General features: G+C 40.3%; 6 protein-coding genes and 1 non-coding gene across 10 annotated transcripts; 5 read left to right on the top strand and 2 right to left on the bottom strand.

Moving 5' to 3' along the window:
- The first annotated feature begins 17,646 nt into the window (after positions 1-17,646).
- LOC112171420 (protein NYNRIN-like) lies at positions 17,647-18,855 on the top strand. Its single transcript, XM_024308606.1, has 2 exons — positions 17,647-18,036; positions 18,136-18,855. Exons 1-2 carry the CDS (start codon positions 17,647-17,649, stop codon positions 18,853-18,855), a joined length of 1,110 nt encoding a protein of 369 aa, XP_024164374.1.
- A 17,682-nt stretch (positions 18,856-36,537) lies between these two features.
- LOC112168947 lies at positions 36,538-37,304 on the top strand. Its single transcript, XM_024305882.2, has one exon. It carries the CDS (start codon positions 36,580-36,582, stop codon positions 37,054-37,056), a length of 477 nt encoding a protein of 158 aa, XP_024161650.1. The 5' UTR covers positions 36,538-36,579; the 3' UTR covers positions 37,057-37,304.
- A 3,182-nt stretch (positions 37,305-40,486) lies between these two features.
- LOC112174937 lies at positions 40,487-40,566 on the top strand. The gene has a single exon (XR_002926247.1). It is a non-coding gene; the product is annotated as a small nucleolar RNA snoR53Y (small nucleolar RNA).
- A 787-nt stretch (positions 40,567-41,353) lies between these two features.
- LOC112168927 (calmodulin-like protein 3) lies at positions 41,354-42,223 on the top strand. The gene has a single exon (XM_024305858.2). It carries the CDS (start codon positions 41,640-41,642, stop codon positions 42,102-42,104), a length of 465 nt encoding a protein of 154 aa, XP_024161626.1. The 5' UTR covers positions 41,354-41,639; the 3' UTR covers positions 42,105-42,223.
- A 6,212-nt stretch (positions 42,224-48,435) lies between these two features.
- LOC112174571 (uncharacterized CRM domain-containing protein At3g25440, chloroplastic) lies at positions 48,436-50,995 on the top strand. 3 transcript variants are annotated; one of them, XM_040509734.1, is made up of 4 exons: positions 48,436-48,895; positions 49,002-49,289; positions 49,372-49,779; positions 50,304-50,995. In XM_040509734.1, the coding sequence occupies exons 2-4, from the start codon at positions 49,014-49,016 to the stop codon at positions 50,850-50,852; spliced, it is 1,233 nt and encodes a 410-aa protein (XP_040365668.1). In that variant the 5' UTR covers positions 48,436-48,895; positions 49,002-49,013; the 3' UTR covers positions 50,853-50,995. The 3 variants fall into 3 exon arrangements, with proteins under 3 accessions (XP_040365668.1, XP_040365667.1, XP_024168130.1); XM_040509733.1 differs by having other exon boundaries at positions 48,980-49,289; XM_024312362.2 differs by having other exon boundaries at positions 48,977-49,289.
- On the bottom strand, positions 50,959-52,708 carry LOC112174572 (protein FAR1-RELATED SEQUENCE 5). Its single transcript, XM_024312366.2, has 3 exons — positions 52,520-52,708; positions 51,747-52,319; positions 50,959-51,403 (listed from the first exon to the last, which is right to left on the bottom strand). Exons 2-3 carry the CDS (start codon positions 52,269-52,271, stop codon positions 51,194-51,196), a joined length of 735 nt encoding a protein of 244 aa, XP_024168134.1. The 5' UTR covers positions 52,272-52,319; positions 52,520-52,708; the 3' UTR covers positions 50,959-51,193.
- A 606-nt stretch (positions 52,709-53,314) lies between these two features.
- LOC112172855 (protein FAR1-RELATED SEQUENCE 5) lies at positions 53,315-55,722 on the bottom strand. 2 transcript variants are annotated; one of them, XM_024310351.2, is made up of 3 exons: positions 55,530-55,722; positions 54,509-54,978; positions 53,315-53,673 (listed from the first exon to the last, which is right to left on the bottom strand). In XM_024310351.2, exons 2-3 carry the CDS (start codon positions 54,875-54,877, stop codon positions 53,470-53,472), a joined length of 573 nt encoding a protein of 190 aa, XP_024166119.1. In that variant the 5' UTR covers positions 54,878-54,978; positions 55,530-55,722; the 3' UTR covers positions 53,315-53,469. The 2 variants fall into 2 exon arrangements, with proteins under 2 accessions (XP_024166119.1, XP_024166118.1); XM_024310350.2 differs by having other exon boundaries at positions 54,509-54,936; positions 55,530-55,721.
- Positions 55,723-71,038: the final 15,316 nt, after the last annotated feature.

Raw genomic sequence — 71,038 nt, 5'->3', positions numbered from 1 at the left:
CATTATTGGGGGGCAATAATCTATCTACTGCCCCCCAATAGACCAACCAAAAGTCCTCCATTATTCAGCCTTTTACACACTACTGCTCTCCAATAAACACAAAACTCAATGTGCTTGGTTTAGGTTACTTACCGCTGCGTCTACAGTGAGAAATCCCACTTGCGCATTTTGCTTTGCGGCATCAGACTTCAACAAGTCAATATAAACGCTGATCACCTGCAATTGGGTCATTGGATTTTCCATTATAACAGTATAAGTGAATAAGATAAAAGTAAATTGCATGAAATACGCATATTACTAGGGGGCAGTAATCATTCAATTGGGCCCCAATAATTCATTAAATGGAGCCTTTCATCAAAAGACTTACATCAGTTTCGATCTCCCTCTCTTGGATGATTACTCTGAGGTCGTGCTTGGTGATCCGGCGTAGAAGATCAATGCTGATCCAGTACTCGGTTCTGTTCAAATAGAAACATTTGATTCCAATGCAGATGTAATCAGTATGAAATACATAAATTGAATTGTTGTACCATATTAAACCAGGCTATGTAGTTACGTGTCTTTCATAGCAACGTTGAAGAAGTCTCAATAGTGCCTTGCCACTACTGGGTCCAGTGTCCTCCATGTTGGCTTATCGCAGTTGACACCCTTGATCTTGATCTTGTTCTCCACTTTTCTCTGGGCCTGCGGCATGATTCCATCTTTCTTAGGTGCAGCTCTCTTCCTCATTTTCTCTTATTCGGGAGTGTTGTAGTCCCATTCCTCTTCTCTAGCCTTCTTGGCACCCCTCCTATATGTCTTCACATTCTTCTCTATTGAATGTATCTTCGCAGTTTTCTTCTGTTTTTGCTGTTCGATTTGGGCACCTTCTTTCTCTTTTTCGTTTCCTACAACTGCCATCACTTCTTTCTCAACAATCATCCTTATTATGTTATCCAGTTGCTCTTCCTCTTCTTTATTCGCACCTTCTAGTTGTTCCGGTCGTTCTCGGCTTTCTTCTTGTTCTTCAGGAGGTTCCATAGAGAGAGGAAATGTTGACGTCACCGTCTCTGTCGAATGCCCCACACTGGTTGAATAATATGTTTCCTCCCCCACGCTTGGTCCAAAGTTTGGATTTCCATCCTCAACTTCATCTTGGTGGGGCACTTTGGGCGAAAAAGGAACTATCTGAAGTTGTCTTTGTGATGGGGGGACCTCTCCCTTTTCCTTTCCAAGCCTCATGTACAAAACCCTGATGAGGTTATTTTTGGCCCTGTTTTCATTCTCCAGAACTTTAATCCTCTCATCGGCAACCTTTAGCTTGGCCCATAATTCTCTGTTCTGCGCATTCAGTTCATCGTTTGCTTTGGCAAGCCTTCCTAGCTTTGCCTCCATTTCTTTGGTGGGCTTTGTCTCACCAACAGCTGCCTCCATCTCACTGATTAGTTCTTTGATATTCTCTGTTAGCCTTTCATTTTGTTCCTATTATGCTTGGCTTGCCTGTGGCACCTGCAAATAATATAGCCAAAATCTGTAAGTTATTGGGCCCCAATAATGTGTTTACTGGGGGTCAATAAAAATACTATTGGCCCCCAGTAGACCACCATAGATACACCTACTACAAAGATTTACAAGCCAATTTCACATCAAAGGCCTAATTTAAGTTATAACAGAACCAGTGACAAAACATTATTGGGGGCCAATAATGTTTCTATTGCCCCCTAATAACTAGGAGTAGACAAGCTCAGTTAAGTTACTCACCCAATTGTCAAAGCTTGGTGTGTCCTGCACCTCATCACCTAGGTCGAGGTCTTCCTGTCCTATATTCGCAGACCACAGTCCAGATTTTATTAGATCCTGTTACAATCAAAAAGTCAATTCGATATAATAATCAGATATGTAAATGCATGTAATGTTATCGTGTTTTGCTTACCACAGCCAGGTTCTCATTCCTGTACAGTTGCTCCAGGTTAAATATTTCCTTTATCGACCATCGGATGGATCTTGGAGTTTCTTGCTGCTTTCCAGGTATCCAGGTCTTCACCTTGGTCTTCTCAAGAAACCAGTAGTAGATGAGAAGAAGACATCCATTCATTGTAGCTGGACTGTTTTTCCTATACTTTTGGAGCCCTTCCATTAGGAAGTCCAGAATAAGCCTTGGCCAATTGTACATGTTTATGGTCCCAATTCGTTCACATATTGTTTGGACCCAAAATGAGCATTTTGCCTGACAAGGCATGTGTTGGAGAAACTGAGCCAATGTCAGTGGCTCAAGCTATATATTGTCGACAAGTTCGAAATATATTATTTAGAGGCTAAATAAAGCCTACTATGGAGAATTATGCGAGCTGTAAGAAAAGGAAATGATGGAAGCATGGAAATGAAAAGTCAACTTTAGCACATTTTCTTACTTCGGCTAGGAGAAACCGAGCTAAACAAGGAAAGAGAGGCGGAAGACTAACCAAAAAAGATCCAAATAAGTTGAAACTTTCCAGATTAATACTAGACATCCCAAGGATAATTTCTTATACAAAGTGCAAGATCTGGTTTTAAGTGAAAAGCCTTCAAACAATCAGTCCAATTTTCTACAGAAGCAAAACTGGAAAACTGGACCTGTGAGGAGTCCAGCAGCATTTCCGGCCCAACCATATGGAATTAAGCTCTGAAATTTCATCACAATGATCTACACTCATTTTGGATCATTTTATATGAAGGAGTCGAAGACCCATTATAACTTCTTGGTGGAGATATAATTTAAGGAATAAAGGAGCCGAAAGTGATTCAAAATCACTCCAAAACTCATCATTTCTATCTCCATTTAGTGCTCCATTATCTCCATCTAGTGCTCCACTATCTCCAATTAGTGCTCCACTATCTCCAACTAGTGCTCCACTATCTCCAATTAGTGCTCCACTATCATTTGTTTAAGGCCAACCACTTTGGCATGGTAGCCTATAAATAGAGGTTACAATGAAACACTTGAACACACACATTCACAACAACAATCTCTAAGATTATCCAAGCCTCTCTAGAGCAACCCTCTCCTTCTCTTACCGGTAGCCACACTCCAGTCCTAGTCTCCTCAGGAGCCGACTGTTAGTGCCACCGAACCTTCCAGCCAAGCTAAAGTCATGCTTTAGCAAGTTCTCCTCACTTCCTAGTAGTTCTCGCTCTGCTCGATCTGCAACATTGAGTATCGATTGTGATTTTGAAGAAGCTCAGCAAAAGTCCTCGCCACGAGGCACAAAGAATCCCACGACGAGGTTGGTGCTCTCCTCGTCCACAATCGCTTGAAAGAAGTCAGGTCAAGGGACATGCCCGACGACCGTACCCGAACGGTGCTGGCACGCCCACGCAAGAAAAGAGACTGTTGACCAGCTGCAACAAAATTGGAGCTAAACATTTTGGCATGCCCAGTGGGACATATTGTGAGCTGTAAATCACACCACTATTAAGAAATTGAGGTTGGTAAGGGGTTGTGAATCATAACGGAATAGGTGAAGTCTCTTTTGTTAATATTGACCTAAACTCCTTATTGGTGCCTAGTTTAGGTCCCTTAAGGTTAAGCGCGGTTTTTATTAACACTTGTTGAACTGTCTTTACACTTATGATCTTTCTCATGTTAGTAAGTATAGCCTATGTGAAATGGTGTCTAGAAAGGGGACAACGTTCATAACAGGTTATTGAATCCAGAAGTGCGTGCAAATGGGCCTAAAACCACTATATGGAAGTAGTTCATGCCAAAATGGATTCTGCCTCTTTTGTTCTCCCTCCCACATCTGGCCATTTCAGTAAGGTTGCCCAAAATATTTGAAAGAAAGTTTGTGTCTAGGCGACTATACTTGGGCCACAAGTCTAAACCTTGATTCACAGTGTCTTATTGAATTCAGCTACTTTCAATTCAGACTTCCAGAAGCCATTAGGAAGTCAAGCGCAAACCCTTATCAAAAGGTTTACGTTAACTGCCCCAAACATAAGACCTCTAGTTACAGACTGCACTCGCGTGCAGACTGTCGTGGTCTTTCCGAAGAACAAGTAATCCAAAGATTTTCCCCCCACCCTCTATCGACAGAGATGTCAACTGAACGAGGAGGAAATCAACATCCTACTACTGAAGGCGAGAAAGTTCTCGCCGCCCAGCCTAATCAGGCTGGCGATACTTTTAGCATCACCCAGGTAACCGCGAGCGCAGTTTCAACTATTAACTCTGTGCCTATTCTCGTTCCAGAAAATGCGACCATAGAAGAGCGGCTTAATATCCTTCAACAGAATTCCACTGCATACCATGAGAAGATGGAAAAAGCCTTTGCGGAAGACCGTCGACGGCTTGATGAGTTCACGATCTCGGTCAAGAGGCTTGAGCTAGGGGCACAACAAACACAAGGTCAATTGGATGGCATGAACCAAAAAATGCAGAAGAACCACGAAGAGCTGTTGGTCGCAAGCAAACACATCGCTTTAGAAGTCGCGACGATTCGCAAAGAAGGATCCAACGTCGTGACCCAGGTGGCCATGCAGAAGGCTGACCTTGATCAGGCCAGAGAGGTTCTACATAAAACACTGGGAGATCTTAGCGCCATTCTAGGCTCTCTAGGTCAGTCCCCCATATCTGGCAAGTACATACCACCAAATGCTCGAGAAAAAGCAAGCGGCGGAAGTACAGCCACATCCGCTACAGCTGTATCAGTCAGAGGTAAAGAGACTACTCTGGCAACGGGTGGGAAGAACAGCGCCGCATCATCAGTCACGCAAGGGACCAGGACTTTGAAAATCAATGAAGGGGCCTCTGTTGGTCATAGCCTGTTTCCCCCATATGACAGCGACGGAGTTGAATACGTGCACCACGATCCACCTCCAGCAAGTCATTATGGTATTGACCGGGTTGAAAGTCCAGCGAAGGTCACCGCAGCCACAAAGGGTCATCCAGCAATGGGTTTTATGTCGCAGACGTCAACCTGACACAAAATGACCCATAGAGGCGGCATATCTTTGGTTAATCAGGCTTCACAAGCGCCACCGCTGATCCGGCCAGTTGATGATACAGTTGTTCACCCACCTCCTCCTGATCCAAGATATATAAGGAGAGAGGAGGTAGAAGCAATGATCAAGGCCGCGAACCAGAGGCCTACCAAGGGCCCTTCCCACCACATATTACACAGACACCTTATCCTAGGGGATATAAGAACATTACGTTCTCTACTTTCTCGGGAGAGGAAGTCGAAAATGCCGCGGCCCATTTGGTTAGGTTTCGAGTACAGTGTGGCCAGTACCAGAATGACGACAATCTGAAGTGTAACATCTTCACTACTTCTTTATCAGGGTCTGCCTTCACCTGGTTCACTAAGCTGCAACCGGGATCAATTGCGAGTTGGCCTGCGATGGAGAAGCTGTTCAAGGAAACCTTCGGGACTATTGAGCCGGAAGTAGATCTGGCTTCACTTACTCAGATTGCTCAGCAGCCAACTGAATACGCTGTCATGTACCTTCAGCGCTTTCAAATCCAGAAAGGAAAGTTGAACGTGATTCTGCCGGAGAAAGAACTGGTGAAATTGGCAATCAAAGGCTTAGAGCCCCGCCAACGCAAAAAGCAGCATGTTCAATTCCATGGGGGAACTGATCACAGAAGTAGGAAGTTTCGAGCACTTGCTCAGGGAGATGGACGCTATGAAAAACGCCTCGAAGGGGACATACATCCCAGGAAAACGTAGAATAGTGGCTGCACTCAGCCATCAATCCAGTTCCTTTGATCCTTACTACAAGAGTGAGGAATCTAGTACAGCAGAGGCTGATGAGTCTGAAAAAGATGAGATAGCTGCCTTGGAACTCACCGGGGTTTGAGTCCCTTGGAGAAAGAGTTTCTGAACCACTGTATACTCTTGGGCTGCATGGTTGGAAGTTTCTAGAGGATGATACTAACCGTATTGGCGGTAGAGATCCAAAGCGGACAGTTTGGGATGTTTCCTCATCTAGGGCTTGAGTGTCACATTCTTCCTTGCACCGCGGGCATAGGACGATGGGTAAACGAGTCTTGGATTCCCGCTTCATGACTTTGTCTCCAACCCTTTTCAAATCCTTAGCCGCATGGTCTGGACTTTGATTCTGCTGATCTTTTTCACCCCATGCCACGTCCATCATGTTGATGCCGGTATCTGGGAAGGGATCTAGGTCCACCAATGCTACTGCTGTTGTCGGTGCCTCTACTTGCAAACTACCATTATTTAACCAGATTTGGATATGATCCTTCAGCTTAACACAATCGGCTGTATTATGATTCCACATATTATGGAGTTTGCAGTATTTCTTCCCCCTTAGCTGCTCTGGTTTGGGAAATGGGCCGAAGTCGGTTTTCACCATCTTCGCGGCGATCATTTCATCCAAGATTTCATGCGCTTTGTTCGCGTCGTAAGTATAACTTGCGAACTCTGGTTTGGTGAAAACCACCGACTTGAGCTTCACCGGCTCTTTGCACAGCTTCAGTTGCTTTAGCGTTGAAGCCTTTTTCCCGGTTAGTTCCAGGGCAGCTATCTCATCTTCTTCAGACTCATCAGCCTCTGCTGTACTAGATTCCTCACTCTTGTAGTAAGGATCAAAGGAACTGGATTGATGGCTGAGTGCAGCAACTATTCGGCGTTTCCCTGGGATGTATGTCCCCTTCGAGGCGTTTTTCATAGCGTCCATCTCCCTGAGCAAGTGCTCGAAACTTCCTACTTTTGTGATCAGTTCCCCCATGGAATTGAACATGCTTCCATGCTGTTTTTTGCGTTGGTGGGGCTTTAAGCCTTTGATTGCCAATTTCACCAGTTCTTTCTCCGGCAGAATCACGTTCAACTTTCCTTTCTGGATCTGAAAGTGCTGAAGGTACATGACAGCGGATTCAGTTGGCTGCTAAGCCATCTGAGTGAGTGAAGCCAGATCTACTTCCGGCTCGATAGTCCCGAAGCTTTCTTAGAACAGCTTCTCTATCGCGGGCCAACTCACAACTGATCCCGGTTGCAGCTTAGTGAAACAGGTGAAGGCAGACCCCGATAAAGAAGTAGCGAAGATGTTACACTTCAGATTGTCGTCGTTCTGGTACTGGCCACACTGTACTCGAAACCTAACCAAATGGGTCGCGGCATTTTCGACTTCCTCTCCCGAGAAAGTAGAGAACGTAATGTTCTTATATCCCCTAGGATAAGGTGTCTGTGTAATATGCGGTGGGAAGGGCCCTTGGTAGGCCTCCTCCAGGTTAGGCCTCTGGTTCGCGGCCCTGATCATTGCTTCTACCTTCTCTCTCCTTATATATCTTGGATCAGGAGGAAGTGGGTGAACCACTGTATCATCAACTGGCCAGATCAGCGGTGGCGCCTGTGAAGCCTGATTAACCAAAGATATGCCTCCTCCATGGGTCATTTTGTGTCCGGTTGACATCTGCAACGTAAAACCCACGGCAGACCCTTTGTGGCTACGGTGACCTTTACTGGACTTTCAACCCGGTCGATACCATAATGACTTGCTGAAGGTGGATCGTGGTGCACGTATTCAACTCCGTCGCTGTCATATTGGGGAAACAGGCTACGACCAACAGAGGCCCCTTCATTGATTTTCAAAGTCTTGGTCCCTTGCGTGACTGATGACGCGGCGTTGTTCTTCCCACCCGTTGCCAGAGTAGTCTCTTTACCTCTAACTGATACAGCAGTAGCGGATGTGGCTGTACTGCCGCTGCTTGCTTTTTCTCGAGCATTTGGTGGTATGTACTTGCCAGATATGGGGGACTGACCTAGAGAGCCTAGAATGGCGCTAGGATCTCCCAGTGTTTTATGTAGAACCTCTCTGGCTTGATCAAGGTCAGCCTTCTGCATGGCCACCTGGGTAATGACGTTGGATCCTTCTTTGCGAATCGTCGCGACTTCTGAAGCAATGTGTTTGCTTGCGACCAACAGCTCTTCGTGGTTCTTCTGCATTTTTTGGTTCATGCCATCCAATTGACCTTGTGTTTGTTGTGCCCCTAGATCAAGCCTCTTGACCGAGATCGTGAACTCATCAAGCCGTCGACGGTTCTCTGCAAGGGCTTTTTCCATCTTCTCATGGTATGCAGCAGAATTCTGTTGAAGGATATTAAGCCGCTCTTCAATGGTCGCATTTTCTGGAATAAGAATAGGCACAAAGTCAATAGTTGTAACTGCGCTCGCGGCTACCTGGGTGATGCTAGACGTATCGCCAGCCTAATTAGGCTGGGCGGCGGGAACTTTCTCGCCTTCAGTAGTAGGATGTTGATTTCCTCCTCGTTCAGTTGACATCTCTGTCGATGGAGGGTAGGGAGAAAATCTTTGGATTACTTGTTCTTTGGAAAGACCACGACAGTCTGCACACGAGTGCAGTCTGTAACTGGAGGTCTTATGTTTCGGGCAGTTAACGTAAACCTTTTGATAAGGGTTTGCGCTTGACTTCCCAATGGCTTCTGGAAGTCTGAATTGAAAGTAGCTGAATTCAATAAGACACTGTGAATCAAGGTTTAGACTTGCGGCCCAAGTATAGTCGCCTAGACACAAACTTTCTTTCAAATCCTTTGGGCAACCTTACTGAAATGGCCAGATGGTGGAGGGCGAACAAAAGAGGCAAAATCCATTTTGGAATGAACTACTTCCACATAGTGGTTTTAGGCCCATTTGCACGCACTTCTGGATTCAATAACCTGTTATGAACGTTGTCCCCTTTCTAGACACCATTTCACATAGGCTATACTTACTAAGATGAGAAAGATCATAAGTGTGAAGACAGTTCAACAAGTGTTAATAAAAACCGCCCTTAACCTTAAGGGACCTAAACTAGGCACCAATAAGGAGTTTATGTCAATATTAACAAAAGAGACTTCACCTATTCCGTTATGATTCACAACCCCTTACCAACCTCAATTTCTTAATAGTGGTGTGATTTACAGCTCACAATATGTCCCACTGGGCATGCCAAAATGTTTAGCTCCAATTTTGTTGCAGCTGGTCAACAGTCTCTTTTCTTGCGTGGGCGTGCCAGCACCGTTCGGGTACGGTCGTCGGGCGTGTCCCTTGACCTGACTTCTTTCAAGCGATTGTGGACGAGGAGAGCACCAACCTCGTCGTGGGATTCTTTATGCCTCGTGGCGAGGACTTTTGCTGAGCTTCTTCAAAATCACAATCGATACTCAATGTTGCAAATCGAGCATAGCGAGAACTACTAGGAAGTGAGGAGAACTTGGTAAAGCGTGACTTTAACTTGGCTGGAAGGTTTGGTGGAACTACCAATTGGCTCTTGAGGAGACTAGGATTGGAGTGTGGCTACCGGTAAGAGAAGGAGAGGGTTGCTCTAGAGAGGCTTAGATAATCTTAGAGATTGTTGTTGTGAATGTGTGTCTTGAAGTGTTTCATTGTAACCTCTATTTATAGGCTATCATGCCAAAGTGGTTGGCCTTAAACAAATGATAGTGGAGCACTAATTGGAGATAGTGGAGCACTAGTTGGAGATAGTGGAGCACTAAATGGAGATAATGGAGCACTAAATGGAGATAGAAATGATGAGTTTTGGAGTGATTTTGAATCACTTTCGACTCCTTTATTCCTTCAATTATATCTCCACCAAGAAGTCATAATGGGTCTTCGACTCCTTCATATAAAATGATCCACAATGAGTGTAGATCATTGTGATGAAATTTCTCCATATGGTTGGGCCGGAAATGCTGCTGGACTCCTTACAGGTCCAGTTTTCCAGTTTTGCTTCTGTAGAAAATTGGACTGATTGTTTGAAGGCTTTCCACTTGAAACTAGATCTTGCACTCTTCATAAGAAATTATCCTTGGGATGTCTAGTATTAATCTGGAAAGTTTAAGCTTATTTCGATCTTGTTTGGTTAGTTTTCCGCCCCCCTTTCCTTGTTTAGCTCGGTTTCTCCTAGCCGAAGTAGGAAAATGTGCTAAAGTTGACTTTTCATTTCCATGCTTCCATCATTTCCTTTTCTTACAGCTCGCATAATTCTCCATAGTAGGCTTTATTTAGCCTCTAAATAATATATTTCGAACTTGTAGACAATATATAGCTTGAGCCACTAACATTGGCTCAATTTCTCCAACACATGCCTTGTCAGGCCAAAATGCTCATTTTGGGTCCAAACATGACTCAAACTTATTCAAAAAGTTGAAGACCGCGAGGGAAGAAGAGCAAGTAGATAAGCGGCAAGGGGTTTTAACCAGACCTTACATTCCGCCAGTGTCAACGTCCTCCATCAAAGAAGGGAGACGGTATACACAGAAGAAGGGCAAGGCGGTGGAGATGAGCTCTTCAAGGAAGAGAAAACTCCAGCGGAGGTTTGGAGAAGCAAAGCGAACCTTGGAAGCACTAGATCAAGGACTGATCAAACCATCGCAATTATTGAAACCTCTAGAAGAGTATCAGAGACAATTGGAGGCACTGGCCTCTAAGAGATTCGTTTCCCCGCATGTTCAGAAACAGCAGCCCAAAGTATCACACAAAGAGCAAAAGCCACGTGCCCCCAAGAGCAGCGCCCAAGAGAAGTCCCTAGTTCCCGCGAGGCAAGAACCACCGCCAGCTCGTAAAGTCAATGTTTGGCGGAGAGTATCTCGCGATTGTGCAGAAAGTTCCGCGATTGTGCAGAAAGTTCAAAGCTTGGTGGTCGCTCTCCCAGAGGAAGTGCCAGCGGCGAAACAAATTTTTGAGTCACTGAACCAGGTTCCCATGGTACAAGAGCACGAACAAGCCAAGGCGGTAATCCTCGCAGAGGAATCATTGGTTGCTTTCATGGTTAAACGGTTCAACGCCGATATCCCAGCAGATGAACCCAAGCTCAATCTTGATGATGACATGGACGAAACAGAAATGGTGGATACCTCGTGCAATATGGTTTATGTGCTCCCTGCTAAGTATGCCTTACCAGTCGCTACGCAGGAATGCGTAGAAGCTGATGCAATTGGAGAACAGCAGTTGCAGATCAGTTCAGCCGCAACAACGCTGGTGAAAGAAGCAGTGTTCCTTGAGACTGAAGATGCTAACGGCAAGGGTTTCTTCATGAGCTTCACAAGACCCACACCCGCCATGGTGCAACACATGCGACCTTTATATATCACAGCAGAAATTAATGGGACTAAGGTCAGCAAGATAATGGTTGATACCGGCGCGGCTGTGAATGTCATTACTACTAGAACCATGCATCTACTAGGGATCAAGAAAGAGAAGATCCAATCCACTTCCCTTACGCTAAAGAACTTCGCGGGGACTGTGACCAAAACATTGGGTTTGATTTTCCTACGAGTCAAGGTGGGTCTAGATTGCTATGCAGCATATAGCGCAATTATGGGCCGCGACTGGATCCACAAGAGTTATTGTGTCCCATCCACCCTTCATCAGGAGCTGATCATATGGGACAGAGTCGCGGACAAGGCAGAAATTGTTAAAGCAGACCTGCGACCTTTTTCGGTGTCCGCCAACTACTTGGACGCAAGGTATTACCTAGAACCAATCTCTCCTTTACAAGTCATTGGTATTGATGATAAGGGCCTCCCCACAGGGGTGACGACCTCTGAATTGGCACTACTAGAATTGTGCTCTTAGACATCACGACAATTACATCGGTGAGAAATTCACGCGATGTAAAAAATTATCATTAACATCGATTCCTCAAATTCCGATTTATATGTATATAACTGAAATCATTTTTTACTGTTGACTGATGTCTATATTTTTATTTCAAAATTTTTAAAAACGCGGAAAGACTAAGTTAACGAAATTGTTTCATGCCGGGACAAAATATTCCCACTTTACTTCACTCACTCTCTCTCGCCCTTCCCCGAAACCTATCCCCCTCCTCCTCACCCCCCTCCTCCTTCTCCTCCTCCTCTCTCTCTCTCTCTCTCTTACCCCCGTCCCAACTGAACCGGAACCACAAAACCCTAGAAAACGAATTCGAAGAGATTTCTTTGTGGCTCGTCTCCGAGGTGCAGCCTGGCGTTGACTCGTCGGAGGATGGCGAAGAAGATCGTGGCTACGGTGAGCCCACTCCGGTGGTTGGAGATCGTGACGAGGAGAGAGTGTCCTCCAGATCCACTTTGTCTAGTGGAGTTCTTGTTTCCTTTCTATTCAGCACCTAACCTCCTCCTCCATTTCCGAACGGCACCGAACCGTCCTCTTCTTCCTTCTCCGCGTCTGACCAGAACCCGTCTAAGAACGAAGAAGAGAGAAAGGTCGGGTGCGAGGGGTTAGGGCTCAAAGATGGTGGATGTTCCAGAGTTCAAGGCCTCCGTTTCAGAGACGAATTGGAGCAACTCCGAAAGAAGTCTGGGTAATTTGAATCTCTATAGTTTATGGATTTGGTTTTGTGTCTTTCAAGTATTTATGAGTGGGTTTCTTAAGTTTCTTCTCTTTTGTGTGATTCCTTCTTTAATTTATTGAATGGATTGGATTATTGGCATGATAGTCATATGAAGATATAGATCCTCTAGGCTTTTTTTTGATTGAGGATGGAACAGAAAATTGAACTATCGCCAAAAATGGTATACCCAGAAAAGTACTGCTGTTGATTTTATGAAATTCATAACTTCAGAGATATATTGACTGCAGAGGAGCTTAATCCCTTTCTTGATGACTCTGCACAATCATAGATGCACTTCCTTTGACAATTATTTTACTTTGTTCGTCAGTTACACTACTTTTGTACATATGTGAAGGTCTCCATCTGCCCACAGAGCAGTATTGCTTTCGCTTGTGAAAACTGAAAAGTTGAACCCTTGATGTGCTATTTTCAAAAGTATTATTTTTAATGCACCTCATAGGCATTGTCAGTAACTATTGTTGCAAGTTTTTCATATTATTTTCCTTCATGGTAGTACCAGTTCTTCAATAATGTGATTGGTTATTTCAATGAAAAAAAAAACATCAGATCTACTTCTGCTAAAGGTGTGTATCCTCCCTATTTGAAGCTCATGCTGCTCCTGCAGGTAGCTTTGATTTGGGTTTTGTGTTTTGATTTGTTTGGTTACTGGGTTTGCTTTGTTTTTTCAATTGCTTCACTTTTGTAAAGAGTTTAGTATAGGATTACTGTGCAGCTTTATGGAGATAATTAGATACCCAGTTTTGCTTTCTCTTTATTGTACTTAAATTGGTAATCTTTTCTGTAAATTGTTCTAAGTTGGATCGTACTGATCTGTTTTTACATATTGGGTGTTTTTGTTTCTTATGATTGGCTGGCTTATAGTGTTATTTGGATTGGATTGTGTTTGCTCAAGGCCATTGATAAAGCACTTCTCTTCCCTTGTCAAGTGGACGAGGGCGGCATCTGCCAAGGCACCCCAATCAGGTAAATATGAAGTGACTACTGTTTTCGGTGTATTTTGGTATTTTTGTTCTTAGATTAGTGGTTTGTTAAGTGTAAGTATACTCAGTGGTGTGTGTTATATGGTTTTGTGGTATTGTAGATGGGAATGTTGTTCAGTTTGAGAGTGGGTACTTAGTCGAGACTGTTGTGGAAGGAACTGACATTGGAGTTGTTCCTTTCAAGATCCGCATTTCAGAGGATGGCGAGCTCTTTGCTGTAGATTCTGTTAATAGTAACATTGTTCGGATTACTCCTCCGTTGTCTCAATGTATGCAAAAGTATTTACTTGCAGTTGACACATTTACTTCAAAGTATTTACTTTCAAGGTATCATTTATGCTCTTCCAATTGACACATTGTTTTCCAAAGTTTGTTTACTTGATGTTTATGCTTCTTCTACCCTTTTTCTACTTTGACTGCACTGTCATATTCTGGATTGTTGTTTTTGAGCATTGGTGAGGTTATTTCATTATCATCAATAAGAGATCTGACCAAAGTTCCCTTAATTAAAAGACAAGTTACTAGTTTTGGTTCATGATTGATCTTGAAGCAAAGAAAGGATTGAGGAATAACGCAAGGACATGCAAAAGTTTATTTGTTTTCCTCGAGAGTGTTCATGCGCTCGCTCTTCTCTTTCTCAATGCATTTATTTCATTGTCCCTTTGATATCATCAGTAAGAGATCTCACCAAAGTCCCCCTATTGGTAAAACAAATTTCTAGTTCTGGTTCTTTTTTTTTTTTTTTTGACTTTGTCAAAGGGAACCCAAAGGCTTCCTAGGCCCAAGATAAACCCATTCGGTGCATGTGAAATGCTCCAACTATGCATTGCAACACAGTACCTGGCCACTTTGACAGCTTCGGGATTCGAACCTAGGTTGGGGAGCACACCCAACTAGGCAAAAACCACTAGGCCACTTGCAGTGGTTCAGTTCTGGTTCTTATTAGATAAAACTCTCAGTTTACTAATGCTTTACCAATCATTAGTAACCATCATCATAATTATTATTTATGCTATTCATGACTAACAGTTAGATTTTGTCTTCAGGAAAGATATAATTCCATGGTTTCCATGGATGGTAATGCAGAACTTCAAATATTATCATTCAAAGCCACTAAGATTAGGCTTTTACGTAGCCTATGTATTCACATTCAAACAATGAAGGTGTGGACTTTGGCCTATGTCACCCCTGTGTACTTTATATTTTTGCTATAGATCAATGATACTGTTAAGTCATTGCCCTCTACTTTAACTACTTTTTGTGATTTGAAGTTGCAATTTAAGTGGATCTAGATTCTCAACTCATTGGCACATGTTTTTGCTAGTTTCATTCGCAGCTACACCAAGGACTGGAAATTCAAGTTACAAGTATTTTTATCTTATAACAAACTACTACTTTTTTCTCTTTTTCTTTTTACTGTATCTACAAACCGTTTTTGTCTTCATATGGTTTATTTAGGAGACTTCAATCTTGTTCTTTTCTTTTGCTATTGTATATGGAGAAGTTTAGGCCATATGTCCCCTTCTCCATACTCTTTGTACTAATTTTATCAATAATATTAATTAGAATTTTCTTTTACTTACCACCAGTATTCTCATTGTGATACTTTTCTAGTGAAGAAACTGATTTATAGTCATCACTTCTAAACTAGAAATTGAAGCAAAAATAATGAAGACACAACAATTTGAAATAACAAACTGATGTTATAAATGACTCAGGACATCAGTTCTATCTATAGAACATATGTCTAATACTGATATATAAATCAATTTCTTATGTAAAACGATGTCATAGTAGGATTTCCAAATCAGTTTTTTATAAATCAAACGATGTCTATAGTCATTTTATACATCAGGACCTTACAAGAAACTGATGTCCAGAGTCATTTTTAACATCAGCTAAAAACCAATGTCTGGGATTTCCTGATCTTTAACATCCCCCACTAAGACATCGGATGGTTTTTTTTTAACATAGGTTTTTGGCCGATGTTAAAGGCCAAAATTCTAGTAGTGTGGCACAATGGGGGCTCGCGGTCGCAAAAAACGACCTCGAAAGGCCTGGATATGCGGTGCCATCTCCAAGTGTTAATTAATGGATACGAACTCATGGAGGAAGAGGTAGAAGCCTTCCATTCCTTGTACGAGAGGCTATCCTCATACTTGGTGGAAAAAGAGGCCTATGATCGAGTCGCGACCTTAGAAATTGTTAATGAAGAGTTCACGGACCAAGAAGAGGAGGAAGAAGAGATTCAGCTTGCTCCAGCGGCATTGGATGACACACCTCCAAAGGTTAGGGACCCTACTGAAAAGGTCAATCTGGGAACAACTGATGAGCCTATAGAAGTGGCTATCAGCACTTACTTAGAGCCTAGCGAGAAACAGAGGCTCGTCGAATTATTGCTGGAATTCAAGGACTGCTTCGCTGAAAAATACGAGGACATGCCAGGCCTATCACCAGACTTGGTATGCCACCAACTACCAACGCTGCCTGATAAGAGGCCTGTGAAGCAAGAGCCGCGAAGAATGAACTCGGAGACCCAAATTCTGGTCAAAGAGGAAGTCGAAAAGATGCACAGTCGGGCATTATCAGGGTAGCCAAGTACAATAAGTGGCTGTCCAATATAGTGCCTGTTCGCAAGAAGAATGGCAAGATGAGGATCTGCGTAGATTACAGAGACCTTAATTTGGCTACACCTAAAGACGTCTACCCCATGCCTGTTGCGGACATGTTGGTAGACGCAGTTGCAGGGCACGAATTGTTGTCTTTCATGGATGGTACAGCGGGATATCACCAGATTCCCGTCACGGAAGAAGATAGACACAAGACCACATTCCGCTGCCCTGGGTTTGTAGGAGTTTTTGAATATGTGGTCATGCCTTTTGGACTAAAGAATGCGGGAGCAACATATCAGAGAGCCATGAACCTAATCTTCCACGACATACTTGGGAAGATCTTAGAGGTTTACATTGATGATGTCGTCGTGAAGTCTAAGAAGAGTGGAGATCACTTCACGAATCTCAGAAAGGTTTTCGAGCGCATGCAGCTACACAAGCTCAAGATGAATCCCGCCAAGTGCGTTTTTGGAGTTCAGGCAGGAGATTTCCTGGGATTCATTGTCCATCAAAGGGGCATTGAGGTCCCCGAGGATAAAGCAAACGCGGTCATCAATGCATCTCCCCCGCGAACGAAGAAAGAGTTACAGCAGCTACTGGGTAAGATCAACTTTTTGCGACGATTCATTTCTAACTCTTCAGGCAAAATCCATCTGTTTTACCCACAGTTAAAGTTGTAAGGATAGAACGAGTTTGTGTGGGAACCTAAACATCAAGAGGCTTTCGACAAAATCAAGGCCTATCTGGCGAGCCCGCCAGTGCTTGTTCCTCCTAGAGCGGGATTTCCATTAAAGTTGTATGTTTCGGCAGCTGAGGCTTCCATTGGCAGCCTCCTCGCTCAGCATGATGAAAAGGGTGTTGAACATGCCATCTTTTACCTCAGTAGGACACTCACAGATTGCGAAACAAGGTACACTCCAATGGAAAAGCTGTGTCTTACATTATACTTCTTAGCATGCAAGTTGCGGCATTACATGTTGTCCTTTACTACTTGCATCATTGCTCAAACCGATCTAGTCAAATATATGCTATCGCGACCTATCTTGAGAGGCCGTATTGGCAAGTGGGTGCTCGCCTTATCAGAATTCTCGCTACAGTATGTGCCATAGAAAGCAGTAAAGAGGCAAGCCATCGCAGACTTTCTGGCACATCACCCTATGCTGGATATCCCCGCGGTTAGAGATTTAGAGGTCGCTGCCACAACTTTAGATCGCCCAGATCTAGCCTGCTTGCCAGAGTACGCCGCGCTTTATCAAGCCACAGTCTCACTCCAGCCTTGGGTGTTATATTTTGACGGGTCAAGAACAGATACGCTAGCAGGAGCAGGGGTTGTCTTGGAAAATCCGGCCGGCGATCGATTTTCCTACTCTTTCCAGTTGGAGTTCCGGTGTACCAATAACCAAGCAGAGTATGAGGCCCTCATTATAGGCCTAGAAGTACTACTGGAAATGGGAATCGGAGATGCACAAATACTTGGCGATTCTCTCTTGGTTATCAATCAGTTGTGCAATGAGTTCAGATGCAATAGCTTCACGTTGGTTCCTTATTGGAACAAGGCATTAGACCTGTTGGACTAGTTTGATAACGTACATCTTGAGCACATTCCTCGCGAGCAAAATTTTGCAGCAAACGAGTTGGCCCAGCTGGGAACAGGGGTAACATTGAGATATGGCGTGCGGGAGAGAATCCTTAAAGTCGAGCGTCACACACTTCCTTCATGGATGGCGAGAAGAGATCCTCCAGATGATACCTCAGTCACGATCCTGGAACCCATTGAAGTGGATTGGCGCATCCCTTTGATTGCTTATCTCAAGCAGCCAGATCCCACTGCCGACAGGAAGATTCGTTTTCTTGCACTAAATTACTTTCTTAGAGGTGACGAGCTGCGACGACGCAGCGAAGATGGCATAGACTTCAGATGTGTTTATGGCCACGAAGCGAAACAACTCATGCACGAAGTTCATTCCGGCATTTGCGGTGCTCACCAAGCAGGTCCAAAGATGCGATGGTTGCTCAGACGACATGGATATTTTTGGCCCAGTATCTTAAAGGATTGCATCGCATTTGCTAAAGGTTGTTTGGACTGCCAAGCTCATGGGCCGGTCCAGCATGTCCCTAATGTTCCAATGCAACCCATTATTAAGCCTTGGCCCGCAAGAGGATAGGCGCTAGATTTAATTAGGATGATTCATCCACATTCATCACTTCAGCACAAGTTCATCATCGTCACGACCAATTTCTTTACAAAATGGGTTGAAGCAGAACCTTTGAAAGAAGCATCTGGTGGTACGTTGCGACAATTCCTGTTTAGGAACATCATATGCAGATTTGGTATACCAGAAGTTTTTGTTTCGGACCGGGGGGTAGCTTTCATGGGTGGTGAAGTCGATAAATTGGCAAAGGAATGGGGAATACAATTCGTCCATTCCAGTCCTTATTATGCTCAGTCTAACGGTCAAGCGGAGGCCAGCAACAAAATCATCATCACTTTGCTGAAGAAAATGTTGGAAGTTAATCCGCGACAATGGCATGAGACTCTTTGGGCCTATCGCACATCGAAGCGAAATCCCACCGCGACTACACCTTATGCTTTGATGTTTGGCCATGATGCAGTCCTGCCTTTGGAAGTCAACGTCCAATCATTACGAGTTCAAGAGCAACATCATCTCATTAGAGAAGACTACGTTCAGGCTATGTGGCAGGAACATGAAGACCTTAGCGAAAAGCGCTTGGAGGCTTTAGATAGTTTGGTCATGGAAAAGCAACGAGTCGCTCGTGCCTATGACAAGCGGACGAGGGGAAGGAGTTACAGCAAAGGAGAGTTGGTTTGGAAAGCAGTTCTCCCGCTTGGCGAAAAATTAGATGGTCGCGGCAAATGGACTCCAAGATGGGAAGGCCCGTACATCATTTATAAAATCTTAGAGAAATGAGCTTTTCATCTCAAGGACCTGGATGGAGATGTCCATCATAACCCTATCAATGGGAGATACTTGAAGAAATACTTTCCCAATGTCTGGGACTCAGAGGAGTCGTAGATAGTTTATTCACATAAGACATGGGGGACAATTCTAGTGTTCCTATACTCGCGAAACCCATTCATGAAGGCCTGTTTTGAGGCCCATAATCATTTCTTCGCTATGCCTAGCAACACTAGGGGGCAACACTATACAATACTAAGCCCATTTAGCTTAACAATTATGGCTATTAAAAAAAAAAATTCATTAATACAACTCTTAAGGGGCAATTCTAAGTGTTCCTACACTCGCGAAGCTACTAAGCCGAGTCAACGGCTCCAGAAACTTTTTTCAGCTTTGCCCTCGCAGGAAAGGCTGAGCTCAAGGGAAGTGTGAGAGCCACCACCGTGACCGCCACCTCCATCGGAAGTAGTCCTCATGTTGCCAAACATGTCCTCACTGTGCATGGGAAACAATGGAAGGGTTTTAATCTCCTGGTGATCTTCTCCTCGTTGTTCCATGATGGATCCACCAACACCAGTAGAACTAGTTGACCCAAAATTGAGATTAATGGATCCACCAACAAGCCCTGATCTTTGCTCGGGCACTTGAACATCCGAAGTGAGCTTCTTCTTCTTCAGCTTCTCTCGAGCCCTTTGGTTCTGGAACTAATAAAAGACGTTCCTGTTCTCGATCTGTCAGTACCATTTCAGCTGGAGAGTGATCCTCTGAACCTGCTCTACAGTTGGGGACTTAACTCCCTTGTCATCGTAAAGCTCCTTGAGGATTCTTATCTGATCTGTAGTAGGAAGCCACCTGGTGCTACTCTGCCTGCAATGCATGTTAGCACTACTCCCGGCTGCTTTGTTGCTTCCTCCATCCTCGGTTGGATGCCAGTTTTGTGGTTCCATTGGTGATGGATTGAGAGAATGTGAGAATTGAAGAGTGATGATGTTAAGTAATTAAGAAAGATTCCTGTTAGAAATATTTGAGTTGATGAAACGATTTTGGGATTGGAAATTTGGGTTTATAATGTGGAGGAAGATATAGGCATGCAAATGTCCACCCTTGGATGGACGGTCAAAAAGAAGAGTCAAACTAAGTGTTAGTAAAGCGTGATTAAAGTTGCCCTAAATCTCGGAAAAGAAGGAATTATTGGCGCGTGAGGGAACCGAACGGTTTTCGAGGATGTAACTATTCCATTTTCAATATTATCTTCTCACGATGGAGTTTTCAACAGCTAATTAATGCAAATTGAGTTGGGGCCAGCAAGTGGATCCAAAAGATAAATATTTTCTCAAAACCCTCGTCGCGAGGCTCGTTTTGACGCATAACATATTTTAAAATTTCATATTATTTTCAATATACAACTATGGGAGCCTATATTTGAGGCTTTGCAAGACACAATTATTGGCTTCTCACGGATATTGGAATATCAGGATAAGAAAATATTATTGTATTCATAAAGTGGCTGTGCGGCCAAAAGCAGTACATTCATTACAAAGCCAAAAGTGGCTAGAATACAAAACAGGAATCTTCGGATATCTTCTGAATTTTTTTTCAAGTGGAAGCAGCTATGGAATCCAACGTCGGGTTGAGCTGCGCCATTATCTCAAGGAGGGCAGACTTCAGGGAAGGAAAAAGAGGAGTAACGGAGCCCCCGCGCCCCCTTTACATGGAGGCGGCAGAGGAATACAACATAGGCTTGGCCAACACCAGTAACCATGAGAAGGGGAGACTCCAGTAAAAGAAAATGGAGCCTCTAAGCCCCCTCAATTGGAAGCAGCTATGGAATCCAACGCCTGGTTGAGCCATGCCATTATCTCAAGGAGGGGCAGAGAGTGAAGGAACAGAATATCAGCTTGAGTCTCTGCACCCCCTCTAGCCTTGGTAACCACCATTAGTTAGATGTGAAGTATAGGAACATCCATTCTGTAGCTTGAACCCATTCCTTCAAAGAGTCCATCCCTTCTCATCCCTCCAAGATTCTATCAAGAAGAGAAAGGGGGAGAAGGAGGTGAGAACCAAAGCCCCTTCCATTTGGAGGGCACAACACGGGCTGGGTCCAGAAGGAAGGGGTTCGAGGAAGGATCTTTGGCCTCAATTTGGCTTCCCTCCCTTCCCCGATTTTCTCCAAGTGGGGGATCCTAATAAAGATGATCTTGCATGATCGTGGATCTCACACTCGGAGCCCCCTCGTGTTTCTAAACCAATCTGAAGCCTGGCATTGTTGTTGCAAGATTCCAGAAAGGCGAAACAAGGGGTTGCCTAAGATTACGCCATAAGGCCTAACCCAGGCTTAAGATTATGCCATAAAGCCTAAAATTTAGAGGCTAAAGGTCATTTCATGAGGGGAAGATTTGTGAAAAAGGAGAAAGAGAAGCAAGGACTGAAAGACCATTTCTTGAATGTTTCAGAAAATTTGTTGTGAGTATTCCTTGCCCAAAATACAACTATTTAAAGGGACTTCAGGAAAATCCCCACCCTTGGATGGATGGTTAAAGAGTCAAACCGATGTCAGTAAATCGAGATTAGTGATTCCAAATCTCGGGAAAAAAAGGACTAGTAGCATGTGAGGAGCGGTTTTTGAGGAGTTAGCTATTAAAAGAAGAGATTATTGGCATGTGAGGAGACCAACTGGTTTATGAGGGGGCCTACAAATATTGGCCCGCAAAGCTCAATTTCAAACAAAGTTCCTCTACGTGGCGTTTCACCGCAATGGCACCAGCTTCAGCCTGAGTGGCCCGATCTCTGATACTGGCCAGGTTGCGGCCCATTTCTTCAGAAGAAGCCAAAGGTGAGCTTCTTCTGCAACAATTGCATTCTCAACAAAGGCTAAATGGGCTTGGAGGTCCTCGATCTGAAGTTTGAAGTCAGACCTTTGGATTTGTAGTTCCCGCAGGCGGATGGATCGTTCATTTAAAATATCGCGAGAGATGTCCATTTCCCGAGATACACTATTCAAAGCCTCTTGAGCGTCGTGAGCCTGGGTGTTCGCGGCCGATTGACGTCAGCGGGCCATATCAAGTTCATTCAGCAAAGAGTCAATAGCACTAAATTGCCACAGAGTCAAAACCTTCTCCTGGCGAAGATGCCTTAGAGCTTCCAAGACTTGCGGGAGGATGTCAGTCTCCAATACCTGAGGGCCCAGATGTTCGTGAAGCACTATCTTAGCCTCATCCACAGCAGAAGGAGGAGTTACCTCCAACACCCTCATCAATCTCTAGAATCTGGTAGGAGGAGGAGGCGGTAGAGGCGCCACAGGATCACGAACCACTAATGCAAAAGGGTGGACAGCTTCCTCAGTTTCTTCATCTTCAATAGGTTGGTCTATCCCTTCAGCCGCAGGAGAATCTGGAAACTCAACTCGCGGCTCACCATGGGCAAGTGGAGCATATTCAAGCACAGGGCCCTCGGCTTCGACGGTTGTCTCATTTATTCGTGAGACTTGGGGGGAACCACCACCGTCAGTATCATTTTCCATCTCTGGGGCGACTGTCCCGCCGATAGGACCCTCAGTGTTTGTAGCCACCTCCTCAGTACAAACAAAATCCTGGTCAAATTCAGAAAGTCAGAGAACGGGGTTGGATCAAAAAGGAAAATGGAAAGCATTGGCTAACAGTGGCTTACCTCTCGAGATGTCGGGTCAATATCTGGTACGTGGTCACCAAGAGGAAGAGGCCTCACCTCATTCAGCTCTTGGACCTCTAGTGCTGCGAGAATCTCTGTCGTCATCAGTTCCTCATAAGCGGCAGAAGCCTCAGAGTGGCTTTCCACGCTTTCATGCTCCAAGGAGTCATCATCGAAGATCGTTATTAGAATGGTAGGACCTTGCAGATGCTATGTAGATCTGGGAGACGGAAGAGGCGCCACGGGATTAGTTGATGCTTGAACTAGCGAGAGAGTTGGCTCTTCTGCAGCGGCTGAGGATCCAGCCTCGCTCAGGCGAGAGGGATCAGTGGTCCTTTGACGGACCTGTCAAAAGATATATAATGAAGATCATGCCCAGATTCTAAAATTTAAATAGAATAAGACGGGGCCGGAGTTTACCAATCGCATTCCCAGAGGTTCGTCATCTTCAAAACTCTCTTCGACAGATTGAGACCTATCGCGTTTGCAAGCAAAGACAGCAGTGGCCTGTACGAGAAAAGAATCACAATTCAAAAAGGGGGAAAGCACCAAATATGCAAGTTTGGGATCGTTCTTAACCAAATTACCTCAGCAGGATCTTCATCATGAGAAGACTCTCCATCAGGAGTCTTCTACTATTGCCCTTTGTTTCTCGGCCTGAACAGAGTTTGTCTTGCTCCGGGTAATTTGCTGCAAAACACACTCAGGAATAAGAGCGGAAAAATAATTTCATGAGGAAAAGGAATGGTGAAGAAAGACAAAAACTTACTGTTGCCCTAAGCTCGTGGATTTGTATCCCTAGACGCGATGTGCAAGAAGGTAAAATAGGTCGCGGGGGTTGTGCTGCAGGGTTGGAGAAGCGCTTAAGAATCTCGCGGTCCTCCGGACCAGGACTACTCATGCCACGAAAGATTAGGATGAAGAGTTCGTCATGTGGCAGGTCCCAACAGTTCATGGACACTTTTTTCCACCAATCAGCATAATCATCGTCGACATCGTTGAGGGGGTACAACGCTCAGACCCAAGGGGAATCACTATCAAAGTAAACTGACTCTGAAAGGGGGCAGACCCAGGTGGGGCTAATCTCCGCCAAGAGGTGTAATAATTGGCAGAATCAACTAGAGGCCAGGGTACCAACTGGGCCAACCCAAATTGGCGAGTGAAATGGTTAGGGGCATAGAGCTCATAACTTACGCCGTCGGTGGCAAGACGAATATCCAAGCAGGAAATGGCGCGATGAAAGGCCAGGAGGACTCTTTCGCTATGATCCCGTCCACTGGGTAGAAAGCCATCGTCAATGGGATGAGGGAAACGCCTAGAAAGGACTATTTTTGGGTCCGGCATCTCTCCCAGCAAGTACAAGTAAATAAAACACTCGGAGTAGGGAGGAGCTCGATACCTTACATTGCGGCAAAGCCAGTTCCCCAAAAGGGAATCGACTGGAGGTTCCTTTGGAATATCATCGCGACGGAAGCGAGGGAAATAAATCTGCAACCAAAAGGCAAAAATCCAGAAAGGGCCACTAATGTCGGTATCGAAGGAGCGCATTACGGCCTTATAAAGGGAATGATATAACGCACCCAATACAGGTTGCCCAAGGCCAACGCAAGTACCATTGTAGAGAGCAGTGGCCAGAGAATTCCAAGGCCCAGTAGGTTTGTTGGAAGAAATGCAAAAGATAAATTTGCAAAGCCAGAATTCCAGGAATACGATACCTCCTGTATGGTCATGCTGGGTGCAGTAATAGTCGCGCCAGATTAGGTAGGATCTGCTATGAGGCCCCCGACTAGCCATATCCATTCTCAAAGAAAATTGAATGCCATCAAACTGACCATGCACATAGGGGTCAAAGTCAATGGACAACCCCGTGATGGTAAGAACATCCAGTAGAGTTATGCTCATCTGCCCAAACCGAAAATCGAATGTATTGCTGGAGGTGTTCCAGAAGCAAAGAGCGGCGGCTAGCGGTGCAGGGCTAGTATTATGGTGAAGACAGAAGCATAGATCGATGGTTTGGGTGATACCCACCGCATCCCATCGGGCCAAATCTCTCGCTCGAACCTCCTGATACCAAACCTTTTCCTCGGGAGCGATGGTAGGCCAGAAGCCCACTTTCCTCCTTGGTCCCCAACTGCTAAAATCACCAAGCACCTGCCAAAGAGCCACTATGGGACGGCGGATGGGAAGCCCATAATAGGCCATAGCATCATCTGGCAAACGATCGCGAGGTGTGGGACCCAGACTCGCTTGACTATCACCGCCACCAAAGCCCATCAGTCGACTTCTCTCCTCTCCGGTCTGACTTCTACATCGAACACTCATGTTAGTCTGCCAGGTGAATGCGGCTTTCTCAGTGATTTCATCTACCTGATCGATAACGAATGGTTTCTTGGATGCCATTTCTAGGTCGCAAGGAACACTTCTCCATTACACCTTGATTTATAGCTCAGATATTTTTGGAGATTAATTTATTAGCTGGGCCAGTGAGTGGCCCTAGTTGATAATTAATGAGTCATTATTCCATCTTGAGAATCGCATCTAAGGCGACAGTGAAGATACTTCTCCATTACACCTTGATTTATAGCTCAGATATTTTGGAGATTAATTTATTAGCTTGGCCAGTGAGTGGCCCTAGTTGATAATTAATGAATCATTATTCCATCTTGAGAATCGCATCTAAGGCGATAGTGAAGATATTCCACCTTTTCCAACCACCGCAAGGCCAGCATAGTGGCCTGATGTTTTTTAATTAAAACATGATTAAAACCGATGCTGTTTTAGATGCTAAAGTTGCAGCAAGTATGGTGCACTACACCAAAAATCTTATCAGACAACGGCAGAAAACCGATGTGGGATTTGGAGTCCCACCATTGTAGAGTGAGCCGTTGTCTGATGAAAAATCAGACAACGGTGGAACACAGTTGTGTAATAAACACACAGACAACAGGTATGTGTTATAACTGTTGTGTGATAGCTCGACAGATGGCTCGGCAAATGCCAAGCGCAACTGCGCAGCAGTTGAGGCGCTGTCTTCAGACAACAGTGCCAGTTTTAAACTGTTGTTTGTTAAGCGTATCAGACAACCGTTTTTTATTTTGTCTGTTGTCTGATTGATCTTCACACTTCAGTTCTTGGACTATATCTGTTGTGTGATTAACTTTAGGACAACAGAGTTCAATTGGTTCTGTTGTGTGATTAACTTTTAGGACAACAGAGTTCAATTAATTCTGTTATCTGAGTATAAATTAAAAGACACTGATTTGTTAAAAACTGATGTGTGATATGAATGATTGCATTTGCTACATTACAAAACTATTGTACGATCATTTTCATTTGCTAAATTTTGTGCAAATATAGCTCCATTTTACCTAATGAATAGTGATCAATTGGAAAGAAAACACATTGCAAGCCTTCAAATGAGTAATCCAATCCATTCCATATGCCAAAAATGTTAAAATGGAGCATTTCCCAATCATTCAACATCTCGTTTTACATTCTAATACATATATGCCCTATCTACTTGAACATCAAAGGCCGATACACATTGTTCCAAAGCATTATGTCTTCTAATGTTGCCTGCAAATATATAGGAAGAGTAGTTTTTAGTGACAAATCAATTTATCCTGGAGTAAACAATAGCCAATCATTACCAATAAGATTGCATCACATCACTATCGAAATACAATGCCATGTCACTTTTACTTCAGAACATATGAAAAAGAGTTCCAAAGTGAAAACTCACTTGCAAAATCTCTTTGATATATCTTCAGAACATATGAAAAAGAGTTCCAAACTGAAAAAGACTAACAAAAGGAAAGAAACAAAAAGGAAGTGAAAGCACTTCATATTTGAATTTAAAACACTGCTCCATTTCAAAGTTCCAGTACCTTTCTACATTTACAAATATACATAGTTGAGTTTTCAAAAGAGCATAATTACAAGATCTTACAAGAAGAAGGCAGACCCAAAGGTATACAAGATGATTACTAAAAAAAAAACAAAAAGGAAGAGTGACAAAATCTCAGTTTGTAAACAATACAAACTAGCACCATACTCTGGTCACATGGTACCGACATCGAGTTCCTTTTGAACCATAAGCAACAGACCAAAACACAATTGAAGCTCAAGTAATTGTCCTCGACACCTAATAGAGAACAAGGTACATAAAATAACAAAGCAAAAGCTCAGAAAGAAAGATATCAGAATTCAAAGCAATTCCAAACTCATGATATCAAACACCCCACCTAACCACAGTTTACAAATCAAAAGATTTACCAGACGTCAAAGATCCCAAAGTAAAACCAACAACGATAAAAGATAAATAGAAGTAATATTTCTAGGTACGAAATCACTCATTGATCCACACCAACATCTCAATTTAACATAGAAATCAGCCAAGGAAAAATCATAAATAAAACATAACGCAAGAAAGAACAGTCACTCACCTCAGTTCTTAAGCAGACCCAAAACAAGAATAGCCAAAAAAGGAAAACCCAAAAGGCTCAAAGCTTTGAATAGCAGAAAAAAGAATAACAAAGGCTGAAACACCTCTCCTAAATCTCCTCCTTCCATCCACAGTTTGCTTTTCGAATCATAGAGCAAAACGGAAACAACCAACCCAACTCAAAGCAAAACCCCTTCACTAAGAGATCATATTCTCAATTCTTCATCTTTGCTTCCGGAAATCAACATAAACCTTCTAGCTTCTCTCCCCTCAAATCCAGAGATACCCAAATGGTTGCCTTCGATAAAAACCCAAACTCTCCAACTCTCTCTTCCCTTCCTTTCCCGTCTTTTTCTTCGTCCCCATCCTCTCTTCTTCTTTGTTTTCCTTTCTTTTCTTTTTTTTTTTTCTTTCTCCTGTCCCCTTCCCCTCCTTATTTAGTCAGCCCCCAGCCCTTCTAATCTTCCCACAATCAAAAGAGAACAATATAACAATAAGACTAATATAAAACAATTAACTAACAGATCATATATTATATTTATATAATATATATGGAAAAATAAGACAATAGAAAGAAAAGAGTAAGAAACAAAGATTGAAAGAAAAGACCTAACCATCAGCTTACTGTAACTTAATTTTCATTTGGATCATATAAGATCTATGATGATATAAGATGTGCAACCAATACACAATTAAACTAAAACCATAACAATCATTATTAACTTAACTTGGAACAGAAAGTCATAAAATTGCACTCATTATTGTATAATTTTCATTCGCATGATTCATATATTTACTATTTCAGTCAGCTAAAAAAAATTCAGTTGGAAGCAAAACAGATATACATGTCACAATGCAAGCAAAACCGATGCCAAAATATCTATGTTTTACAAAACGCAACCAGACTATCAATTAGAGAGCAGACATTAAAATTTCATTTTGGTCAAAACCAAATTTCAATACTAATAAACAAAAACATAGCCTGAAACTTCGAAAGTTCCAATCTAATCCTTCCTCAAGCGATATAGACGAATCCAAAAAAAGTATGAAACTGTAAAAGAGACACCTTCATGTTCTTCTTTTGGTTTATCATTTTCAAAACCCAGTAACGATTATGATGAATAGAAATGTGGGTTTTGACATAAATAATTTGACAAACAAAAATGAGGTGCTCGGAGCAATCAGGAAGGAACTCACCAAATACGAACCGTATATATCCTCTGCTTCAATCACCCAGCCTTGGGCAACAACTGACAAAGAATAAATGAAACAAATTAGAAATCATGATAGAACAATCCAAAACAAACCCACACCCAGGTCCCTAATCTTTCCTCCTCGAAATCTTACATCAAATCCAGAATACAAAATCCCAAATTTGATATCAAATATGGCATATAAACTCTGTAAACCCAACCCGTCTTACACTCTTACTTGTAATCTGTTCAGAATCTTGCTCCACCAGTATTAACAATGAATGTAAATGTAAGTGAGATAGTTTTAGCACTCTTATAATACATGTAAATGTAAGATGGGCACTAAATACCAGGATTGAGTTACATGGAATCCAGAAAGAATGACTACTAGGCAAAAACACCTAAATTCACTGTCGACCAGGCTTATAGCTAGTTAATATAACAAGCATTGCGGCTAAGCATGTAATTGATCAGACCATGGATTGAATTACTTTGGTCTAAAACTTCTGTTTGTGGCTAATCTGGGTATAGTGACAGCTTAATTACTTGGAAAAAATAAAAAGCGTGAGGACGAAAGCTGCATTAAAACATGTTGTGTCTGAAGTGACACACTTGTATGTTCTATGAAGCTATAAGAGGATATGGATATAAACTTAACAAGCTCAAAAGTCAACCCTAAGGCCCTCAACAATCCTACTTCTTCAGCACACATATATGTGCTAGAAGTATAAATTGCAAAAGTTCAATGAAATTCCCTTAAAACAAATTATTCAAAGTTTCTCTTCATAATAATGAAAAAGGGTATGCAATGCAAGAGCTTTGAAAAACTTGAAGAAACAAAGTAGTAGTCAAAACCAAAGATCCAGAATTTTTGGTGCAAACTAATATAATAATGAAAGCATTCTCAAGAGACGTAGTAAGTGTTACTTACTACTTACTTCAGTAAGGAAAACAGATACTTGACCGCGGTACACCGAAAATCTTGGACATACAATCTGATTGATGAATTCCGTTGAGCATCCCTTGAAGAGATGAACATTTACAATGTTTGGAAAATATAAGGTTTGTGAAATCTGCAATGAAAAAGAAAACAATATAACACAAATAAGGATATTATTCTCAACATCTCTTTCATAGGGTAAGCAACTAAACAATTTTCAGCTGGTTATTTAGTGAACTATTAGTAAGATTTTTTCAATATTTGATAAGGAGAACAACGTAAACTAATGAATCCATATAAGGAGGTCAGCGGAAACTAAATTGAAGAACAAATAGGAATAAAAAAAGAAACCAAATTCAGGGGTGAATTTCTGTGATTTCAACAGCGTGGCTTCCTTATTAGAAAACCATGTGTCCTGATCATCCACTGTATTCTGTTGAATACAATTTCAATGAAACATTACATAAAGAAATATAATATAGAAATTGCTCCACACTATCAAACCAGTGAACCCAAGAGCGTACGCAATAGGATCCGACATTCTCTGGATACTCGTGCGTGTGCCACCCTTGGACATGAACCAATCTGAGAAGCTTATCTGAAGAAAGAAGTAAAACTTTAAATTTAAACAATTGTGCAAAAAATAAGTATCTACATTGAAGCAAGAACATAGAAAAAACAAACCCAAACAAAATCAGGCAAGTAAGATTCCCAGGTACACAATAATAACACATTAAAGTAGCTTTCATTCTTACGCTATCCAAATTTCGCACATCACTCAATGCTCCATCTGGATCAACCAGAGCCCTGACGACAGGACTCAATGCAAAAGCCAATGCATTTCTTGCTTTATCATAAGTCTGCAGTTACAAAATATCATAAAGTAAAAGCATTAAAAGAAATCCGGACAAGCTCTAATTACCATATAAATCACATCCAACAAATACTAAATGATAACACGGATCACACCACGTGCAATGTCTTCCTGATTCAAGATGGAACCAGTGCTTCATTTTCTCTCGGCTTATCCAATTCCTAAATTTAAAAAAGTATTGGAAAGCATGTACAGAAATGAACCATGACAAAAATGATGCTTGCAGTAACGTCAGGACAGTGGCAATGCAAATATTTACCTTGATCTGATTTGTAGATAAAAACGCAAGAATCCCATGTATGGGGGCTCCAATTGGAAACCGAAAATCAAGTTCTGTGATGGAGAAGTTAATTAAATATCAAATTTCTTTGAAAAAGATCACTCCATAAATATAAGGTGGCATACAAAATAGGCAGGAACGATTTAAACAAGAGAAGATTTATGATCTCTCAAGACAAAATTTGATCAACAAAAGATCGAGCACCAAAGCTTACCACCTGGTTGATAGGGCATGCTATGGTGTGGCATGGTAAACTCATTTACTAACAATCGATCATTTTAATCTTCTGTCTCCAAGCCTGGCTAGCTTTTAAGGACTACAGCAACAAAGTAACTGGCCGCCTTGAGTCAAGCAGTGTCCAAACCTGAAGTGTTTTGTGCCGCACTCTGATTTGCACTGCGCCTCTCCAAAGCTGGATGTGCAGGGATCATAGCAAAAAGGGTCGATTGGTTTATCTGCATCAAAAAACCAAATCACCCATTAAACAAACACACAACATGAAGCATCCGATAGAATATTAATAAATGATAAGCTGATTCTTAGTTTCCTGACCAACTAAACATGGTATAAATTTCAGAAACTGCTCAATTGATGATATAATCAGCTCCAAATCAATGTGAACATAAAACGAGAACCACCTAACTATATCAAATAGGCAGAGAACGAAAAAATCAACAATCGGTAAAACCCTAACAATCACGACCCATCCAATTCTAGTGTATAACAATTGATTGATTCTCAATTACACTCATCTAACCCTACAATGACACGAAGAAAACCCTAATTCAATGAAAATTCAAGTTCAGCCGCTCAGATCTTTCAAGGATTTAACTCTTTAGGCTCCGAATCTGGTTGAAGCAACAACCAGAGCAACAAAAAGGAAATCTGAGAAAGTGAAGAGAAGTTGCTTACAGGTTGTTCGGCATCGATAACCAACAAGCTTCAGGTGCCGATGACGAAGCTGAAGAGGACTAACGGAAGCTTTGATGGCGGAATGTGAGCCGCGGGAGAGAGAGATGGAATGGGAGACGGAGAAAAACCAAAACCAGGAGGAGACTCAGGCTGTTCAGGACGGTGACAACGAGGGAGAAGAGGGTGAAGGTGAGGAAGGGGAAGGAAGAGGCTCCTAAGAAATTGAAGTCATTCGCTGGAAAAGGGTTCGAAAGAGATGGGTTTGTAGGTCTAAGGTCGAGAGAGTCATGAGCTGTGTTAAGTGTAGAGAGGAGGCCGGGGTATGCTTTTTTCCTTTTCCGTTTCTTTTGGACACGATGCTGCAAAATTAAACCTAACTAAAAATTCTCAAAGTTATTCACACAACTGATATCTCATCGACCGTTGTCTGAATGCAGCACTAAAAATCAAAATGTGAAATTATGGGGGGAAACATGGCGCCTACAGCCTTTTGGCTCAAAATGTTGCCGCCCAGTCACAACAGATTATTTGAATCAGACAACACATATATGAAGTTATGTTGTCTGATTATACATAGTTTAAATTTGAGCTGAGGGAGCAAGGAGGGATAGTTCCCGCCTATGTGCAATCACAGTACCAGTTTTGGTGCTAGGGATAGGTATCTCTCATTTAGACAACACAAATAAGAAATTACGTTGTAGGAGTACATATATGTAACCTACATTTTGATCAAAATTTGTTCATTTTGGGGCAATGAATGACATTTTGGATGCATTGAAATCTTGCCAGTACATATCTTCATTACTTGGACAACACAAAGTAAAAAACTGTTGTGTGATATTTTGCAAGCTACACTCATACAACAGATATAACTATTCTGTTGTCCTTTGAAGCACCAATTTAGAGCCAAATTTGAGTTAGGCTAAGAGGGAAATCTGCCGCTATTTTTTTTTTCATTCACACAACGAACTATTCTTATAACTGTTGTGCAATGATCCACTAGCTAAAAAATTCAGAATTTTAACCACCTTATACAACGCAAGTTTTTTAAACGTGTTGTGTGATTCACTTTTCTTCATCACACAACACTTTTTTTTTTTTCGTTGTGCAAAAAGTGTTGTGTGTTTAAGTTATTGGTGTAGTGGTGGTTTCGCTTGGTCACATGTCATGATGTCGATAGCCATGATCCAATCATCCTCTTCAGCATAAGACTCGCGAAGGATTAAATGACAGCAAACAGTTTGCTATTCTGCATCTTATTTCGCCAAGTACGTAGGCCTTGATCAAACTTGATTTAGCCAGCGAAGTGGCTCCAACACCTACATTTGAGAAAATCAACAGTGAGCCAGCGAACAAGGCAGATACTTGCTGCTATACACACGGCGAAGTTACCACCAAGGAAGAGAAGGATCCTCATTCGCGATAGAAAGCAGCCTCCTTCGCATGAGGGGGGGGAGGGGTGGGAGTGGCACGCTAAAGTTCTGATCTCCTACAACCTACCCAAGTTTCACCAATTCACTGCATATCAGACATCAGATACATGAGAGGCAATAAAGTTGATAAAGAAAATGTCAGTTCATAACAAAGGCAATTCAGATTGTGGTGTTCAAGCTTTATGGCCTATTTAGAGGCCTATATGGAATCAATCAAGCAATTTCAAGCCAATAAAAGTGGCTTTGGAGCAACGACTTTGAAGCAACGACATTATAAGAGCGGTACTGATTCAAGACCTCTTCAGTCAAGACGAGGACCTTTGACTTCACGGTCTGGGGGGCAATGTTTAGACCCAAAATGAGCATTTTTGCCTGACAAGGCATGTGTTGGAGAAATTGAGCCAATGTCAGTGGCTCAAGCTATATATTGTCGACAAGTTCGAAATATATTATTTAGAGGATAAATAAAGCCTACTATGGAGAATTATGCGAGCTGTAAGAAAAGGAAATGATGGAAGCATGGAAATGAAAAGTCAACTTTAGCACATTTTCTTACTTTGGCTAGGAGAAACCGAGCTAAACAAGGAAAGAGGGGCGGAAGACTAACCAAACAAGATCCAAATAAGTTGAAACTTTCCAGATTAATACTAGACATCCCAAGGATAATTTCTTATGAAAAGTGCAAGATCTGGTTTTAAGTGGAAAGCCTTCAAACAATCAGTCCAATTTTCTACAGAAGCAAAACTGGAAAACTGGACCTGTGAGGAGTCCAGCAGCATTTCCGGCCCAACCATATGGAATTAAGCTCTGAAATTTCATCACAATGATCTACACTCATTTTGGATCATTTTATATGAAGGAGTCGAAGACCCATTATAACTTCTTGGTGGAGATATAATTGAAGGAATAAAGGAGCCGAAAGTGATTCAAAATCACTCCAAAACTCATCATTTCTATCTCCATTTAGTGCTCCACTATCTCCAATTAGTGCTCCACTATCATTTGTTTAAGGCCAACCACTTTGGCATGGTAGCCTATAAATAGAGGTTACAATGAAACACTTGAACACACACATTCACAACAACAATCTCTAAGATTATCCAAGCCTCTCTAGAGCAACCCTCTCCTTCTCTTACCGGTAGCCACACTCCAGTCCTAGTCTCCTCAAGAGCCGACTGTTAGTGCCACCAAACCTTCCAGCCAAGCTAAAGTCACGCTTTAGCAAGTTCTCCTCACTTCCTAGTAGTTCTCGCTCTGCTCGATCTACAACATTGAGTATCAATTGTGATTTTAAGAAGCTCAGCAAAAGTCCTCGCCACGAGGCACAAAGAATCCCACGATGAGGTTGGTGCTCTCCTCGTCCACAATCGCTTGAAAGAAGTCAGGTCAAGGGACACCCCCGACGACCGCACCCGAACGGTGCTGGCACGCCCGTGCAAGAAAAGAGACTGTTGACCAGCTGCAACAAAATTGGAGCTAAACAAATTACAACGACCATATCCCATGTGATCTGAGCTTGGGTTCTGCTAAAGAAGAATGTGCCGAAGAGATAGGTGATCATCAGCACAACTATCTTCCGGGCATCTTTCTGTTTTGCCAGCCTTGTTAACTCCTCTGTCAGCTTTGATTCCACATGTGTTCTCAGGACAACTTGCTTCTTCAAAGGGCTGCCAAATATTGGGGAGACTTCCATCTCATCCCTCACCACCCTCCTGTTCACATTGAACATTTCTCCTTCAGCTGGAAGGTGAAATAAAGCCTTGACATCCTCCTCTGTTATTTCCATAACAACATCCCCAAACTTTCACTTGTTGTCTGTGCGGTCGAAGTGCCTCATGATTATCTCCAGGTCCGCTTCGTGCTTGTGGAGCTGGATCTCGGTTATCTTGTCTTGCCAGAATGGTTCGATCATTTCACCAAAGTCTGTACCCCTCAATATCTCCTTTGTTTCGTCCGGTGTTCTATCCTTGTGTGCATCGACCACTCTCTAGAAGGAACTGAGCGTGCACTTCTGCTGCTTCCACTCTATTTTAGCTTTTTGCACCTCTTTCTTCTACACTTCCTTCTTCTTTGTTCCTTTCTTTTCCTTCTTCGGTTTATCCTTTCTCCTCTTCTTTGTTTCTTGTTCTTCTGAATCGGCTTCCACTTGAACTGTTTTTATTTTTGGCTGCTGTCTTGTCTTAATTACAAACCTCTTCGTTGTCTATTCGCCTTCCGATTCTGATTCTTCTTCAATTGATTGGTCTGAATCATCATTGACGTCCTCATCAGTAGATTGTTCATCGGAAATTGCCTCTTCTTCTTGTCGCTTCCTCTTTCTTATTTGGTCTAATTTTTGTTGTAGAGGCTGGTCAAATGTTGACTCTGTACCTTGGTTGGAACTCTCTGAACTTCGGATATCTTCTTCAGAGTCACTGATCAGGGTGAACTTTGGTCTAGCCATTCTGCGCGCAAGCAAAACCAAAATGATCATCTTATAATTAAAAAAAAAAAAAACATTACTGAAAACTAAAATAGACATTATGGGGTGGCAATAATGTCTCTACTGCACCCCAATAGACCAAAAAGTGATCATTGTCCCCTAGTACAAAGTCTACTGGGGGCCAATAATGTGTCTACTACCCCTCAGTAGACCAACAAAAAAACACCACATTTACATTGCAATAACAGATTACTCACATTGTTGAACAGAGAATAGATCATTGGCCCCCAATACAAAGTCTACTGGGATGCAATAATGTTATATCTTTTATGGTTAGGACTCCACAATAGGCTTTCAATCAGTCTGCATTTTCACTCAATTTACACTTTATATTCAAAAACCAACTTTCATAACTATATTTCGCAAGTATGATCCACAAATCCTAGATTTCACAGATTTTCGCTCATCCAAAGTCGGTTTCACAAAATATGAACCAAAATTAAGCTATTAACAAGTTTACATCGAAGATTTATGCAATATATTCCGCAGAAAACATGAAATTCTGAAAATGAAGTTAGAAATTGAATTTTTACCTGTTTCGATGTCTCCGAAGCCGGAAAAAGGGAGAACCGTTGCAGGACTTGGAAGCGTAGTTGCCGTTCAACTGTGAGAGAGAGAGAGAGAGAGAGAGAGAGAGAGAGAGAGAGAGAGAGAGAGAGAATCGGTTTGACATCTGTGAGAGAGAGATTACTGACGAGTCGTGCGGTTTTAGTGTAGTGGCACTACCATAATATCATTTTTTCGAAGCCTAGATGAGTCATGACACTGTTGAATTGGGTAATTTGGCACAAACAGTTGAAGGTGGAGTGATTGGGGAAATTATTGCCCAATTATGGGTAAGTGGTCGCGCTCCCAATACTTTATCATATTGTCAAAAGGAACACTTAATTTCTATATTATTTATTATCTTCATGATGGATGACTCCAATAACACATCCATCAGAATTTCAATAAAAATTGATACACGCGGCTATAGAAAACAGTAACGCCAAGCTCTCTCCATGGCCATCGTGTCTTCCACTCAGCTTGCTCTACTCGTTCTTGCATCAGGTAGATATATCATCCTAACTCCTAAGCCCTAACATATCCAATTACTATACTTTGAATGTATCAAATTTTTATTTTAGTTGCTTGTGCAAGTTTCAAAAATAATGAATAGGTGTTGCCCCACAATTTGTTCATATTTACAATTTCATATAGTTGAATGTCAAAGTAAATTGAGATGCAAATTTTTAATTTATGGTAACTAACATTAGCTTACATTGCAAATGGTGATGACATGCAGTTGCAGTGATGAGGATGTTTGTGAAGGCAGATATAGGTATTTGCTAATGAACTTGTAATTACAAAGGTCTAAAGTAGCAAAGACCCTCTAATTATTTCCATTTTCTTATTTCCAATTTTTTTTTAAAATAAAATAAAATAAAATAATTCAAAAAAAAAAGAAAAAAGTTTCCTAATAACAAATCGACCACATCACCACTCCACAGCCCAAAACAAAAGAACCAAACAATGGCGATGGCCTCCCTCCGCTCCCAAATCCACCGCCTCCCTTCCCTCTCCAAGTCCCTAATCTCCAGATCCTCCGCCACCGCCACCGCCACCGCCGCCCCATCCTCCTCCAGGAAAGTCTCCGACCGAATCGTCAAGCTCTTCGCGATCGACGTCGACGGCCGGAAGCGCGAGATAGTGGGGCTCTCCGGCCAAACCCTCCTGAAAGCCCTAGCCAACAGCGGCCTGATCGAACCGGCCTCCCACCGCCTCGAAGAAATCGACGCCTGCTCCTCCGAGTGCGAGGTCAACATCGCTCAGGAGTGGTTCGATAAGCTGCCGCCGCGGACCTACGACGAGGAGTACTTGCTCAAGAAGTACGCTAGGGCTAGGGTTCTCAACAAGCACTCCAGGCTCGGATGCCAGATCGTCCTCACCAATGAGCTTCAAGGTATGGTGGTTGCGATCCCCGAGCCCAAACCCTGGGACATTCCGTAAGATTTTTTGGTTGAATTTGTGCTTGTTGAATTGAAATGGAGACTAGGGCTTTATTGTGGTGGTGCTTTTGGATATAATAATGTGCTCGCTGCTAGCTCTGGTGGCTTTTTTTGAACCAGCTTTTTATGTTGTGGCATAATGTGCTTGATTCTGTGTAAGAGAATTGCCGTTCAATTTCATGATTCGGTTATCATGTTTAATTGTTTTCTCTAGTAAGAGAAATGCTGTTTGATTTCATGATTCGGTTATGTTCAATTGTTTGCTCTGGTATCAGCTGCAATCTCTGATTTTAGCTTTAGGTGAGAATTGGCCAAATGTAGGAAATAAGGGAGAGAAAAATTGAGTACCAGATTTGGGGGTTATGTAGAATGGCGATCAGAAGTGCAAGTCTCATGCTTTTTGAGTAATTCAAGTGGTCCTCTAGTCATAGGGGGTAGATTTTTTTTTTATTTTTTTTTTTTAATTAGGAGCAGCTTGAGGCAAGAAAGCTTAAAATTTGACTTGAACCTATTTGAATGTGCATTTCTTTATGTGAGTAATTGCAGTTTAATATGTTTTGCTTGAAGAGAGAATTAATTCAAGTGAATAGATCACTTTGAAATGTTGCATAAAGAGAAAGTACTGCAAGGAATCGGGCAAAGGAGGTTTGCAGTTTGAAGTTTTAACTAGTAATAGTGTTACAGTTACAATTATGAAAAGATTGTTAAACTTTGATTGTTGGTCCTTTCTAATATTCATGGGTGGGTTATAGTGGCTTGATCTAGTGGTAGCACTGAATCATAATAGCGTGTAGGAACTTGATATTAGTGTAGTGTGAGAAGCGATACAAGGTGGTTTGCTTATCAGCAACCTGATTTGATCTCGAGGTTCTGAGTTCTGCCAAGTGGAAATGTGTGTCATAACATGTGGGTGCCTCTAGGAAGGATGTAGATGACTATGCCACTGTCAGCGACAAACTGTAATGCCCCACTTAGGAAACTTTTGAACTCTGGTAGAATTATGATTCTAGTCTTACGGGTTTATTAGAATTATTCAACTCTGCTTGTGCATGACTGTTGAAAAGTGTTGCAGGTATTAGTGTACATGAAAGATCTCAATCGGATAAGAGAGGATATAACTTTGTTTGTCTTGCCCTAGCATTTTCCTAACTGCACTGGGAACCCAGGAACCAGCAGTTCATAATAAGCCTTAGCATTTTGCACTTGGCTTTTTTTCTTCTGTTATGATAATTTGTTAGCACCCGGGGGGAGCTAACTTTTAGCTCCCTAGGTATTAAATATGTACAAATTTCTATAATATCTTTCCATCATGCTGTTCTGGAACATAATAAACAGCATGCTGGAAAGGAGGGAGAGTAGTGTTAGGAATAGAGGTTCAAATTTGAAGCTTTGGTTTTAAGAAGGCAGACTTTTGTTATTTTACTATGAGTTACTAGAACCCTTCAAGAAATACATATACAAGATATTGATCTTAGATTTTGTAAAATATAAGATCATATACTTGTAAGCGTGAATCTGATATCCTGTTGGCGATATGGATGATTTGCTCTTGCTTAGAAGAGTCCGTTTAGTTCCTATGATAGGATAGGATAGGGTAAATGACTAAATCATCCCCCCACCCCCAAAAAAAAAAAATATTAGAAATATGGTGCAATAAGTGGGAAGGCGTTTCAGATATGAACCCTTTATCACTAATCTCGTCTTCCTTCAACACACATTAGATCTAGTTAGTTAACATGTCCAGTCCGAACTTGCACACGATACAGAATGGATTTTGGATTTACCTTGTGTTGGATTACCTGAGAAGCTTTTCCTCGGGCTTAGGTTACTTGGCTTGGCCACTTGATCTGTACACTTCCATTTTCTGGCCATTTGACCGAGTTGGGAATGCTCGTGAGAGTAAATGGATATCTTATATGTTTTATCTCTTGGATGTGAATCATGTGATCTGTGTGGAACTTGATGGTTAACACAATTATATATTTCTTTTGAGTTCCTATGAACATCGCCTTTGTTAAAAGGTTATGTGAGCTTGCTTCTCAAAGAGAATTTATCATGATCATGATAATCCGCATCATCCTTCATCCTGCTCAACTGTATTTTATACATTTGAGTGATGAATTATAGCGATTAGATGATGCCATTGTGCACAGCTCTTATATCTGCTACACAACTTTCAGAACTATTTAAGGGAAATCTCTGGTGTACCAATACTCTTTAACATGTATTAGATTAGTACTGTAAGTCTCTGCATTTCTAATAGTAGATTGCAGACATTCGTTAAATGACCTAACTAACCAGATTAATCATGGCACATAGGTACTTCACAACCATGGGTTTTTGAGAAAGTTTGGCAATTGCCGAGTAAGGATTCATCATTAGTACTTAATCATTGTACTGTTTGAGGTTTGATCTGTACATCAATACGACCAGTGATAGTCTTATACCAGTGATACTAGATATGAGGGACTGAGGAAGCAAATCACAAAAATGAAAAATGTGTCAATCTATGCATTTATATAGCGGCTCTCTTCAAACTTAAAGCACAATTAATCTCAAAAGCAAAAGACTCTATTGGAATGTATTCGGTATATATAACTTCCTCGCAGACTTTAAACTTGAAATCATTTCACCTCCTACCCAATTCGATGGGATTGGATTGATCATTGCTCTCGCTACAAAGCTTCCTTGCCATTATAAAAGAACATTACGAAAGCCCACAATGGGATATATGGGCTAAGGCATCCAGTCTATCCGAACCGATCCGATCCGCTAAGCACAACTATAGCTACTGAAATTACAGAAGTACCACTTGACCAAACAAAACCCTAGTCTGCCAGTTTCCTATATAAATACTTCAATCTGAGAAACAGAGCATAACTCTTTCCGGGTCTTAGTCGCCGCTGCTTCTCGCGCCCATCTCTGCTTAGCTTCATCCTCCTTTGCTATTTTGTTTATAATTTCACGATTGTTTGTTCTGAATAATAAGCAAGTATAGCTTCTTGGCTGGGTCTCGATCTCGACGACCCAGGCAACTGATTTTCAAACCTTGCGAAATAGAATCCGTCAGTATCACTCGCCTGAATTTGACCTCTTTCTGATTCTTCAGGCCCTTATATTACTGGCACATCTTTTTTCCCCCAATTTATTTTCTTTTTACCAAGTAATTTTCCTTCTAATTTATTTATTTAGGTGTGTTAAGCAAACGCACTCTGTCCCAAAACCGTCAATGTTTCGAGGCAATTTCTTCGTTTGCGAAATTGAATGGAAAAAATCCACCTTACTCGCCTGAAGATCTCTATTCCCATTGGTCTTCTCGGCACATGGATGGATTACATCCCATAACAAATCGTTGATTAAGTTTCTTAACAAGTTTGTGGGTGTTTTATTTTTATGGATTCTCTTATATATATATATTGGTGGTTCAAAAGCTTCCCTGTGATGTTTCAGTTTGAACCATGCTAATGCTGATTATTGCATGATCGATAATTTCAAATGTTCTGAGGGAAGTAGCTGATGAACTTGCCAATGAAAGAAAATACTAGTATATTTTCCATATTTGAAGTTTGGGGATATAGTTGATTAGACCCGAAAATGTTCGTAACCGTTGCGGAATTTGAGATTGAATGCTGGTATCAAATTGGTCTTTCCATCTGGTAACTATAGGAGGTTTAAAATTGGGACGGAACCTTAAAATTTGCCTAACTTGTTGGAACATCAAACAAAAGTCTTGTTTAAGGCTAAAGTTGGGACTCTGGCCGAGGCACTAGATAGTAGATACTAAAAGCACAGCTAAGAAGGCCAATCACAAAACCACTCTTTTGATAAGTGTCAAGAAACAAGTAAGCATTTTGTTCTCTCCAACCTAGTGCACATACAGTGTCTGTAGACGTCACAACTCACAAGCATTTGGAACTTGAAAGTCCGAAAGTCCTAATTTGAGAAAAGCGCGCCCCTCCTTAAAATGGGATTGAGAATATGTCACAAACTTGGATATATTAAACCAAAACTGCAGCAGCAAGGCATTTCTAGTCAACAAAATATTCCAAATTCGAATCATTTTTCTAATTAATCAACGAATAAGGACTAAAATTTCGACATAATAAAAGTCTCAGAAACAAAAATATAAAAGTCGAGTTCTAAATTGAGAAATCAGCGCCACCCTAATCGGATTAAAATATGTCTTTAGCCGGAATGGCTGCAAAGAAACGCGGTTTTTAGAAAAACCTACTTCTTCAACCACTTGAAACTCATGATTTTAAGCGCGTATTTACCTATTTCAACCAAACTTCATAACCGACGATGGAACGCGTTTGATGGCCGGCGTCATACCCCTTCTTCCATTTGACTCTTTCCCCCCTTTTCTTTAATTTCACCTCCATTTCCACAACAACTCCATTCCCCACGCACCACAAATGCATTGCCTCCTTTCCTAACAATTAACCGCCTTTGGCAACCACTTTTCGTCTCCATATCTCTCTCTGCCTCTCCATTCCTCATCTGCCTTCTGTTGTTGTTAATCCTCTCAATCACTTCGTTTTCGCAATTAGCTTCACCCCTTTTGGTTTTACGTCGACAGCAATAATGGACAGAGCAGAGCTCCAACGGGTTTTCCAGATGTTCGACCGGAACGGGGACGGCCGCATCACCAAGCAGGAGCTGAGTCACTCGCTAGAGAATCTCGGCATCTTCATCCCCGACAAGGACTTGCACCAGATGATAGACAAGATCGACGCCAATGGAGATGGGTTTGTAGACATCGACGAGTTCGGGGCGTTGTACCAGAACCTGATGGACGAGAGGGACGAGGACCCGGAGGATGACATGAGGGAAGCGTTCAATGTGTTTGATCAGAACGGCGATGGTTTCATCACCGTCGATGAGTTGAGGTCGGTGTTGGCTTCCTTGGGGCTCAAGCAAGGGAGGACGTTGGAGGATTGCAAGATTATGATAAAGAAGGTGGATGTGGATGGAGATGGGAGGGTGAATTTCAAGGAGTTTAAGCAGATGATGAAGGGTGGTGGCTTTGCTGCTTTGAGTTCAAATTAATGTAATTTCCATGGGAGGATTTGTTAGAGGAGAAGAGCAGCCTTTGTATAAAGGATTTAGAGGTCTCTCTCGTGTAATTTTATCAAAAGAAAAACAAATTCTTTCATTTCATTTTGTCATCTTTGGCTTTTGATTTTTTTAGTGATGGTGATCTTCGTTACTTTTATTCTGTTCTTCCTTTCATATTTTGGTAGAGGCTCTAGGGGAGTAGGAAGATAACTCTTTCGTTTTTCTTTCTTTCCTTTATTCATGAGCAATTTTTTTTCTCCCTGTTCTGGTGTTGTGAGAGTGATCGAATGTTTTTGAAGTTTATTTGACGTTACAATGGATACGTTATTACTCAACAAAGAGTTATAGAATTTATATTTCTGTTTTTGAAAATTCTTGTGTATCTTATGAATTGTCATGTTATGATTAGCACTCATGGAATTATCACCATGTCCGAAACATTATGCAAAAGAATGTTAATGTTGGTGAACCTTCAAAGCCGCCTCTTACATTAATTAGAGTTGGGCGGATGTGCTTGAGTGGTAAACAAGTTGAACTCGATCATGAAAAGACTCTCTTGCTGCAAACGATCATTTTGTTTATATAACTCAAAAAAATTTGAGGTAAACAAGTTGAACTCGATCATGAAAAGACTATTTTGCAGCAAACGATCATTTTGTTTATAAAATTCAAAAAATTTTGAGATATGCTACAACAATTTTAGTATACCTTTTACAGGATGATATAATAGGGTAGCTCTAACTCCGAGACTTTAGTTTGGGAAGAAGAAACACCACTATGGCTAGCTTCTCCTCTCAATCAAGATATTTACGCACACATAGTTGTCTTCATATCAATGAGTTTGAACCAATATTTGGCAAGGCTCACGTGACAGATAGGTGGGCCCGACCCATAAGGCGGAATGATTGACCGTGGCACATTAAAAATTTACAAAGTTGATTCTCAAATTAGCCACGGCACATTAAAGATTTACAAAGTTAATTCACAAATTTATGGTAGAAGATAACATGTTCAGAGAACCGTTACTGAGATCAAATGACTCACAAGGCTTAATGAATGACCGTAGACCCACAAGTTGTAATGAATGACTGCGGCTAGCACATCAAAGAGACTGATTGTCAGGAGAAACGTTACCAAAGTTTGAATGAGCATCAGGAGGTGTTATTGCCAATCATCAGTTACAAAACCTGATTGATTGCTCATGAAAGAATCAATCATTGATAACGTCAAAAATATCACAAACATGAATACTGCTGAGATTGCTTCTTTTCCTTCATTCAATAGTTTAGCTTCACTATAAAAAAGACCATAGGATTCATTGTTAGAGGTCCTCGACCAAACGCTCTACACGATTACTCAAATTTTATCTCAATACATTTCAATATTTCTGCAACACTTATCAATCTTCACATGTTTATCTTATTGCTTTTATTTACCGGTACTTATCGTTCTTGCACTTTACATTGTCGTTCTTTAGATTCCAGGAATTTATCTTTTTGCTTGTTACTTTGCTACACTTTATTTCCTGCGGTTGGTTTACATTCTTGTTTTTTTATCTTCCTGCACTTTATTTGCTGCACTTTTACATTGCTACACTTTCGTTTATGTTATTTATTTCATGTTGTTTACTTTACATCATTTACTTTATACAAAATCACAAAAAAAATCATCATTACTTCACTTTCACCTCAATCACCGAGTTACACAGCACTGCTGCCAGATAAGGCCGATCTATGCTAAAGTCCTTGCATTCAAGGCATAGAGAACCCCGCGGCTGAGATCGATCCTTCCTCGGCCCACAATCAACTTATCAGAAGTCAGATCGGCGTAAGATCTACAATCTAGAACAAAACCTCGCTTGGCCTACCGGCCACAAGTTGGCAGGCCCGCGCACACGTCACCACTCCAGAAGGATACGTGTAAGCCAAAGAAGCCCTCGACCCAGTGACACGAGGCTGAGACGATTTTTGAGAGAACAACTTTTGGCACGCCCAGTGGGACCACACTTGGTGAATGTTAGACCATTTAGTGAGACATTACATATTATGTATTTTCACTAATGAGTTATCATGAGCCGAATTTACCTGGTTGTCTTTCAATAAATGATTACAGTGGCCAGTATGGCCAAAATCAATTGCATGATTTTGATGGCAGATATAGCTACAATGCGTACCAAAGTTTTGTTAATTTAAACTGCCATGCATCTTGGGATTAACAAAATCCCACAATACTACCTCAATATGGCTTTGATCACCGAAATGGCTATGGTAGCCAACATGGTTATGGGCAAGCCAACGAGCTGTATGATAATTGTGGGCAAACAGTTAATGCACCATGCAATCGTTATGATTCAAATTATCATCATAACAACCAAGACGACTACAATCAAATAGGGCCCTACAACAATTTTGATGGCTTGAGTTGCCAGCTTGTACGAGAGACTCCACTAGCCGCGCTGCAGCCCTTGTACGATCAACAAGTTAATTGGTCACAATCAAATGGTCGAAGGAAATGTAAGCTCTTGGGCAGGTGATGTAAACTCTTTTGACAAAAGCCATAAATGTGAACATGATCATTCAAAAAGGGGTGGTAGAAATAGCCACACAATTTTCTATTTTCAGAGAAGAGATGAAGTCACACCTGAATAATATGAAGATGCTGAGACATCAAAAAATACTGAAGGAGGCAAGCCACCGTAACCAGGACCATGACATCCAAAAAGAAGTATTTATTGATGATCATATGGAAACTCGGCCACCTGTTGTTCTTCCCTCAAAAATGGAGGCAAACATGGTAGGTCAAAATTTGCAAAATGTCAAGGAGAATGACCATCACATGGTTGAGTGTACAATTAACGAGACTATTCATATGGATATGGTTCTCGAAAAGAAAGCCGACCTCAACAGTCCGCTGCTTGATGAAGATCTTAATCTTATAGCAAAGGAATGTCAGCTCACTCAGCATAATGTGGTCAATGGTGATGATTATCTAATTCAAGATGTCATGCATGTTGACATGATTATTGGAAATAAAGCTGACTTGGAGAAGTCATGGTCAGATAAAGTGGAACCGATTACATTTGAAGAGCATATAATTTCAGCTCACATGAAAGTGGAAAAGAAAACAAATCGCAATCATTCCCATTGGTCAATAAAGATCGACCTTGAAAAATTCAAAATCCATGCCGAGAATACAAAATGTTCTAAACTTGAGGTGAAACATTGTTGGCCACCTCCATAACGGTACACATGATTTTTACATTTTATTTTCTTGCTTTAGCTTCTGCAGAAAATCAAATAAAATAAAATAAGTAAAAAGTTGTGTTTCTGGGAGCCGTTGAATTACTCAATAGGCATGAAACTGTAAGGCCGAAATATTTATATGATTACGGCTAGACAATATTTGGATGTCATTCGAGAATGAGGTCAACTTTGTTTATCAGTTCCTTCACCACTCGGCTCGAGCCGAGGCTCAAGGAATTAGGGGAGGGCTACATATATATCACGAACTCAATGACTAGCCCCACAGCAAAGGACAGCAGTTGAACGGTCGTGTTTAGCGAAGGGCCGCAATTAAATGGCTGTGGCTGGCAAATGAAGGTAGATGAATGGCCATGGTGAAACAAAGGATTGCAGTTGAACAATTGAATGACCGCAGCTAGTGAAGAGTCACAGCTGGAAAAGGCTGCAGTTGAACGGTTGTGGCTAGCGAAGGGCTGCAATTAAGTAGCAGTAGCAAGCGAAGGACCACGGCTAGCGAGTAACAACACATGTATGGCCACTACATAACAAAACACTGTGTTTGAATTGAACCATGGTTAAATGGCCATGAAGTAATGAGATTAGAAACATGCCAAATATTTAGATATGTCAGCGAGATTAAGCAAAAAGCGTATAGAGTGTGCCTTACCTATTAAGCTTGCAATATTATCCTTTAGTCCCCTAACCATTCGGCATCCATGCCGAAGCTCAAGGGACTTTGGGGCGGGGGGGGGGCTAAGCCCTACATGGAAGACAGGTGGGTAGGGCCACAAGGAATTTGGCATAGAACTGTTGTTGAACTATTGAATAGTCGCGGCATAACAAAGAACCATGGTGAGTGACCGCGGCATGATGAATGTCAACAACGCTTATAGTGTGTTCCTTGCCAAGTGAATTTTTTGAAAATATTCTTTTAATCCCTTAACCATTCGGCGTCTATGCCGAAGCTCAAGGGAGTAGGGGAGTTATGTTTGAACCAATATTTAGCAAGGCTCATGTGGCAGATAGGTGGGCCCGACCCATAAGGCGGAATGATTGACCGTGGCTAATAATATTTGGTAAGGCTCACGTGGCATATAGGTGGGCCCAACCCATAAGGCGGAATGATTGACTGCGTCACATTAAAAATTTACAAAGTTGATTATCAAATTAGCCGCGGCACATTAAAGATTTACAAAGTTAATTCACAAATTTATGGTAGAAGATAACATGTTCAGAGAACCGTTACTGAGATCAAATGACTCACAAGGCTTAATTAATGATCGCGGACCCACAAGTCGTAATGAATGACCGCGGCTAGCACATCAAAGAGACTGATTGTCAGGAGAAACGTTACCAAACTTTGAATGAGCATCAGGAGGTGTTATTGCCAATCATCAGTTACAAGACATGATTGATTGCTCATGAAAGAATCAATCATTGATAACGTCAAAAATATCACAAACATGCATACTGCTGAGATTGCTTCTTTTCCTTCATTCAGTAGTTTAGCTTCACTATAAAAAGGACCATAGGATTCATTGTTAGAGGTCCTTGACCAAACGCTCTACGCGATTACTCAAATTTTATCTCAATACATTTCAATATTTCTGCAACACTTATCAATCTTCACGTGTTTATCTTATTGCTTTTATTTACCGGTACTTATCATTCTTGCACTTTACATTGTCGTTCTTTACATTCCAGCAATTTATCTTTTTGCTTGTTACTTTGCTACACTTTATTTCCCGCGGTTGGTTTACATTCTTGTTTTTTTATCTTCCTGTAGTTTATTTGCTGCACTTTTATATTGCTGCACTTTCTTTTATGTTATTTATTTCATGTTGTTTACTTTACATCATTTACTTTATACAAAATCACAAAAAGAATCATCATTACTTCACTTTCACCTCAATCATCGAGTTACACAGCACTGCGGCTAGGTAAGGCCGATCCGTGCTAAAGTCCTTGCATTCAAGGCATAGAGAACCCCGTGGCCGAGATTGATCCTTCCTCGGCCCACAATCAATTGATCGGAAGTCAGATCGACGCAAAATCTACAATATAGAACAAAACCTCGCTTGGTCTACCGGCCGTGAGTTGGCACGCCCGCGCACAGAGCCGGCCCTGAGGGTAGCTACCTGAGGCAGCTGCCTCAGGCCACCAGCTTCTGGGGGGCCTCTGAAGCTTTGAGTTCCAGTATGCTTAGTATAATATATATCAACTTTGCGAGTTTGAAACTGGTTGGTTGTGTTAGTGCGGTGGTGATGTGGTCTTTGCTCTATCTTGGTAATTGGGATTCGACTCCTCATGATGACTTTTGAGACCTGAGTTTTTCCTTCTTTTGTTTTACATTTTCAGTTCATTTTTTTCTTTTATAATCTATAAACAGTAACATAATTTTTATTATATATTTTTTTCTTGATGTTATTTTTATAATGGAAAAATTGATTTTCTATAGCTATTTGAAAAAAAATTATTTAAACTTCATGTAAGGCCACATTTTAACTATTTGACTCAGGCCTGTACAATCTCAGAACCGGCCCTGCCCGCGCACATGTCACCACTCCAGAAGGACACGTGTAAACCAAAGAAGCCCTCGGCCTAGTGACACGTGGCCGAGACTATTTTTGAGCGAACACAATGTTGATAAAAGATTTAGGAAAGTTTTACAGTATATTAATTTATTGATATATCAAATAGACTTAGTTCGATACAAATGTGGAGTAGTTCCATATAAAAGTAGAGTAGTCATATACTATCCACCAATTTATGGAGCCAGTCTACCTCTAAATTAAATTAGTCTACTTAATGTATCGATACATTGATATATCGTAGACGAACCAAAAGATTCAACAATCGCAATACTTTAACAGTTGTTTATGTATACTCGTCCTTGGAGAATCAATTTCATAGTTCAAGACATTAGGAAGACTGCTTGTGAATTTCAATTCTATCATTTTCAAAAAATTCATAGAGGAACTAATTTTGTTGCTGATGGTTTGACGAATTTTGAACACTCCTTATATATCTCCAGTTGGTCTAAAGGATGGACCTTTACAATCTTATCATGCCTTAGGTGCTGGTTATTGTAAGAGAGGCTCCTTGTAATCTTTGTTGCAATCGGAAAAATCTGTTGTTTGTGTAAATCTGAAACTACAAGGCTGAAGTAAAAATGCCACAACCACTGGGGCTTAAGTGAAAAATGTCATAACGCTAGGCTCCAAGTGAAAACTCTTAAAACGCCGTCGTAAGGTACAGCCGCTGCTTTCTTTTAGTCCCAAAATTGAGGATATACCGGCAAATTAGAATTAGAACTGCAGCCAAATTCAATCCAATTCTATCACCATTAAGGTCCCAGACCCCTGATTTCAAAAGGGTACAACTCAAATGTGTTAAATTCTCGTCTTCTTTTGGGGGGTTCCAAACGGACAAGGGCGTCTCCATAACTCAAAACCCAATGCAGAAACTAGTGTGGATGACTCTTTCTCGTTCCCCGCGTCTTCTCAAACCCCATAATCACCTCAAGATTCTCAAAAGCAGGTACCTTTCTCTCTCAAATCCCATGACATACATACCCATGTAATTCAAATCAGCATTTCATAATCCGACCTCACAATGCAGTAGCTTGGGTGGTGTTGTATGCAAGGTGTTCGACGAAATGCCTGCTTGTGCGGACCCAATTGGTATTGCTAGGCTTCCATTGGAGGGTTACAGATGGGTGCATTCGGCTCCAGACCACAAAGCTGCGGCGCCATTGGAGCGTTCTGGAGAAGGTAAAGTCGATGATGGTGGCGGTGGTAATGCTAAAGTGAAGAGGAAGAAGCTCAAGGGGAAACGAGCTGTGGTTAGGTGGCTCAAGTTCTTCAGGTACAAGAAGAAGAAAGATTTCGAGAGAATGACCGCGGAAGAAAAGATTCTACACAAATTGAGAAAGGTAATCAACTTGGGTACTTGTGTTTTGTATAGACTTGGAGTTGTGATGTAACTGCTTATGCATTGGGTGCTGTTGTCAGCAGGCTCAAAGGAAAGAGGAGAGGCTACTGGAAGCTCTTAAGAAGATCGAGCCTTCGGAGTCGGCAGAAACCGCCCATGATCCGGAGATATTGACACCCGAGGAGCACTTCTTCTTTTTAAAGATGGGGCTCAAGTGCAAGAATTATGTGCCCGTCGGAAGGCGGGGGATATACCAGGGTGTGATTCTGAACATGCATTTGCATTGGAAGAAACATCAAACGCTGCAGGTGATAGTCAAGACATTCTCACCTGAGGAGGTTAAGGATATTGCTTCTGAGCTGGCGAGGTTGACAGGAGGGATTGTGCTCGGAATTCATGAGGAGTACACGATTATTATGTATAGAGGGAAGAACTATTTGCAGCCGCCAACAGAGATTATGTCACCTAGGATCACTCTCTCGAGGAAGAAGGTTCTGTTCTACTCTACTTCTATTAAATTTATGACTTTTACAGAACAGATTTGGAGTTAGATGTCTGCACTGGGTGCATTCGAACACTACATAATAATGTGCTCTGCTTTCTAACTGCTTATTGAAGATAACTTCCATAGACATTTTTCGATTCAACTGCTAATTATGTCTTTGATGGAATTGATTGCAAATTTTTCTTAAAATGTGCTCTTAGGTTCCCTTCTTGAATAATAACTAGTAGTTTGTGAGTGCTTAATTCTGTCGGCCGTATTCTTGGGGTGATGCTACTTCTTAAATGCAATTTTCACTATATAATTTGGTAGGGTTATTAGTGTCTGTGTTTGGTAGGGTTTTTAGTGTTTGTGTCCACTTTGCTTAGTTACAACTAGATCTCATGATCACTGAACACTGGTCAGATGCTTACAGATATTGAAATTAAAACTAGAGCCCTTAATCATATACTTGAGACTCTGTCCATCATTAATTCTCATTTTCCTCTTTTTGTTCTCTCCCACGCGTTACAGGCTTTGGATAAATCAAAGTATATGGATGGCCTTCGAGCAGTAAGGAAGCACATTCCGAAGCTGGAACAGGACCTTGAGTTGCTTAGAGCACAGGCTAAAAGAAAAGTTGAATTTAGTTCTGATGCTTTTGAAGAAACTCCAGAAGATATTGAGAGTGTAGAGTCTGAGAGCTCCTCAAACTTAAAGCTGGAGCCTTCAGATAAGCTCAAAGAAATTTTGGATAGAAGAAAGGAGAGCCCTGAGGATGACCTTGTAACAGATGGAGATATGGCTTCGGACTCCGAAGATTTATCAGATATTTTTGAGACTGACTCTGACAAGGAGACTGAGAACAAAGCGCAACGACCTCTGTATTTGGAAGAATTTGAGAAGTTCCCAGTTAAAAATGATGGAGAGCCTGATGATTTTGAGGATCATCTGCGTCAAATATCCATGGACTCAAAGAAGGCTAAATCACTGAACAAAGAAGATGCTAGCTTGCCAAACTTTGATGAGGTTGATAGGATATTTCTGCGTGCTGCTTCACTGTTAAAAAAAAGAAGAAGATGAGACATTTGTAAATTGTTAAAGATTGCAACGCGATTGTTAGATGTTTGTTAGTTTCCTGTTAATGTTAATATTTGGAGCCAGGATGACTTTCTTTTGTGCTGAAGTGTTGTGTTGAGAAGGGGCCTCCCATAAATTATGAAGGAGATTACAGACAAATGATGCCTTCTAAAAAGGCATAAATGTTCATTCTTTTGGGGCCCTATGCTAAGCAATACATTGGAGGCAATGCACATCGATATCCTCTAGGGTTCATCAAACTCTACATCATCGGCCAATACAAATTAATGTTAAAATTAGCGGCATCTGCATCAAGCCTCAACAACAATGTACACGTAGCATTGTTAATCTGAGTCCTCAGATTGCTCGCTCTCTAGTTCTCTTATGTTCTTCACTATGTCTTGAACTCTTTCTGACAAGTGATCACTGTGGTCTTGGATATCTTTCAAAAGCCTATTCAATTGATCTTGATATGCTGCACACTTACGTTTACATCGCTGTCTCTCATTGCTCAGTTCAATGGTCAGCTCCCTAATTTTCCGATCCTTCTCATCCTGCAAATCATAACATGAGAGATACAGTATCAGAACAAAAGACTGGGAATCATTGTCCCATCATTAACACAGACTTCCTTCTGTGCTTTCATTATTTTAAGAACATTGCTTTAGCAGCAATTTCACTCCCATAGTTTAAAAATGTTGCATACAAATAATTCAAGGACCACAAAAATGTTATTGAATTCAATCCATACACTGACATACGTGGTTTTGAAAAGTTTAGATTAGGTTATCAGTCAGGAAGTAAAATATTGCAAAATCCGTCAGCTCTGCACAAACTTTACAGTTCAAATTATGTCACAAAAACTTCCTATGTTATCAAAGAGAATTAGACACACACCTCATTGATCAAGGTTTTCCCAGATCCTCGCCACGGAACTTTACTCGGAGACATCAATGTGTGATTGTGCTCCTTCACAAACTTGGTAACAACCCACTTTTCCCCATCTCTTAAAGCTACCCTCAGCATTGCAGCACAACCTTCTCTTGTCACAGGCGGTGGAGGAAGAACTCTATTGTCCCTGTACACATACTTCTTGTCACGAAAACCCTCTTTCGAGCAAACGAAATCCTGGCCAATCACCATGTTATTCATCCTCGAACGACGGTTGTGATGAATCCTAACTGTAAACCCAGTGTGCCTGCCATAAGCAATGTAAAACTCTCGAGCACTGTCTCTAGACTTGAACTCCATTCCTATGTACGGCTCAATGGGATTACCCATCAAATGTGAGCGTCCATTAGACAGTTCTATAATCTTATCTACTTCACCTGAGCACAAATCAATGTCATTTGGAAGCTCACAACTTTGGCTCTCATCTGAATCAAATGGGTTGTTGTTGTTGTTGTTACTCTCGCTTTCCATTATTACTTCTAGAACCAAATTCACACAAGCTCTACACCCAGCACAACTCTGCAAGCAGCAAACCCACCTAAAATTACTCAACTTTCTTATTCATTTTCACCAAAACTATAGAATCTGATCTAAAACATAAGAAAAGAAGTACACCCATGTATAACTGAGGTCAAATTGTTCAGAAAAACTGAAACTTACTCTAGATTATCTGAACTTTCAAACCCAAAGTGCTTACATTTCGGAAAAGAATTCCATACCTGGAAATCGGCAGGGGAGAAATACCAAGCTCCAGTCTTTCATCAGCTCCCACTTGTTTTCTAAAAATGAAGTGAGAGAATCTTTTCTAAAAATGAAGTGAGAGAATCGCAAAACAGTGTAATTCTGCGTCAAATTTGCAGAGGTCTGGACACCCAGGGCCAGGGGTCCCCTCAAACGACAAGTGCAATGATGTCAAGAAACGACGACGTCTAAGTACAGGAATAAATAAATAAATAAATAATGACTTGGAGATGATTTTTCTTTCAAATAAATAATAATATAGGACTCCCAGATTATTATTATTATTTATTTTTTTTTTAAAAAGGATTATGGGCAAGAACTCATAATAATAATTAGGACTCCTAATTTGACAAGTTCCAATTCAACAGAATGTGGATATACTGGTATCTGAAGTAGAGCTGGAGCTTTTGAATCAAACACAATTTTAGAACAAAAAATAAAATCTTTAGGTGTAATCCAGTAAGCACACCCTTCTAAAGTGAACACTCATTTTAGTTGGCAACTGTGCAACACTAGGTTTTTGAGGATCTATGCATTGTCAAGGGACAAAGGATCAGAAGATCCATGAGCTTATTGAGCATCAAGATCGATTATGGGAACTATATCGTGGGCAGTACGGATTTCTGAAAGATGCTGAAGAACATATAAGCACTACTATCTTCGATACTTGGAGTTATAACTCTAACTCTAACTCTAACAATGTAGCATGTTACTGGTGAATGAAGTGGTGTTATGCTGTTTCTATGCTGAAACAATTGAAGTTTGTGTCAAAATGAGGAATAAAAGGACCTTTTCTTTAATCAACAGAAACCGATTCTAACATAAAGTTCAACACTGTACATTCATGGGTGATGGAGTTGGATTCCAATGATTCACAAACCAAACCCATAAGTAGCAAATAATCCTAGAGCTAATTTCCATTACAATACTATTTACGGTGAGAATGTTTTTGCGTTTCAGATTCAACTTTTCTCACATTGTCAACAATCGCTTTTATCTTTGCGGAAAGTTCTTCTGTTTCTGCCTCAACGTTATTTATGAAACTGAGTAGTTTTTCTCGATAAGCTGCACATAGTTGATCCTGATGATCCAATTCCATCATAAGTTCCTCTATTTTCTTATCCTTGTCGCCCTACAAGCATGAATAAGCAGATAAGCCATTTGTAGAAACTTAACTGATTCAAAATGTATCAGACCTATAAAAAGTAAATATAAAAGACAAAAAAGGAAAATTCACAGAACACATTAAATATATCAAATTGTAAATCAGGGTAGGTCTTTCAGTTTTCACCAGTTTCTGCAACAATACAACTTTGTGAAAGCTTCAATTTCCAACTTTAGGGTTTCAACAAAACCACATCCAAGTCTTTTGCTTGACAGAAAGGTTACTACTGCTATACGAAAGAGAAAAGCTTATTACATTTAACTCTGTAATAAGACCACTATCACAGAATCTTCACCAGTTTGGACTATTCATCAACAACATTTGAACATCTTCCGGTGCTTGCTTATCCCTAAAACTCAGATCCGTATTCTGCTTGGTTTCCTTTCATTAATAGTTCATTTACACTCAAGTGAGATATAAGATGAGGGAACCATCCATTAATGTGTGTCATTGAAGAACCAAATGACTTCAGTTACAATGCCTGATGCAGCGACCATGCAAAGATATATAGCCTATGAAAATATTACTATAGTAGATTTACCATGCCATAATGACATAAAACTTCCCCTATATGGTATAACATGTGTATGCAAAGCATAATCAAATTCAACTAAAGCTAATAATCTTGAAGGACATTAAGTTCAGTTTGGGTTCGTAAGATCACCAAAAGATTGATATAGGAAAAGAAAAAGATGGAGAAAATCAACCAAGAAACAAGGACCTTGAAAAAATAATAATAAAAGATATACGATGAACAAGGAAAGTGATAATCCAGGTAGTTAAGTAACTTAAAGAAGCTCACCGCTGTGCTAAACTCATTGGCAGTAACAATGAGAGGATGATTATGATCCTTTACAAATCTTGTAACCACCCATTTTCCAGATTTATCCACCTTCACCAAGATTGTGGCATTGCAACCTTCTCGTGCACTAACTCTGGGCTTTTTTTCACGTCCAAGATTTCCCTTATGGTTGGGAGAAAAACCTTGTTTGTTACATCCAAGCCGACGGGCAAGAGTTCTCCCATCAATACCTCGACGACGCTGCATAACACGGACAAAAAAACCGACTCGCCTGGCATACTCAGTATAGAATTTCTTGGCATCTTCTTCGGACTCAAATTCCATACCAACATAAGGTTCTATAACGGAACCTCCTTCTGAATCGCCCATGTATACTTCAACAGACCCATCAACTGACCCAACTTCCTCCTCCTCCTCATCCAAATCCACTGTCGTAAAATGTGATAAATTCCATGAACATTTATGCAGGTCTGGTACTCATATACAAAATTTGTTAATAAAATGAAACTTGATCAAATACCCAGTTCATTATTTTCAATAATCAAGTTGGCAACATGTAAACTACCTTCATCTTGAAGCAATATCAACTTCAATTTTCTACTACATTTACTGCTGGTAATAAGTGCTAGTTCAACTCAAAAAACAAAGCTTTCTGCTTTCATATATTCATTCCAACAACCCAGATGCTTAATATGGATGAAATCAACACCAAAAGCCATAAATTGAGCAATGATATCTATACCACCATATAATGCTACTGCCCCAAATAGTTACACAAGGCTCAATCAAAAGATCTGAGAATTCAAAAAGCAAACTTTCTTCACCACATTTTCTCACCAAAAATGTTCTGCATGTGTTGCTTCTCAGTTAAATTCAACAACTTTTTCAAGCACTGCTGAAGAGTTAGTAGCATTGGGTGGGTATTAAAGGCCAGATTGCACAAATTTTTGAAACAATAAGAAAAATTGTTGGAGTTGAAAGAGTGATAGAGCTAGCTAAGCCTGAAAAGAAAGGTACTTACTTTTATTGAAAACCGGAAATTTAGTGGTCTGAGTAGCTCTGAATGGTATCAGAGTCCGAAGATCTTCTTCTGGGCTTTCATGGATTGATTTGGGAGACCAGACAGGTGCAGAGGAAAGGGTCAACCCTCATTAGCGAGTGACGTTAATTTCTCTTCTTCTTCTTCTTCTTCGTTCTTTTTCGTTTTTACAGTTCACATTGGTTTTTATTGGGGAACTGTAAAGGCGGAAACGACGTACAGACGGCGCCGTTTTGGATTGGACTGGGACTATACGACAGAGTCTACAGTATTATGTCTTTATAGCGAATCTATGTCCTTCTCTTTGACCTAGAAATAGAGATCACATATATCTGAAAAAAAATTTCAAATATATTTCGGCTCTGCGACACTACATCTCAAAGCATAATAGTAACTATTTTATAACATTAGTACAAGTTTTGGACAGGAAAAAAAAAAATTTCTCACACACTCTAAATCTAGCAATATACTTCCCATACACTCCACTAACTTATTTTTATTCCTATTTATACAAAACTTTCCACTTTTTCTCTATACTTTTCAAAACCACTCACTATTCATCCCACTAATACCCCACTCCATCATCCTTTTCTTTTATTTTATATCTTTTTTATTTTGATAAAGCGTGGTGAGCCCATCTTGAACTTATTTGTTTAGACTATAATTGCAGCTATATTTCATCATCTATATTCAAAGGTAAGCAGTTAAATTTTACTATTCATAATTTCAATCGTTGACAGACTTGAGTTAATTGCTATCTGTAATATTACTAGTAAAGAATTGAAGAAAGAAAGAGAAAAGTTGAGAAAGTTGAAAAACTTTAGAGAGAATCTTAACAGAGAAACTCTCAATTACTGGGATATCATCTTTAGGATTCAAGCGAGAATTTATAAAGTTGAACAAGATATTGAAAATATCTTATATACTCTTAAAGATGAACAAAAACCTCTTGATTATTTGAGCATTGGTTAGATCCGCAAACAACTGGTATCAGAGCTTGTAAAATAGCCCAAAGGGGAATCCCCAATGGGGACAATGTCTGATTTAATATTAGAGAAGTTGAATTCTCTACTGAAATCCTCTTATGAGAAACATCAGATCCTACTGAAAGAATTATCTAGATGTCAAGATCATCTAGAAAAAATACCTGCTATAATCTACCAATTAAAAAAATGGGTTAATGCTCATACACCCTGATTCTATCAAAATACTTCCCCAAAACCCCAACAAATTACTTTTGTTCCTCTCTACCCAGACTCCTGTCCCTTTCTTTCTTCCTCACCCAACTTATCATTTTTCTCTACCATCAGTACCCTTCTGTTGACTCTTTGCATAGTTTATAATGTTTTTAATATTTTTGCTTACATTTGATGAAACGTGGTGGGCCCATTCTTAAAGTTATTTGTTTAAATAGAAACGTGATAAAATCCATTCTCTATTCAAAGGTAAACAGTACATTTTACTATTCATAATTTCGATTATTGATAGGCTTGAGTTGATTGCTATCTGCAAAAATACGAGCAAAGAATTACAAAAGGAGAGAGAAAAACTGAGAAAGTTGAAAACTTTTAGAGAAAGTCTTGATAGAGGATCTCCCAATTATTGAGATATCATTTATAGGATTCAAACTAGAATCTATAAAGTAGAACAAGAAATTGATAATCTCTTATATGTTCTTGAAGAGGAACAAAAACCTCTTGATTATTTGAGCATTGGTTAGATCCGCACATCACTGGTATCAGAGCTTGTAAAATAGCTCAAAGGAGAACCCCTCCTTAATGGGGACAATGTCAGAATTGTTATTAGAGAAAATAAATTCTCTACTGAAATTTTCTGATGAGAAATATCAGAAACTGTTACTAGAATTATCTAGATGTCAAATTCATCTAGAAAAATTACCTGCTATAATCCACCAATTGGAAAGATTGGAAAACAAACTGGATTATATCAAGGAACTTCCAAAAACGGAAGAAGAAAAACTGACAGTCGTCAGTAGAAAAATCAATGAACAGCAAAAAACGCTGGATTCTATACTGAAGGACAAGAAATTGCCTACAGTAAAAAAGAAAGCTAATGGATTCAAACCATTAGAAAAACCAGACAAGAATCTTGTTCCAAACATGATTTTTCTGGAACCATCTACTAGTCAGACTAGTATCCGGTATGAAAACCCGGAGAAAAGAGAAATGAAGATGTTAAGCATCTTTGGAAAAAAGAAAGGAGTACAACTCCTAAATGCTGAAGAGTTCGAATTCAACGAGATCGAACAGGAGGTAAAACACTCCTCAATCCCAAAACTAGATTTCAAGTAAATCTACAAGAGGGGAAAGTTTGATTTAATGGATAGCCATTATTTTAAACTACTGGAGATTACAACCCCCGCTACAGCAGGAGGAGAGACTGATCTGCTACTAATCACTCCTTCAGAAGTGGCCAGAGCTTAAGCAAAAAAATATCAATTTATGCATATTGGAGCAGTCCAAGTAGGCATAATCTGCTTGCTCGTGAAGGCATAAACAGTTCAGTTCTATGTGTTCTACAGGACAACAGGTTAACAGACTTCCAAGCTAGTCTGTTGGGAACACTTGAAGCATCTCTGTGCGATCAAGTAGCATATTTCAACTGCTTCCCCAACTTCACCACCAGCTTGAAAGATGCAGCTCACTGTCTACGACTGAGAGTCAAGACAGATGGCATATCCATGAAAGAAGATATGCAGGAACTCGCTATAGTATACAGAATATACTATAAATTGATGAGCACTACAGTAGCCCCCAAGACAAGGATAACAAATATCCCAGGTCTTACTACTGGATTCCTCACTAATCAGAAGAACCATTCACAACAGATTCATAAAGTTACTTGGAATGAAGTGACTTTTCCTGTTGAATGGAAATTATCCGGTCCAAAAAAGCAACATGAAATAGCAAAAGCAAAAATCTACGAGAGTAGAAGAACTGGAGAAATCAGCCTCAACTTCGACAATCACAGAAAAAGTGATGTCCGTCCTGAAAATTTCAGGATAAACAACAACAACCTTCTGAGAAGAAGTTGTAGCACTAGAGAAGCTAGTGTCAGTGGTACAAAACCCACTATTGAAGAGCCAATATCAGAAGAAGATCTGGAAGCTGATCTAAACAGACCAGTTCATATGCTCAGAGCTGAGAGGCTCTATGATCTTTATGAAGAAGCTGAAAATTGTGAAAATCCTGAACGTTTAGAAAAACTAATCGAAGAAATGAAAGAATTCAAAATCAGAAAGACGAGAAAAGTCTTTCCTTATCAAGATATTGAAATGGAAGAAGGAGAAAGCTCTAGAACTTTCATTAGCAGAGAAAAAAGGGAAACAAAACTCCCATTTCAGAAAGCCCCCACGGGTAAAAAAGGGGAAAGAAATTCCTAAAGATTTGTCCCAGAAGACAATCTGCCTAGAGTTCCTATCACGAACTATGGCATCTGGTTAAATCTAGACAAGAGTCTAGACAAAAGAAAAACCATTGACCAATGGGTAGATAGCCTAATGATGGCTTCTGCACTTACCCTTGGAAAATTTGAAGCACCAGATTTGCAGGTGTACTATGAAACTACTCTTACTGGAGTAGCGAAAAAGTATTACCTATCTTTCAAAGAAACTACCAGAGGAAGAAACTGGCTTGAAGAAATCAAAAATTTAAAGTTTCCATATGATTTTGCAGTACCCCTGTATGATCAGTTCTGTGGAGATCTTTCAAATCTGAGTGAGAAAGCCAAAGAAACGGCAAAATCGAATATCTATGCTCTCAAAATCTGTGACATGAGATATTTCAAAGAATACTTGAATGAATTTCAAGAATATTACTGTACAATTGGTGAACTAGAGAATACTGATCTTGTTAATCTGTTGCACAGAAAACTCCCTGAACCATGGAGAACAGCTGTGAGAGAAAGCATAGCTGAAAAACCAATTGAAAGATTTTCAGTTGGAGGAATTGCCGATAGAATCCGGCAATTATTGAAAGAGCAATGCAAAGCCAATCTTAGAGCTAAGATGGCCAAGAAACAACTCAAAGGAGTTGAAAATTTCTGTTATGGAATTCTAGATATACCTACAAACTGGGGATGTCATGAATCCAAATTCCACAGAAAGAAGAAAAAAAATTATTACTCAAAAAAAATTCAAGAAGAGTAATCAGAAAAGGGATTGGAAATTCAAGAGAAGTTCCAATTACAAGAAACAATAGGATGAAAATCCTAAAAAGAAATTCTTCAAGAAAAAAGAAGAATACTCATCAGCATAAACAACCAAGCAAGAAAGCTTGCAGATGTTGGTTATGTAAAGCTGAAGGGCACTATGCCAATGAATGCCCGGAAAAGGGTAAAAGATCTACTAAGGCTCTCTTTGAAGAATATGAGCAGATAGTAGAAGTAGCAAATATGAAAGGCTATGAAATAGCCTATTCTGATGATGAAGAAGACGACAGGTCAGTCTATTCTGCCTGGTCTGAAGAAGAAGACTCATCATCTGAGTCTGAGATAGATTCTGAAGTAGAGTACTTCGAATCCAGACAAATGAATGTTTTGAGAATCAAAAACTGGGAAGAAAGCAAGACAGAATCTTTAATGTCTTCTTATCAGGTGAACCCTGGTACGTTCGTTTGTGACTACTGCCTATGTCATGAAAAGAATGGTCTCCCTATGTTTTGCGAAGAGTCTAAGAAGACTTATCACAAAGAATGCTTCATAGCTGAAGCAAGAAGAAAAACTAAAAATGGACTTGTCAGCCAATTGGTTGAACAAGAATATGAAGAGTATTTCTCTGAGAAAAAAGAGAAAGAAGTAGAAACTACTCTGTTCCAAGAAATCATCATGGAACCATCTTCCTCAAAAACAAAGGAAGAAAAAATCATCGGTGAAGAAAAAATCGATGAAAATATTGAACTGGTTGAAACACCAGAAATTGTTCCAGAAGAATGTAAACCATTCATTCCAAAGGAACAAGCTCAGGAAAATGAGCTTCAACAATCGAAGGTCGTCTCTACTAGTAGATACAGCAACTACATAGAGATTGGACTAAAATTCCCAGATCACAAAAAATATCATCTACATGCCTTTGTAGATAATGGATCGGGATTTACAGTTGCAAAGAGATTTGCAATTCCAAACGAACTCTGGAAAGAAGATAAGAAAAAATCCGCTACTGGTGTTACATTTGATGGGAGCCATCTCACCATGAAAAAAGTAGCAAAAAATGTTCATATCACCATTGGTGGAGGAACATTTATCATCCAGAATGTTTGGCAATCTGAAGGACAAGGATCTGATTTCTTGTTGGGAAATGATTTTATTCTCCAACAAAGATTCATTCAGGATGAAGAAGCAATAGGCTTCAGAAAAGGAGAACGGGTGTTCTGGGCGGACCGACTCACACAAGCAAAAAGTGTCGTTGGTCCTGGTTTCACTACTCAGTATCAGAGATCGCAACAGAATAGTGGTGATCTTACCCCCTACAAACCCAAATTTGAGCCTATACTCCAAATTAAGCAACAAGCAGAATTACTTGTTGAGGAATCTCCTGAAGAAGAAGAAGAAGAAGAAGAAACTAGTGAAGATGAAGAAACTAGTTTCATTCATGAGCATAACCTCAAGCACTTTCAGAACAAGCTTGAGTCTCAAAAAATTCCCACTCTTGAAAAAATCAAGAAACTACTCGAGCAAAATATCGACGTAGATCCTCAGAAGTAAAGACCCAGTGGTCTGTGAATTAAGATTGCACGACATGAATACCATCTGTCATGTCAAAGCCATTCCTCAATACAAAGAGGAAGATAAAAAAGAATTCAGAAAAGATATTGAGGATCTCCTGAACAAGAGATTAATTCAACCCTCCACTAGCCCTCATCATGCTCCAGCATTCTACGTGAGAAATCATGCAGAAAATCTAAGAGGAAAAGCTAGAATGGTAATTGACTACAGAGATGTCAACAAAAAGACTGTCAAAGACGGTTATCAAATTGCTCAAGTGAGAGTATTGATTAACCAGCTCAGAGGAGCTAAAGTCTTTTCAAAATTCGATGCAAAATCGGGTTTTTGGCAGGTCAAGATGCATCCTGAGAGTATTCCTCTCACTGCATTTAGAACACCACAATGTCATTACGAATGGCTGGTAATGCCTTTTGATCTAAAACAAGCTCCTTCAATCTTCCAAAGAAAGATGGACAACATCTTCAAACATGTTGCGGAATTCTGCGTCGTCTATATAGATGACATTCTGGTCTTCTCCAAAAACATAGAAGAACACCGGAAACACCTCCACAAGGTAGTAAAGCTGATAGTTCAGCATGGAATTATCCTAGGTGAAAAGAAAATCTTCTTTATCCTCGATGAAGTTGATTTCCTAGGAATAAATATCAAGAATGGAGTAATAAAACTCCAACCTCATATCCTGGAGAAGATCTGGAAATTCCCAAATAGAATTCCTGATGCTAAGAGTCTAGAGAGATTCCTTGGTGTCATAAATTATGGGAGAGATTTCATCCCTAAAATCTCAGGGTTAACAGCAATGTTATCTGCAAATTTAAGCATCCCATGGATGAAGGCTATGACCCTAGAGTACATAAAAAAGATCATCTCAGAAGATATCCACAATACCTTCCTGGCAGCAGGAGAGAAAACTATTATCACTGCTTACGATCATCCTGACGTAGTCAGCAGTGACCTATTCCTATCTCTCACCAGAAAAGAGATAGATTCGAGAATGGCATGCATGCATTGGGTGGAAAAACTTGAAACTGACAACCACTACAAGATGTAAGTTGATACAGACGTCGAAGTTAATGCTACAACAGTCAGAATGGCCCAGACAGACAACAACTCCTTTGTCTTTGGCTATCATTCAGAAACATATGAGAATATGTGAAGTGGTCACGGGTGAAAAAGAATAGCACCAAAATAGCAACTGTTGCCTTTAAGACTTCCGCTTAAAGCAAACTTTTTCTTTTTCAAAAGGAGAAGTAAGAAACATTTCACCTCTCACCTAACCTGACTTTTGGCTTTTCCCTGAACGACCTCCACCACCAGGAGCACTCAGAAAAGCAGAAGTTCACGGAGTTGTTCTGTACATTTTGATGTTTTGAATTCCAGTTTGAGTTCCGCTCTCTATATATAGAGCTTTATGTTCCATTTGTAAGGCATCGAAAAATTGAGTAGAAGAGTCTTCTCTCAAAAAGTACGAAAGCCATAGTAGCAGTGTGTTTTCCTGTTCAGTTTGCAGTAGTGTGCTTTCATTACAAGTAAGTACCTGTTTTCATTCTTATGGATAGCTAAACAGCCTTTTGCTGTTTACCTGAGAATGAGGCTCTGGATTTCTAGCATGTATCTCTGTTGGATAAATAAAATAAGGATTACCCACCCATTTTGCCAAAAGTAGCAAAATTAAATATCTATAGCTATCACTATCTGTTTCATAATGTTGCATTCCATCTATAAGCTATCACTATCCGTTTCTTATATGCAGTCTAAAGTTTGAAAGGTTTTGCTTACCAGAAAAAACCAGTTTTAAAACTAAGATTAAGACAAGCAGCAGTGATTCCGCCTGTTAAAGTATCCGCTAGGCAGGAAGCCGTTAGGAGAAAAACTTGGGCATGTTGAAGGCTAGTCTTGTTTTTATTTTTGTTTTTTAATGAAGTTTCTAAGGTAGACAAAAGTTCTAAAGCTCAGGATAGCGCATAGGAACTACCCCTTTTTAGTCTTTTCCTAAGCAAGTAGTAAGATACGAAAAGGTTGGTGCATTTGGGCACAATACATAGAATTTTTGGGCATACGGGAAATATCCCTAAAAAAATTGGAAAACAAAATAGATTATATCAAGGAACTTCCAAAAACGGAAGAAGAAAAGCTAACAAGTGTTAATAGAAAAATCAATTAACAGCAAAAAACGCTGGATTCTATGAAAAATATACTAAATGACAAGAAAGTGCCTATAGTAAAAACAAAGAAAGCTAATGAATTTAAACCATTAGAAAAACCAGATAAGAATCTTGTTCCTAACAAACCATCTACTAGTCATACTAGTATTCGGTATGAAAACCCGAAAGATACAAGAGATGTCAAAATGATGAGCATCTTCGGGAAAAAGAAAGGAGTACAACTCCTAAATGCTGAAGAGTTCGAATACAATGAAATCGAACATGAGATAAAAAAAACTCCTCAATTCCAAAGTTAGATTTCAAACAAATCTACAAAAGGGGAACGTTTGATCTGATGGATAGCCATCATTTCAAATTACTGGAATTTACAACCCCTTCTACAACAGGAGAAACCGATCTACTAATGATCACTCCTGCAGAAGTTGCCCGAGCAAGAACAAAAAATTATCAATTTATGCATATTGGAGCAGTCTAAGTAGACATAAAACTTCTTGCCTAAGAAGGTATAAACTGTTCAGTCCTATGTGTCTTACAAGACAATAGACTAACAGATTTTCAAGCTAGTCTGTTGGGAACACTTGAAGGTTCTTTATGCAATCAAGTGGCATACTTCAACTGCTTTCCAAATCTCAACCACCTTGAAAGATGCAGCTCACTGTCTAAGACTGAGAGTCAAGACAGATGGCATATCAATGAAAAAAGATATGCAAGAACTCTTAATAGTATACAGAATATACTATAAACTGATGAATACCACGGTAGAACCAAAGACAATGATATCAAATATCCCAGATCTTACTACTGGATTCCTCACCAGTCAGAAAAAAAATTCACAGCAAATCCACAAGGTTACTTGGAATGAAGTAACTTTTCCTATTGAATGGAAATTGTCTGGTCCAAAAAAACCAGCAGAAAATGCCAAAGCGGCAATTTATGAAAGCAGAAAGACTGGAGATATCAATCTAAAATTCGACGATCACAGAAAAAGTGACGTCTGTCCTGAAAATGTCAGGATAAACAACAATCTTCTTAGAAGAAGCTACAGCACTAGAGAAACTAGTGTTAGTGGTACCAAATTCTCTGTTGAAGAAACCAACATAACCTATCATTGAAGAAGAATTAGAAGCTGATATGAACAGACCAGTAAATATGCTTAGAGCACAAAAGCTTTATGATCTCTATGATGAAGCACAATCTTGCGAAAATCCCGAACGATTAGAACAACTAATCGAAGAAATGAAAATTTTCAAACCAAGAAAGGAAAGAAAACTCTTTCCCTATCAGGATATTGAAATGGAAGAAGGAGAAAACTCCAAAACAGTCATCATAAGAGAAAAGGGAAAAATAAAACTCCCTTTACAGAAAGCCCCTACGGGCAAAAATGGAGAAAGAAATTCTCAAAGATTTGTCCCAGAGGACAACATACCCAGAATACCAATTTCTACTCATGGTATATGGCTAAATCTAGACAAAGCTCTAGACAAGAGAAAAACTCTTGACCAATGGGTTGATAGCCTGAGGATGGCTTCTGCTCTAACCCTTGGAAAATTTGAAGCACCAGATCTTCAGGTGTACTATGAAACTACTCTTATTGGAGTAGCCAAAAAATATTACTTCTCTTTCAAAGAGACTGCCAGAGGGAAAGACTAGCTCGAACAAATTAAAAATTCAAAATCTCCGTATGATTTTGCAGTGCCCCTGTATGATCAATTATGTGGAGATCTCTCAAATTTAAGTGAGAATGCTAAAGAAACGGCCAAATCAAATATCTATGCTCTCAAAATCTGTGACATGAGATATTTTGAAGAATACTTGAATGAATTTCAAGAATATTACTGTACAATTGGTGAAGTAGAAAATACTTATCTAGTCAACCTGTTGCACATGAAATTCCCTGAACCATGGAGAACAGCTGTGAGAGAAAGCATAGCTGAAAAACCAATTGAAAGATTTTCAGTTGGAGGAATTGCTGACAGGATTTGGCAATTACTGAAAGAACAATGCAAAGCCAATCTTAGAGCTAAGATGTCCAAGAAACAACTCAAAGGAGTTGAAATTTTCTGTTACGGAATACTGGATATGCCAACCAACTGGGGATGTCATGAATCCAAGTTCCAGAAGAAGAGAAAAGAAAAATATTACTCAAAAAAATTCAAAAGGAGTAATAAGAAAAAGGATTGGAAATTCAAGAAAAGTTCCAATTACAAGAAATAACAGGATGAAGATCCTAAAAGGAAATTCTTCAAGAAAAAGAAGAATAACAGAGTCAATCATCAGAATACTCAACCAGGCAAGAAAGCTTGCAGATGCTGGTTATGTAAAGCTGAAGGGCACTATACCAATGAATGCCCAGAAAATGGTAAAAGATCTACTAAAGCTCTATTTGAAGAATATGAGCCTATAGTAGAAACATCAAACATGAAGGGCTACGAAATAGCTTATTCTGATGATGAAGATGACAGGTCAGTATACTCTGCCTAGTCTGAAGAAGAAGAATCATCTGACTCGGACACAGATTCTGAAGTAGAGTACTTAGAATCTAGACAAATAAATGTTCTACATGTCAAAAACTGGGAAGAAAGTAAGACGGAAGCAATAACATCTTCCTATCAGGTGAACCCTGGTACATTCCTTTGTGACTACTACTTATGTCATGAAAAGAATGGAATCCCCATGTTCTGTGAAAAGTCAAAAAAGACTTATCACAAAGAATGCTTCATAGCTGAAGCAAGAAGAAAAACCAAGAATGGCCTTGTCAGCCAACTGGTAGAACAAGAATATGAAGAATATTTCTCTGAGAAAAAAGAGTAAGAATTAGAAACTCAGTTCCAAGAAATCATGCAACCATCTTCCTCAAAAATAAAGGAAGAAAAAATCGAGGAAGAAAAACTCGATGCAACCATTGAACCGGTTAAAATACCAGAAAATGTTCCAGAAGAATGTAAACCATTCATACCGCAGGAACAAGTTCAAGAAAATGAACTTCAACAAGCGAAAGTCGTCTCTACTAGTTGATACAGCAACTACATAGAGATTGGACTCAAATTCCCAGATCATAAAAAATATCATCTACATGCATTTGTAGATAATGGATCAGGATTCACAGTTGCAAAGAGATTTGCAATTCCAGAAGAACTCTGGAAAGAAGATAAGAAAAGAACAGCTACTGATGTTACATTTGATGGAAGCCATCTTACAATGAATAAAGTAGCAAAAAATGTTCATATCACCATTGGTGGAGGAACATTTATCATCCAGAATGTTTGGCAATCTGAAGGCCAATGATCAGATTTCTTGTTGGGAAATGATTTTATTCTCCAACAGAGATTCATCCAGGATGAAGAAGCGATAGGTTTCAAAAAAGGAGGACGGGTGTTCTAGGAAGACCGGCTTACTCAAGCCAAAAGTGTAGTAGGTCCAAACTTTACTACACAATATCAGAGATCGCAACAGAATAGTGGTGATCTTACCTATAAACCAAAATTTGAAACCATCCTCCAAATTAAACAAGAAGAAGAACTACTTGTTGAATAATCATCTTCTAAAGATGAAGAAGAAGAAACAACTAGCGCAGATGAAGAAGCTAGTTTCATCCACGAGTATAACCTCAAGCACTTTCAGAATAAGCTTGAGTCTCAGAAAATTCCCACTCTTGATAAAATCAAGAAACTACTCGAGCAGAATATCGATGTAGATCCTCAGAAATTTTGGGAAAAAGACCCAGTGGTCTGTGAATTAAGATTACATGATATGAATGTCATCTGTCATGTCAAAACTATTCCTCAGTACAAAGAGGAAGACCAGAAAGAATTCAGAAAGGATATTGAAGATCTCTTGAACAAGAGATTAATTCAACCTTCCACTAGCCCTCATCATGCTCCAGCATTCTACGTGAGAAATCATGCAGAAAACCTCAGAGGAAAATCTAGAATGGTGATTGACTACAGAGACGTCAACAAGAAGACTGTCAAAGACGGTTATCAAATTGCTCAAGTAAGAGTACTGATCAACCAGCTCAGAGGAGCTAAAGTCTTTTCAAAATTAGATGCAAAGTCGGGTTTTTGGCAGGTCAAAATGCATCCTGAGAGTGTTCCTCTCACTGCATTTGGAACTCCACAAGGCCATTACGAATGGTTAGTAATGCTTTTTGGTCTAAAACACGCCCCCTCAATCTTCCAAAGAAAGATGGACAACATCTTCAAGCATGTGGCTAAATTCTGTGTCGTCTATATTGATGACATCCTTGTCTTCTCCAAAAACAGAGAAGAACACATGAAACACCTCTATGAGGTTGTAAAGCTGATAGTTCAGCATGGAATTATCTTAGGAGAAAAGAAAATCTTCTTTATCCTCGATGAAGTTGATTTCCTAGGAATAAACATTAAGAATGGAGTAATAAAACTCCAACCTCACATCCTTGAGAAAATCTGGAAGTTTCCAGATAGAATTCCTGATGCTAAAAGTCTAGAGAGATTCTTAGGAGTCATAAACTATGGGAGAGATTTCATTCCCAAAATCTCAGGACTAACAGCAATGTTATCTCCTAAAACAAGTTCCAAGAAAAAATGGAACTTCACTGAAGATGATACAAAAATCGTGAAGCAGATAAAAAATCTCTGCAAAATCCTCCCTCCTCTACAACAACCAGAGGAAAATGATGAAATTATCCTCCAAACAGATGCGAGTGATAATTATTGGTCCGGTGTTGTTTTGCCAAAAACGCATGGAACTAACATTGAAAAGATCTGTAAATTTTGTAGTGGCAAGTTCAGCTTTGCAGAACTGAATTATCCCACAGGGGGAAAAGAAATCTTGGCTGTCAAGAAAACAATTTTAAATTCTCCAGCTTTTCTTGGAAAACCCTTTACTGTCCTCACTGATTTTGCTAGAGTAAAGAATTTTAAAAATTTTAAACTTGATAAAGATGCTGATAGAGGAAGATTAGCCAACTGGCAATTATTTCTTAACCAATATGATTATATTGTTGAGTTGATTGCAGGAAACAAGAACTATCTTCCAGACACCCTAACCAGGGAAATTGCGATGTTCAGTCGAAAAGATGACGACGAAGGTCTCAATTCCAGAAGCAGAAGAACTGGGAAAGAACATGAAACCACTAAGGATCCCAAAGAAAAAATCCTCAAAAGGTTCTTGCTAAGTCCAAAAGGACTAGCCACAACTGATCAATCCTAGGGTAAAGGATTGGCTAACCCGTCTCAAACGGCAGACGGTAAAGGTTCATCAAGACCGTTGACGGCTGTTGCTTTGCCAAAAAGCAAACATACTCCAATCGGAGTTATAAATATTTTGAATTATGAATTAAGAACCTTTGCTGATCCTATGTTCAGAACTGGCAGGAGGCTAGCCTACCACCAGAAGGCAATCCTGGATAATCTCTTATTTGCCTTTCAAGAAAGAAACAATGGTATTATGTTCCCATCTTTGTTCGCATTAGCTGAAGAACTCCATGAAAATGATAGACCACAGCATGAAGAAGTTCAGATACAGCAGAGTGCTGCTAGAAGTGAAAAAATTCACTACCTTGAAGATCCAGAAAGTGCTAGAGTTCCTATCATAGCACTAAAAGAATCAAATTGGTTCGAATTCCATAATCTGATTGGAAGCCATAATTCAGAAAACTGTATTCCTCCAACCCTCTTCATTGTTGCAGGACCCTATGTTGGAAGATATGGCGTTAATGTTTAGAGTGAACATCCTCAAGAACACAAGTTTTGGCTTGTTGAAAATGGCTTTGTCCATAACTTATGGACCAAAACAAATGATGATCTCAAAGGCCTGCCCCCTATCATCGTCAACACAGTCAAAAATGTCAGAAAAAATGACTATACTCTTGGACTAAAGTTCAGATCTACCCCACCAGAATGGATTCAAAGAACAAACGGTGAAGTTGAATATATTTCTCCTTATCATTATGTAAGAATTATTCCAAAAAAGATATCTTCAGCCCGCCTGTGTTGGATACAATGGTCAGCCAAATTCAAGTATTCCATGGATGAAGGCCATGTCTCTCGAATACATCAAGAAGATCATCCAAGAAGATACAAGAAATACTTTCCTGGCAGCAGGAGAAAAAACAATTATCACTGCTTATGATCATCCTGAAGCAATCAGCAGTGACCTTTTCATATCTCTCACAAGAAAAGAGATAGATTCGACACTGGCATGCTTACAGTGGGTTGAAAAGCTTGAATATGACAACCACTACAAGATGTATGTAGATACAGATGTCGAAGAGAATGCAACTACTGCCAGAATGGCCCGGATGGATGACAACTCCTATGTCCTCGACCACAACTCAGAAACGGATGAGAACATGTGAAGCAGCAGGTGTAGAAAGCACCGAAAGTAACTTTGGACTTTTCCCAAAAGCTACTTTTGCTGTTCAAAAAGAGCAGGTGAAAAACATTTCACCTAAGGGAATCTGCTTTTACCAATCGACCTCCATCATCAGGAGCACTCACGAAAGCAGATAATCACGGAGTTGTTCTGTACATTTTGATGTTTTGAATTTTGGTTTGAGTTCCGCTCCCTATATAAGGAGCTTTAAGTTTCAGTGTAAGGCATCAGAAAATTGGGAAGAATCATATTATCTCAAGAAGTAAGAAAGCCATAGTAGCAGAAGTGCTATTTCCTTCCTGTCTAGTGTGAAGTAGCGTGCTTTCATTACAAGTAAGTAATTGTAATCATTCTTATGGATAGTTAGACAACTTTTTAGCTGTTTACCTAAGAATGAGGCTCTGAATCTTTAGTTTGTAATTATGTTTAAATAAATAATTTCAGACTGCTCATCCACCTTGTCAATTATGTTTTAGTTTGATATTTTAAAATATTTATAAAAGTTGCTGCCTCTATTCCTGTACCTTTTAGGCTTAAACTTTCTATTTCTTAGAGAAAATTGACTCAGCTTAAGATAGAAACAAGTAGCAGTGATTCCGCCTGTTAAAGTAACCGTTAGGTGAAAAACTTGGGCATGTTGAAGGCTAGTTTTGTTTTTCTCAAAAGTGTGAACAGTTTTTTTTAAGAAAAAGCAAAGGTTAGACCTAAAGTCAGCATAGGACATATTAGACACTAGTTTAAAAAAGACTACCCCTATAGGTCTTTTCCCCTAAGATTTGTGTAAATGGGCACAATACAAACTTGTTGGTGCAAGTAGGCACAATACATGTGATTTCTGGGTAAACAGGAACTAACCCAAACAAAAAAAACAGCCAGAAGCATATTGAAATAGCTTAAGATAAGTGTTAACTTCATTTAATAATAAGGGAGAACAGTCACTTTAGTCACTCAACTATGACTCATTCGACACTTTGGTCACTTAAGTTTCAAATATATCACTTTGGTCACTCAAGTATTACACTGTCATTCATAAAAGTCACCCAAGGGGCATTTTTTTTTTCACAACGAAGTGATTTTTGTGAATGACAATGTAATACTTGAGTGACCAAAGTGTCAAATGAGTCATAGTTGAGTGATCATTTGTGGAATTCTCCCTAATAATAATGTCAAAAAAAATACTCGTTGTTATTAAATAAAAAAAACATAGAATTCCATTAGCTTTTTTTGCGC

Source organism: Rosa chinensis, chromosome 6 (genome assembly GCF_002994745.2).
Source record: "Rosa chinensis cultivar Old Blush chromosome 6, RchiOBHm-V2, whole genome shotgun sequence".
Taxonomy (NCBI): domain Eukaryota; kingdom Viridiplantae; phylum Streptophyta; class Magnoliopsida; order Rosales; family Rosaceae; genus Rosa; species Rosa chinensis.
This window is presented reverse-complemented; position numbering and strand designations above follow the sequence as displayed.

What these genes read in the sequence shown, in the direction of transcription:
- LOC112174571 (XM_024312362.2), top strand. Translation starts at nt 48,813, where the DNA reads ATGCAGAAACTAGTGTGGATGACTCTTTCTCGTTCCCCGCGTCTTCTC. An exon ending in CTCAAGATTCTCAAAAGCAG is followed by an intron (nt 48,896 to 48,976) that starts GTACCTTTCTCT and finishes CTCACAATGCAG; the next exon opens with TAGCTTGGGTGGTGTTGTAT. An exon ending in TTCTACACAAATTGAGAAAG is followed by an intron (nt 49,290 to 49,371) that starts GTAATCAACTTG and finishes TGTTGTCAGCAG; the next exon opens with GCTCAAAGGAAAGAGGAGAG.
- LOC112171420 (XM_024308606.1), top strand. Translation starts at nt 17,647, where the DNA reads ATGGCGAGAAGAGATCCTCCAGATGATACCTCAGTCACGATCCTGGAA. An exon ending in CTCATGGGCCGGTCCAGCAT is followed by an intron (nt 18,037 to 18,135) that starts GTCCCTAATGTT and finishes TCATCACTTCAG; the next exon opens with CACAAGTTCATCATCGTCAC.
- LOC112174572 (XM_024312366.2), bottom strand. Translation starts at nt 52,271, where the DNA reads ATGGAAAGCGAGAGTAACAACAACAACAACAACCCATTTGATTCAGAT. An exon ending in GGAAAACCTTGATCAATGAG is followed by an intron (nt 51,404 to 51,746) that starts GTGTGTGTCTAA and finishes TATGATTTGCAG; the next exon opens with GATGAGAAGGATCGGAAAAT.
- LOC112168927 (XM_024305858.2), top strand. Translation starts at nt 41,640, where the DNA reads ATGGACAGAGCAGAGCTCCAACGGGTTTTCCAGATGTTCGACCGGAAC.
- LOC112172855 (XM_024310350.2), bottom strand. An exon ending in CCAATGAGTTTAGCACAGCG is followed by an intron (nt 53,674 to 54,508) that starts GTGAGCTTCTTT and finishes TCATGCTTGTAG; the next exon opens with GGCGACAAGGATAAGAAAAT.
- LOC112168947 (XM_024305882.2), top strand. Translation starts at nt 36,580, where the DNA reads ATGGCGATGGCCTCCCTCCGCTCCCAAATCCACCGCCTCCCTTCCCTC.